Consider the following 72,089-nt stretch of genomic DNA (forward strand, 5'->3'; position numbering starts at 1 on the left):
GACTTTACACATACCCCTTATCTTAGCCTGACCCCAACCACTGGCCACTTGGGTGTTTTAAAATGAAAATAAATATTTTCTTCATGTACACATAAGGGGAAAATTATATTTATTTTGCAAAACCCCAGTGGCCATTAGTTCTGCTAAGTGTAAATTATACAAATAAATCTAATAATTTGCTATATTCATGCAGTAGGAAGCAGAATGATTAAAATACTACTAAAAAGTTCTTTCTTTTGTGTTCTGTATTAAGAATGGCTAACTGCACTGTACATCATTCTAAGCATGGAATCTCTGGCATCTAAGCGGAATAAACCATTTAGTTATGCCTTTGGGCTATTGTAAAGGTTAACATTAAATAATGTGTGATGTTTCATTTCCATGCAAATTTCCATTGGCCCCCTGTGCTGCACTAGGCTAATTAAACCATAGACGTGTCCCTGTTGCAGGCCGTTACATGTCGGAATGTAGAATGAATGGCTAAAACCAGCTACTTTAACTGCTCCACAAATCCTACTTAATATTTTTTGAAAAGAAAGCTTATAATTTTAATTCTTTTTCATGGTTACTATTAGTTTCAGTTTGCAGAGCTGTAGATTGTCGGCCAAGTCAAATGTAACATTTAGCACTGTTGGACATTTGCCTGTGGATAGTTGCAGTGGCACTAGAGAAAAGGAACTTAAACAGATTCAATTATCACATGTGGTATCACTTTGATACTGTAAATTGTGGAATAAAAAAAACCCCACACATTTTTGTAGTAGCAGATTCCTTATATAATTGACCTTTATTGTATAGAACCCATCAATGCAATACCATACCAGGATGATTTGCCTAAAGCAGCCCCTTTTTCTCTTTATAAAAGCTCCCCAGTAATATGTCAGATATATATAGTGATACTGAGGGCAGTGAATTGGCAGTTTTTTAGTTCACCTTTTTTTGTAAAAATGCGCTTATAAGAGTCTACTTTAAGTCCAACACTTGGAGCGTCAATACCAGTGTTTTTTTTTTCACATTGCCTTCACGGGAAAAGTAGTAATAACAAGAACAGTTGAAATGCAATGTTAGTAGATGAGATTGACTGATCTAGTGAAAAAGTAACCACAGCAACTGCCATTTATAGCAGATGTAATTCCTGAAAAAGGGATAATACTGAAGAATGAAAGTTTTTTTTTTAAAAAGGCCTTTAAAGCATAAGCCTATTTTGCATTGCACTTTTGGTCTGTAGCTCCACAATTAAAAGTTGCCAGTTAAACCTCTCCAATTTAGCTGTATAAGTAGAGCCTTGTTTACCAAAATTCAAATATGTGAAATTTTCGTATTTTTCCCCGTCAAATAAACTATTTGTTAGCTTATTGAGAAATCAGAATGAAAAAAAATGTGATCAAATAGTCCATTCATTATTCTAGTCTATTCATTATTTTTCAATGGGTCTCCAACTCTCAAAAGCTCCCACTGACTTCTACATTACCTCGCAAGGTTTTAGACGTCACATTTGACACCTGCTTTTTGCACTTAACATTGAAAATTGTGTTTTTGAAAACATAAGTACAATTTTTAGCGACAAAAAATTCATTCAAATGTTGATAAAACAGTCCCATAGTGTCTTTAAAAGGAGGCAAGCCTATAGCAAACCAGGTGTGGTTATTACCCACTAGCAGCAATAAGAAGCACTGGCTGTAGTTCGAGCCCTAAGATTATTGCTGGAAAATAAAGATAAATGGGGAAATTAATTAACCTACAATTCGCCAGGCGAAAATTCGGTCAGACAACGCTAATTTACTAAAATGCGAAGTTGCGTCCAGGGTGCCGAATGCTGGCGAATTTCCGCAAGCGTTTCTTCAGCAAAGCGAAGATGCACTAGCGTTCAATCATGCCAAGCGCAACTTCATTAGAGGTCTTCGCTCAGGTTAATTTGCATATGGCGGGAAATTGTAAAGTTTAATGGACGTATATGTTGCAGAAAATACATTACATTACACAAGTCCAGGGAACCTTAATAAAGAAAATAAAGTTGTTATAATGCAATAAAAATGAGCCCACTGTATAGTTTATGTTCCATATGTTAGAAAATGTATGGGGGAACCCGGTTACCCAAAAAGATTTTTAAGGACTTTTGCAGGCTATCACTCTGAAAAAAGGAAAAGACGCCGGCGTTTTTTGGGACTTAAAAACTTTTTCCACTAAAAATATAAGTGACAGAAGATTGAGGAAGATCTATGCGCTCCAATGCACTTTGGTGCCTGGCGATAGAGTGCGAATGAGCGCTAGCGTCTGTCTCTTTCGCTAGCAAAGTTACGCCTCGCCCGTAAATTGGCAAAGTGCATGAAAGCGGTAATGCTGGCGAATTGTCGCCAGCGTTAGTCACTTCGCCCTTTATAAGCCCTGAAAGCCCTAGTAAGGTGACCTTCTTTTGTGAAAACATCACGTTTTTCATGCGAGTTATATCATCATTTCAATGCTGGATTCTGGTTATTGCATAAATGAGTAGCCAGGTAATAAAAATGGTTTTGTAACCTGCCTTTTCAGATGTTAGATAAGCAGCCAGCAACTTCAGAGAAAGAATAAAATGCCCCAATAAACTGTTTGCATAAGGGTTTGCTGTATGTAAAAGAAGGTAACAAGTAATGGGCACATGCCAATACTCTGACTCATCCCACGAACATAAGCAGCACAAAATATAGTTAATAAATCAGAACTTGTAAGGAACAAGGCATAAAACGTACAAAAAGACCATAGAAATCATAAGGAATGCAAAACCCAGATTTATAGAATAATCATAAATTAATTAAGAATTCAGACAAAGAGTGTCGGCATCTGCCCTCATCTAGGCTAGACTATAAAATTACAATATTATTTGGGACGACTTATTGAATTTATCCCTAAGCACACGTTGAATGCAAAGACTTAAATTATTTGGTAGGTAACTAAAAATCAAGTAATATTCTGTAGCGTACCTATAACATAGAGCTGCTGTACCCCTCTTCTGGTACAAAAGCTATTTACATTAGAGTCCTGCGTGGGTCCATTTTTTGGAACCCGTACCCGCAACCCGCATTCTTACCTGCTTGGACCCGCTACCCAACCGGTCCTACAAATACCTTATCTGCAACCCGGACCAGCGACCCGCTGACCATCAAGAATCAGGAAGTGCTGTCATTGTAAACCAGAAGTGACATCATCGGAAGTAGGCGTGATCAGAAATAAAAGGAGTAAAACAGAAGTGCTGTCATTGCAAACCAGAAGTGACATCATCGGAAATAGGCGTGATCAGAAATAAAAGGAGTAAAACAGAAGTGCTGTCATTGTAAACCGGAAGTGACATCATCGGAAGTAGGCGTGATCAGAAATAAAAAGTAAAAAGCGCTATTGAGAAGACCCGTGACCCGCAGAACCAAGTCTATACCAGCACCCGGAACTGCACCTGCAGTTTTTTGCAGGACTCGATGCAGGACTCTAAATTACATACAGGAGTTAAGCCCTCTTAACACCATTTTGGCACTTTCCCAGTAAATGGCTCTGCCCCTCAGTTTTGAAGTCACACACATTTACTTCCATTTTGGATGAACGGAACACACGTGGCCCTCAGGATTCGTGATGTCAATGACATTTTATGTTTTGAAGGGAAGGTGTCACAATTGGATCTTTTTGTGGCACAATTAAATTCCAAAGATAAGAACGTAAACTTAAAGGAAAACTATACCCCCAAAATGAACACTTAAGCAACAGATAGTTCATATCATATTAAGTGGCATATTAAAGAATCTTACCAAACTGGAATATATATTTAAGTAAATATTGCCCTTTTACATCTCTTGCCTTGAGACACCATTTCGTGATGGTCTCTGTGCTGTCTCAGAGATCACCTGACCAGAAATACTTCAACTCTAACTGTAACAGGAAGAAGTGAGGAAGAAAAAGACACAACTCTGTTAATTGGCTCATGTGACCTAACATGTATGGTTTGTTGGCATGTTTGTGAGTACAGTGAATCCTACGATCCCAGGGGGCGGCCTTTATTTTTTAAAATGGCAATTTTCTATTTATGATTACCCAATGGCACATACTACTAGAAAAGTATATTATTATGAAAATGGTTTATTTACATGAAGCAGGGTTTTACATATGAGCTGTTTTATGCAATATCTTTTTATAGAGATCTACATTGTTTGGGGGCTATAGTTTTCCTTTAACATATCATTGGAGTCGATTAAAGTGGAATTTATGCATCTAAAAATACAGGTGAAAAATGGTTTTGTTAACTGCTAGTAACTCTTATTTGGAGGCATCATTCGCTGTTTTGGATATCATTACCCACACAGCACCAAAAGCATTTGCCTAGGGCCCGTCTGGTTTTAGGGGCCCGGTCCAGTGGATATCGCTGGCAATCCAGAACTGGGTCACGCATCATCCCATCACCCTGCAGGGAGAAATGCGCCCCCTCTCCAATTTGAAACAGATCGCGACAAGACAAGTTTGGGAGGAGAAAGGCAGCAGAAGAGAGAATATGAGTGTAGAGGTAAATGCAATAAAATAAAAGCCTATGTGTGGGGTTGTGTGGAGAAGGTAACATTAATACAAGGAAAAAAGGCGGGCACATGATAAAAAGGAAAGAAGGTGGATCTGGTAGAAAAGGAGTCAGAAAGTGAAAGGCTTGTCTTTAATCAGAAAAAAATGAGGTTACAAGTAAGCGATTTAAAAAAGTCCATGTGTGATGATATTGTAAACACATCCATGAGTACTGGAGTATTTATACATAAAAATAGTCTCTGTTCCATCTATCGGGGGAATGTAATAAAAATCGCTAATGGAAAAACTATTCGCAATGTGAAAAGTTATGCCTTTGCGCGAACAAATTTTGCTTTGTGCGAATTTAATATCGCTTTTGCGAGCCCGGAAACTGTTTAGCGACCACTTCCGACAGTGAAAGACCGTTTGCGAATTTTATAGTTTGCGCCAATGCGCAGTCAATGTAATAAAACTTCTTACTGAAAAAGTCGTTATGTTTGCTCCAAAAGATTACGACACCTTCAAGCACTTCTTATGAGTGCGCAATTAAAATTCGCAATGCGCAATTAAAATTCGCAATGCAATAACAGTTTAAGGAACAATATTACATTGCGAGATGTGGATTTTTAGTCTTATTGGTGCGAATTGTTTTGCTCTTTGCGACTTTTATTACATTCCCCTGTAAGAGTTCTAATGTGATATGGCAAAAACATCCAGCTATGAGTTTTAGGGTATTCATACATGAAATAGTCTCTGTGCCATCCTGCTGTGAGTTTCAGTGGTAATTATGCATTAAATAATCTCTCTGCCATTCTGCACATATATAATATGGTATTTCTATATGAAATAATCTCTGTGCCATCATGCTATGAACTCTGTGGTATTTATACATAATATAATCTCTGTGCCATCCTGCTATGAGTTCTGGTGATTATTATACATGAAATTGTCTCTGTGGCATTCCGCTATAAATTCTGATAAGATTTTAAAAACAGGTTCCTCACCAGTTGACAAGATGGTAACATACTCCGTCAAGCTTGCCTCCGATCTTCATTATAGGTAATGAAAATATGTGGAGGGCATGGTTTTTGTACATTAATATGTATCAGGAGGAATCCCTGCTGTTCCTACACAAGAGGCATCATTTAATATTGTTATCCTACTAAAGGGTTCCAAAGTGGATTCAGGAGTGGTGATGATTCCATCATTCGACTAATATTTCTGAATTTATAAAGATATAAAGAAGGTTGTTAACCAATTACATAACAACCTTTTCTATAAGGCATGCTCCAACATTTATGAGTTTGAGTCCAAGCAGTCAAAACAGCCAGGAACTGATGGCTTCCATGCAAATGATCAGTGACACTACTGGGAAGCTCATATGCAGCGCAGCTAAAATGCTACGGTCAATGAAACAGTCTTTGCTGAGTATTCTGAGTATTTTAAGTAAATATATAAATAATTTGAAGCCAATATTTTATCATCATGTCTTTTGGATGCAGTGTTGCATGGTCATTATTCTCTGAATTCAGCACTGGTCAACACACACAAATACTTGTTTTCTTATCTCAGCTCTTGCTCCATTGGCCGTTTGGAAACAATATAAGCCCTTGGTGACAAGAATTGCTTCAGCTATCTGATTTCTCTGCTCTGTTTTTCTAGAGCAGTGATGCCAAACCATGTATTTTTCCTTTAATAATGCCCCAAATGTTTTTAAAGTCTGACGGGCCTGGGCTGCCGGCAGGCCATTTCAGCAACCGGTCTCTTTTGCTATGAAGCCAAGCTCTGCAATATGTGCAGAGTGTGCATTAGCATTGCCTTGTTGAAATAAGCAACACCTTCCCTGAGAAGGAAAGCTATTGAAGCAGAATATTGCCAATAGATTAGCCACAATAGTGCAAGCTTTAAGACTAGATTTATTCTGCAGAATGCTTTACCATAACTGAGTAAACAGCTCTAGAAGCTCTCTGTTTGTTTAGGATAGCAGCTGCCATATTAGCTTGGTGTGACATCACTTCCTGCCTGAGTCTCTCCCTGCTCACTCATAGCTCTGAGTTTAAATTACAGAAGAGGGGGGAAAAATGAGGGGGGGGGAGGCAAAGTCGAGCAAACTGAGCATGCTCAAGCCCTAGTACCTGGAGGTTTATGCTGAAAACAGGAAGTCTGATACATAAACCCATGTGTACACAATAGAAGGAAAGAAATGCTGTGATTCTTTTGACAGAGGACTTAGAGCAGCATTACTTTGAGTTTTTACTGGTGTATTTATATAGACCTTTCTGATAAAGCTTACTTAATGTTAGCCTTTCCTTCTCCTTTAAGGTGTTATGTAATCAATGATAAGACAAATTTGTCCAGGGGTACCAATCAAGAGCAACAAATCAGCAGCATTTAATGTTCAAATGTTTATAAGAAAGCATCTTATTGGTTATGATGGGTAACTGCATCTGAAATAGCACCTTAAAACACCCTGTAACTACTTATACTTTGCTCCGTCTGTTTGGCAGGAGAAACTGGGCTGTTTAAAGGGATGGTTCACCTTTAAGGTAACTTTTAGTAATGTTACGGAATGGTGAACAATTGGTCTTCATTTTTTTATACTTTTTGAATGATTTACTTTCTTCTTCTGACTCTCCAATTTTCAAATAGGGGGTCACTGACCCCATCAAAAAACAAATGCTCTGTAAAGCTACAATTTTTTGCTTTTGCTACTTTTTATTACTAATATAATTTTTGAGGTGGGGTCTTCAATTAGTCCTCAGCATGGTGAGCGGACAAACCAAATAATCTTTGGAGCAGGCACTCTGTAAAGGCAATCTTCCACCCGGCAGTTGTATCAGAGTGAAAATGATTTATTGTGTCCACTGCCTTACGCGTTTCGTGTTACAAACACTCCACACGAGGAGAATCGGGGAGATTTAGTCTCCTGGTGACTAATCGCCTCTTCTTCTGTTCGACAATCTCCCCGAACTGCTTTTGCGTGTCTTCACATCTGCTATAATGAAAAGTCGCCTGTGCTAAAGCACATGCGGTGCTTCGTTTTCCAAAGTCGCCCGAAGTTTCCTTGTGATTATGAAAGTTAGAGGAGGAATATATGGAGTGTAAAAAGCAAATCATACAATGGGGTTCATTATAATAATTATATTAAATGATTCATTTATTTTCACAATAAAAATAACCCATGATTCAGTTAGTCACAGTCATTAGAACAGAAGTTCCTGCCTACAGCAATACATTATAATATTCTGGGAAACTATATGTTGTAAAGCACCTTTTATAAACAGTGGTAGCAAAGTTGGTCTTCTTAACTTTGGTATCTGTTATCTTCTATGATGATTTTTCTCCGTGGGTAAGTGTCAATTTCAACAAAGATGTACTGAAATTCATATTTTCCACTTGCTGGGTTCTAAAAGAACAAATCATAGCAAATTTCAGGTAAATGATTTAATTGACAAGGAACAAGCTATCGACTGTTGTTCATTACTACCTACCTCTTTCACTTCTGTGTGCACGGTTCCTTGCTTTCTTGGTTCTGAGCCTTCTATGTAGAACTTTAGCCTCATGCACTTTATTCCATCTTTTACAAACTCCATGTGACTAAAGAAAAGGAAACAAAAACAAATGTCAGCCGATATAAAGGAGTAGATCACCTTAAAAGTAACGGAATACAGTGTTTTAAGATAATCTATAATAGGCTTTTTTTGTTGTTGTGCTTTTTGAATTACAGTATTTATATTTTTTTCTATGCAGCTGTCAGCTAGCATGTACTGCTGGAGTCCTGCTGTAGGTATGAATCTGACCAGGAACCCATTTACATGAAGCTTTTATGTCCCCCCATGGGTGCAAAAGTTTTCTCTGGGCAATCTGGTTTTCTCTCACAATCCAAAATCAAAGAAGCACATTGTTTGATGAAAAACTGACTTTAATGTATAAGCTCCACTGGACAGGAGCAGATGTGAATAATGAACAATAGCTGTGTTATATGTTGGCACTATATAAATAAAGGATAACAAGAATAACAAAGTGGGTGCATATAGGAGCCTGTCCAACAATGAAGAGATGCTTATAGTGGGCAGTGGATGTCAAACAGATTGTAAGTGCAGCAAAAATACCGCACCTGCGTAAAACACATTAGAAAATTGCTGGTGTCCAATTGCATTTAGCTGTGGTGGCATTTTAGAGTCAAATTCCCAATGTTCAATTAACATGCAGGTTTTCTTACCAAAATCTGTGTTTTTATGACCATGCACATTACAGTAATGTTTTTTTTTTTTGCCAAAGCATAAAATGTACCTGACATGCTGTCTTCTACCGCGTCTTGTGGTCTCTCCATAACCTTTGATGGGTTCACCAAATGCGCCAATAACCTTGTAAAAGAAAAAAAAAGAAGGTACACAAAATCAAAGGAGGTGTATATCAGATTGGCAGGTAATCAAATATCTTCTGCAAGTACCTAGCTTGCATAGTCTTGCTTTTTGTTTTACGAAGTATGAGCAAAAATGTCTTTCTCAAAGTATGTCAAAGTGAATGGTGACAAGATCCTGTAATATTTTAGTCAGTAAACAAAGGAAGAAACCGTAATCTTTCAAAAGTTTTGCTGTTTTGGTGCAACTTTACCAGTGACAAACAGCAATCCCAAACTGAAGGTTACTAGTGATAAAGAAGCACGGATCAAAAGTATATAATATTATAATAAATGTCCCAATACTCATTACATTAAGAACAAAATATGTTGCAACCAAGGAGAAGCACATGGCATATTATTTAAATATATACAGGGAAGGGAACCCGTTATCCAGAAACTTCCGAATTAAAGAAAGGCCAACCATAGACTCCATTTTATCCAAATAATCCAAATCCAAAAAATGATTTCCTTTTTCTCTGTTATAATAAAACAGTATCTTGTACTTGATCCAAACTAAGATATAATTAATCCTTATGGGATACAAAACCCGCCTGTTGGGTTTATTTAATGTTTAATTTAGTAGACTTAAGGTACGAAGATCCAAGTACGGAAAGATCCATTTTCCGGAAATCCGAGCAACAGATCCCATACCTGTATCTCAAAGTCAATGTGTCTGCACTCGTCTCAAAACTATTTGTCATGGTGCATGGTCAGTTAAGAATATGTTTGGTAAGGACCAGCAGCACTCTCTTGTATTTGATTTATAACAAAACCATTTGCATCCAACGTTTCTGTTCACTTTTGGATCTTTATAAAGGATTTTGCAATTATGAATCAGGGTTTTACAGAATTCACACATCACTTAGATACTTCCTAAAGTACATATCAATTAAAATAAGAGTTGTGAGAGGGCTGACTCTAAGCAGGGTGTCTAAAACCTGTTTCATTCTTTTCATATTATTGGTGTTCAGTATAAGATGTGAGTTATGTGTATCCTATGCTGTGAGGTATTTCTGACATTCACAAGCTGCATGAGTAATTACTTTAGATGCATTCTGTATGCCTTGGTGACATATTTAGCAATCAGTAAATACAGATAAGAAGTATTGTGCATAACATTTTCTGTGCTCTAGAAAAACATAAAATTCCTGGACACACAAGCACTTGCCAAATATCATTCAATTTGGCCACACACACAGAAGGAGAAATTTCAATAAAGCATACTACAGGTATGGGATCCCCTATCTGGAAAACTGAAGAAGCCCAATCTTACATATAGTCTATTTTAAGCAAATCATTCTAACTTTTAAAAATGTCTTTTTGTAGGAAAAGAATACAGGTATGGGATCAGTTATCTGGAAACCCGTTATCCAGAAAGTTTGAATTACGGAATGAACATCTCCCATAGGGGCAAATTCACTAACCTCCGAAAACTCACCAGCGACGGCTTTGCTCACATCGCAACACTTTGCCAGGCGTAGATTCGCCAGGACAACGCTAATTCACTAAAATGCGAAGTTGCGTCCAGGGCGCTGAATGCTGACGAAGTTGCGCTAGCGTTACTGCGGCAAGCAAAGCAAAGTTGCGCTAGTGTTGGCTAATTTGCATACAGTGGGAAGTTAAAGTTGAATGGACGTATATTTGTTGCAGCAAATACATTACACTGCACAAGCCCAGGGAACCTTAATAAAATAAAATAGAGTTGTTATATTGCCCTACACATGAGCCCAGTGTATAGTTTATGTGCCATATGTTAGGAAATGTAGGGGGGAAGCCGGGTACCCCAGAAAAAATGTACAATCTTCTGCAGCCTATCACCCTGAAAAATGAAAAGTCGCTAGCGTTTTTTGGGACTTAGAAAAATTTTCAACTATTTTTTGAGGAAGTCCTATCTACTCTATTGCACTTTGCCTGGTCCTGAGGTGGTGAAGGCAAGTCTGGCGCAAGAGGTAACGTTCAGTAAAATCCGCATCTTAGCAAAGTAACGCTCTTTCGCCAAAGCAAAACTTCGCCTGGCAAAGTAGCGATTGAGTGCGAAGAGTGCAAAGTAGCGATTGAGTCCATCTCGTTCGATAGCGAAGTTACACCAGCGATGTACCGAAATTACGTCACGCTGGCAAATTTTCGCCAGCTTCAGTCACTTCGCCCTTTAGTAAATTTGCCCCATAGACTCAATTTTATCCAAATAATCAAAATTTTTAAAAATGATTCCCTTTTCTCCTGTAATAATAAAACAGTACCTTGTACTTGATCCAAACTAAGATAGAATTAAACCCCGGAAGCAGAACCAGCCTATGGGGTTTATTTAATGTTTACATAATTTTCTAGTAGACTTAAGGTAAATTACTGAAAGTTCCGTTATCTGGAAAACCCCAGGTCCCAATGATTCTGGATAACTGGTCCAATACCAGTTGATGTGACTTCAGCAGCCTTAACGTATGGAGATAAAAAATTACAGAAAGATCCCTAATACGGAAAACCCCAGGTCCCAAGAATTTCAGATAACAGATGCTATACTGGATAATGGGGAAAAACACTGAGTTTTCTAGCTCAGGCAGGTAGACGAGTTTCCCTCAGCTATCTGGCTTTTGAATTTAAGGAAGCAGCATTGAAATCACCCAAGATTACTGTGCTATGTTCCTGCACTACAACTTATCTATCCGTGTGTGAACTATTAAAATGCAGATAGGTATTAAAAAATAATAAATACTGAAAATGCATTTTTTGTTATGTACTCTACCTCTGGATGAGATCTGCACTTTTCAAGAGCCTCTCCATATATCTTACTTGGACTTGAAGAAGAAAAAAGTTCTTCAAAAACAACATAGAAAAGTCCACCTAGACACACAAAGCATAATTTTTGTCTTGTTTCAAAAGAACTTCAACAGATACTTTAAATTAGCTCAAAGGAGTAGTTTACATTTACATCATTTGCTAATAGTATGCCAGAAATAATGATTTTGTTTCCACAACTGCTTTCTATTTTTTGTTTTCACCATTTTCTAATGTTAAAGGGGTTGTTTACCTTCCAAACACTTTTTTTTAAGTTAAAGGGGTTGTTCGCCTTTGAGTTTACTTTTACTATGCTTTAGAGAGTGATATTCTGTTCTGAGACAATTTGCAATTGGTTTCAATTATTTATTATTTGTAGTTTTTAAATTATTTGCCTTTTTCTCCTGACTCTTTCCAGCTTTTGAATGGGGATCACTGATCCCATCTAAAAACAAATCCTCTGTAAAGTTACAAATGTATTGTTATTGCTTTTTATTACTCATCTTTCTATCCAGGCCTCTCTTATTCATATTCCAGTCTCTTATTCAAATCAATTCTTGGTTGCTATGGTAATTTGAGCCATAGCAACTAGACTGCTGTAATTGCGAACTGCTGGAGAGCTGCTGAATAAATAGCTAAATAACTCAAAATCCAAAAATAATAAATAATGAAAACCAATTGCAAATTATCTCAGAATATCACTCTCTACATCATATTAAAAGATAACTCAAAGGTGAACAACTTTAAGTTCAATTTGTTTTTGGATTGTTCACAAGAAATATAGGCTTTTTTAAATTGCTTTACAGTTTTTATTTTGTTACACTTTACACTTCAGTATTAGATAAACTACCACAAATAGAGAATAATTGAAGTCTTTATTTCTGGTAAACTATCTGAAAAAAATTGAACTGAAAAAAAAGTGCTGGAAGGTGAACAACCCCTTTATGGTTAAAATGAATTAGTTCCAATAATCTCCCTTTCATATACTGTAAGCTCTGTATGTCTCCAAAATAAAATGTGAATAATTATTTCCTTTGAAAATGATTAATTAGGTTGATTTAAGGGTGAACTGCCCCTTGAAGTTTTGGGAGCATGCTTAGTAGGGGCTAAGGCTATGTATCAACTAATTTATCATATTGTAACAGTATAGTAAGTCACTGATCTGGATCGCTGAGCCAGATGAGATCATAAAGAAATTATTTGTGTATATTGTATATTATATATATATATATATATATATATATATATATATATATATATATATATATATATATATATATATATATATATATATATAATTATATTATAACATTTTTGAAAGGCGAAAGCTTACAAATTTTTTAATGCAAATTAAATATAAGCATTGCAAATAAAAAGGTGCACAAAAATGTACTTCTACTGGGCAATGCAAAAAAACAAAACAAAATGAAAAATATTAACCTGTAACGCCGATTCCAATCAGTACCACAATAAAATATGTGAAGTCTCTGCCGGCTTCTCTTACTGAAATTAAAATAAAGAAAAAGGTTATCATTAAAGAGATACTGACATCAGAAAATAACCTTTTTTATTATCTATCATAACATTGTCTTTGAATGCTATTTATAATTTTGCCATAAAAGTATTTGCTTTAAATGACCTTTCTTACTACCCTGTTACTCTATGAGGGGGCTGCCATATTTGTGCAGCAGTAGTCTGTTAGTATTAGAAACTCTGACAGGGACAGTCCGGTTGGCAAAAAAGTCAGGTTTAAGGTCTTTAAGTGACAATTACTTACAAAAGCAGAACTATCAGCAAATCAACATGACCTATAGGTAACTTTTGATGTTGATTAATAGATGTAGATTAATATTTTAATATTTTTTTTAGTGTCAGTATCACTTTAAGGTTGTCATGTATATTAAATTTCATAAAACCATATTAAAAAATAATGTAACTGAGTGTCACTTGGCAATCAATAAGTCTGCATGTCTATTATTTATAAAAGTCTCTAAAGGAGAAGAAAGGCAATTTACAATTAGGGGGTGCCAAAAGTTAGGCATCCCCAAGTGCTCGTATCTGCAGAAAACTGCACCGGATCGGGGGTTCTTCCAGCAAGCACCAGGGAGCGATCCTCTTTAAAAAACCGTAGCTAATTAGGCATGAAAGATATTTTACTATAATTGTCTAATCTACTTCTAGCGCCATGATAAATAACTGTGATGTAAGTGCGGAGTGTGCTCCAAAATTTCTCTAATTTTTTAACAACTCTATTGGAAACCCATAGCAAGAATGAGTGCTATTGTAAGAAAACACAACTTCAAATACTAAATCTGAAAAGCATATACAGGTATGGGACCCGTTACCCAGAATGCTCAGGACCTGGGGTTTTCCTGATAACGGATCTTTCTGAAATTTGGATCTTCATACCTTAAGTCTACTAGAAAACGACATAAACATTAAATAAACCCAATAGGCTGGTTTTGCTTCCAATAGAGGAGTAACTCTATTAATCATTCTTTTCATGACATGTCTGCAGTAGAAAAATTGAGCTCTTTATGGGAATTGCTTTGTGTTGTATGTATTGAAAAGAAAAAAATCAAAACGATATGGCAATATGTAAAATTTCTTCAAACAACTAATTCAACAACTAACAGCTCATTTTCTGGATGTGGTTCAAAACAAGATACTACAGAAATAAAAGTAATTCAGCACGCCTTCTACTTGGAGGATGTCCAACCTGAGAATTTAGGTCTACCATCCATATCTAATGTAATGCTATATTGGAAATAATCCCAAAGTTTTTATAAATCTACAAAAGGCACAGTATGCTGTGTGTGTTTAATATGTAAGAAATAAAGGAGAGAGATTTTTACATACAGTAAATCCAGTGTTGCGGTATCTCATCTTCATTTCTTTTAAATTCACAAAACAACATATACTGTAATAAATTAATTATACAGTTGGGCTGGCACTTTTTGGGGAAGGTTCATAGTACTGGTAGGGGCCCATGATAATTTGCACATAAGAATATTCTGTTAGACCAGTCTGAAAGCTATTAAAGGGGTGGTTCAGAATTTTAGCGAAACGGGTCAAATTCGCCCATCCCCATTCACCACTGATGTTGCCCATAAAAACTAATCAGATCTTTGCTTTTGTTTTCTAACGTGTAGGTGACTAATTGCAGATTGGTTGTTATGGGCAACACCCCAGGAAATATTTATCTCCAAATGTTTTACAGAGCATGATACATAGGATCCCTTGTGTCTCCCTATGCACTGTCATAAAAGATTCTGTAAGTTGTGTGTCATTAGTAGAGCTACTAAAGAATACATTTTGAATTAGGAACTCTGGAAAGCTTTGCAACATTACACACACACACATATACAGTAGAGAGACAGACATAAGGTGCACATCATTGACAGTTGTTTCACCTGGATGCCTGAGCTAAGAAACAACACAAACAATGCAGAAGAACGACACACACAGGACTTGCTGAATCGATCTTCCAAAGGTTTATTTTGCTCAATGTTTCGGTGCCCCACAGGGACCTTTATGAGACAGGTAGTGCAACCAGACCCACAGTAGTGTAACAGAATTTAAAGGAATTGTTCAGTGTAAAATAAAAACTGGGTAAATAGATAGGCTGTGCAAAATAAAAAAATATTTCTAATATAATTAGTAAGCCAAAAATGTAATGTATAAAGGCTGGAGTGACTGTGTGTGTGTAACATAATAGCCAGAACCCAACTTCCTGCTTTTCAGCTCTCTTGGTTTACACTGACTGGTTACCAGGCAGTAACCAATCAGTGACTTGAGGGGGGGGGGACATGGGTCATATCTGTTGATTTTAAATCTGAGCTGAATGCTGAGGATCAATTGCAAACTCACTGAACAGAAATGTACCATGTGGCTCTTCTTTAAGTCACTGACTAACTCTAAGCTCTAAGTTATAGAGCTGAAAAGCAGGAAGTAGTGTTCTGGCTATTATGTTAGACATCCAGTCACTCCAGCTTTTATACATTACATTTTTGACTAACTAACTATATTAGAAACATTTTTTATTTTGCACAGGCTATTTACCCAGGTTTTATTTTCACACTGAACTGTTCCTTTAACCCGTCTTAGTTTTCACCCCCCCACAACTTCCTTGCACCAAAAGTGGTTGCCTAGCGACCCCAGGAAGTTTAGATTGCATGCAACAGGTGACATGCCTGCAATGTAAACTTCCTGTGGTCGCTAGGCAACCACTTTTGGCGCAAGGAAGTTGTGGGGTGGAAACTAAGGGGGGTTTAAGGGTAGGACCCCACGAGCGATTTTGTCGCGATCCGACAAAAATAAGGTAAGAGATAGAATTGTCGCAGCGTTGATCTGACAGTCGTGTCGCGTTGGATCAACGCTGCGACACCATGCGACAATTCTATCTCTTACCTAATTTTTGTCGCATGCATTTTGTTGCAGCGCGTCAGATCCCGACAAAATCACTCGTGGAGTCCTACCCTAAATTCTGTCACACTACTGGTTGACTCATTAAGGTCCCTGTGGGGGACAGAAACATTGAGCATAATAAACCTTTGGAAGATTGATTCAGCAATTCAGTGCCGTTCTTCTGCATTGATTATATATATATATATATATATATATATATATATATATATATATATAGAACCTCCTGGTGACCAAGTTGTTTTTGTGTGCACAGTAGCCTGGGGGGTGAGGATGTAGTTGCACTACACCATAGAGGGAACACTTCCACTTAGTGAAGCCCCTGCCCTGGGTGTAAGTCGCGTGTAACCCATGCTCTAGTGTTCTAGCTGGTGAATTAACCCCGAGTGGCCCAAATAGGTGTTACATATATATATATATATATATATATATATATATATATATATATATATATATATATATATATAGTGGCATTTACATGTCCCACAGGATTCAATAGAAGAAATACCTTTATGAGAAGCGGTTTGCGGAGGTGCCCCATCACGTCTGTTTTGCACAGACACTCGCTTGTCCTTCACCTGTAGCGAGGCACAGCCCGTGTTTATGGGCCGCTCAGCACAGAGAAGGGAGCGGCTTGTTGGCGCAACAAGGGTCCGTTTATGGAGAAAAGGCGCCAGATAAGAGAAGTTTCTATTACAGAGTACGGTAAGTGATCGAGAAGGTGACCCCAGTGCCCTATAACTGCTCAGGACCGGTCTCCACAGGCAACGAGGCAACATCATAGAACCCATCTGTCTAAACCAAACATCACAGTCCTGCTTTGTGTAGTAATCATCCACTGACTAACAACGTGGCCTCTCACTCACACCCCATTGTTTATAATTTACCACTTGGCTAACCCTGCAGCTGCAGTGCACATGGAATTGACAGGCCTCGCCACTTCCTTGCTCACGCCCCTAGAAACACATCTCTCCAATCAATAGAAAGAAAGCCGCGGTGGCTTGTGGGATTCAGAGTTCTGCGTGGAGAACGTCCCCTTGTTGACTAATGCGCGGAAGAACTACAAATCCCTGAATGCATTTCTTCTGATGGGGACGCGCACACCTGTTGAACTATATACGGCGAATAAAGAAATACAGTACTGCTTTTTAGCCATTCTGTTACGCGAGGCAACATTGTAACATCCAAGTTTACCAAAAGTTTTTTCTTTTTTAATTCCAATTTCCAGTAGTTGATGTAAAACTATTTAGAAAGTTGCTTTTTGTGACGCAGTTCATTGAATTGCCGCGTCAGTATCCTGATAATGTTGATCGGAAGCTAAAATGGTTTTGCTCTATGATTGACGCTGTAGCGCTTTATTCTAACCCCGCCCCCTGTTCTCTTGCCACGTGACATGACCAAGATTCCGGAATCCGCCCAGTGTTTGGTTTCCAACAGCAACCAGAAGCGCAGACAGAGCGGTGAGTGTGAGAGGAAAGTTGCTTGATAAATAACTCCCAGCACATTGTTTGCTGCCCATGTTTATAGTTATTATAATGTGTGACCTACAATTCACTTTTATGAGGAACGTCACGTGCTCTTATTAGCGGATAGACAAACTTATTACACTTGTGCCTCACGCACAGGATAATTCATCTTTCTGTGTTACACTGTTAAAGGGGACACTGCTGCTCGGTTAAATGTCTAGGTGCTCCTGTGAAATTGAACTTGATTTTGAAGGCCTATAGAGATGCTGCAAGAATATTTGTAATTCCACACAAAATTGGAGTGCTCACCTCAGACAATTTTCCTTTCGGATCAGGTGCTTCTAGCAGTATTCGATCACACCTGCCACGGATCCAAACTTCAATTGTAGAAATCCAATATACTGCAGCACACTATAACTTGTGTAAATATAAAGGTGTACTTTATTTGGCTCAATTACGAGCAGACATGTGGCAACGTTTCGGGCCTCGCAGGACCCTTTCTCAAGCTTGAGAAAGGGTCCTGCGAGGCCCGAAACGTTGCCACATGTCTGCTCGTAATTGAGCCAAATAAAGTACACCTTTATATTTACACAAGTTATAGTGTGCTGCAGTATATTGGATTTCTGCAAGAATATTTGTAGGTGCTACTCCTTAAAGGCCAACTAAACCATATCTGTACATATAACTGGGAACATGTAGGAGTTTCATATTTTGTTAAAAGTAAAATACCAAGAGAGGGAACAAATAAGTGTTTTAGTACATTCCAGTTTTAGACTTTTATTCTTCCTTCAATATCCATAAAAATATTAAGGTAAAAAAAAAACCCATTATAATTTGTAAAAAAAAAAAAAAAGGAATCTAAAAACCTTGCTTCATAGTTGGCTTGCTGTCTGTAAACATAGCAGCTAGGTGTTTAATAGATGGGTTCTCCTACCATAGACCCTGTTCAGGTCATGCTGCAACATCAAGATTTCCATAACAAAACCAGCCACATGCTGGGCCATATGGTTCTGATGTAACTACTTGGCCCCTGTGCCAATGATTGTGTGAAATAGCAGATTTATGGACACCTGCAGGCAGTGATGTAACTAGATGTTACTGGGCCTGCAGCAAATTCATTTTAGGGCCCCCAACATATTCCCTTTTTTACCAATATATGTTGGAATTGCTCATTAATAAGGGCCTTATGAGGCCCTTCAGGGCCACCATTGGAAATCACAGGGCCCTGTACAACAAAATTTTCCGGGCCCCCTGGGCCCCTCCCCCAAGCCCCACCCCAGATTCCGCCCACTCTACATCACAGTTAAAAGACCACAGACAAGCGCTAAAAAAGGTAACCCCCCCCACACACAAGTTATGAAAAGCTATTGGTGACCAGGGCCCCCTATAAGTTTAAAAAAAAAAAAGAAAACATTGGTCGCCAGGGCCCCCCTTACAAGTTAAAAAAAAATAAACATTGGTGGCAGGGGCCTATAAACTACTAACATAATACATTGGTGGCCGGGGTATTTAAAAAAAAAACCACACATTAGTGTTCAGAGGAATTGAACTTGTGGCTTCAGGAATTCAACTTGCCTCTACTTTGGGTCTTTTTGCCACTTCGTGACTTCTGGCTGTTTTTGTGACTTCGGGTCATTTCGCCGCTTGAGGACTTCAGCTGTTCGACACTTCCGCATTCTAGACTTCGGCATTTCCGCATTTAGGACTTTGAAGAAGATGGCATGGCTTCAGTGCTGTCAAGGGGGGCCCGGCTCTTTCAAAAGTTCAGCACTGCTGGACCCCCCTTCAGGCCCGGGCCTGGTACACTAGTACTCCCTGTGCCCCCCCTGATGGTGGCCCTGGGGCCCCTATACCTCCCAGGCCCCCCTGCAGCTGCAGGGTCTGTTTCTTCTGTAGTTATGCCCCTACCTGCAGGTAGGATTGCCACCTTTTCTGGGAAATTATTTTTATGGTGTTTCCCTATTAAGAACATTGGCATCAAGCAACATTTTTACCGGCCAGGTGGCAACCCTACCTGCAGGCCTGGATTTGCGGAAAGGCTCAGGCCTAGGGCGGCAGAATTTTAGGGGCAGCACGCCACCCAGCCTTATTGCAATGGGATCGGAAGCACTGGGGGCATGCGGAACATTTTCTAGCTCTTTAAATCTCCTGCGCACCAGTTCCCATGCTCCCGATACAATGAGATAATACTTGCGCATGTGTGTGTGCGCATATGAAGTTGGAAAATGGGATGGGGAAAGGGGGGTAACAAGTGGTCCTGGCCTAGGGTGCCCTATGTATAAATCTGGCCCTGGACACCTTTCTGGAGTGGACTGCACAATGCGTTTAGCACTCATCCAACTGGATTTTCTGACCTGCCCAATAGATAATGGTACTATTTGCCAATATGGGCCCCAGGTTGTGTCACTATAGATATGATTATTTCTGGGTATTGTAACTCCACAACATGTTTGCAGACAGGCATTTTTACTCTTGTTTGATCCCAAACCGCCAGAAATACAGGATTTGTGCTTTGAAATGGAATAAAATATTCGGTTAGTCATTGGAATCATAAGAGGCAAAGGGGCAAATTCACTAAAGGGTGATTTTTTTTGCCAGCGACTGCTTCGCCACACTCCGCTCCACTTCGCTAGTTGTGAATTCGTTACCACTACGCTAATTCACTAAAATGTGAAGTTGCGTCTCAGCAGCCAAATGCTGATGAATTTTCACTAGTGTTCATTTCTGCCTAGTGAAACTTTGCTAGCATTCTTGCGCTTAGGTTAATTCTGAATAGGGTATGTACCTAAAGGTCGTATGGACGTCTTTATTAGTAATGTTGGTGGAAATGCTTGAAGTGGCCACTTTTTCAAACACGTCCAATGAGCCATAATAATGATAGAAGAGATCCTGTAACGCCTTAGACATGAGCCCACCCTTAAAGGAGAACCAAACCCTTTTTAATAAAATCCCCTACCCTACATAGACCACCTCCCTGCTCCCCCCCCAGCCTAGGTGTTACCCTGGGTAAATGCCCCTAAATCTTTACTTACCCCTTGTTGCAAGGGGGGGTCGGAGATTTTAAAGGGGAACTATCACAAAAATGAAAATTTTTACAATCAATAAAAAATTCTGTACTGTTTCTGACATAATCAAGTTTATCTTCACTATCCCTCTCTCAGCATCTGTTTCTCCTCATTCTGTCTTCATTCAGGAGTTGGGCATCAGATGAACGATCCATTATATCTTATATATATTATATCTTATATATAGATTTTTTCGTTATTATGGCAACAGGACGTGGATTGTTTAACAAACAATTCAGTGATCATCTTAAAAAACAGAAGCCTGAGGTAGTTATTCCTGCGTTGCATCGAGTTCCACCTAATCCGACACATTCAAGAGCAAAACAAGAAAAGAGGTAAGGAACAGACAAAAAAAAGTCCATATTTTTAGAGTAAGTACAGAAATGCTGATTAGTAAAATAATGTGCAAGTTAAACTTGCAAACACCAGTTATATGTGCAAAACATCTGAGGGACTGTACTGTTGTAACATGATACATCTGTGTGAATCAATGGGGCTCTGGTACAGTTATGGCATCCCTTATCCAGAAACCAATTATCCAGAAAGCTCAGTTTTATGGAAAGGCCAATACAATTTTTTCTTCAGCACACCACTTACTTCTTCCTGGGTGCATCCACTCCCAAGCTGCCTCCAAGCCAGCCAAATTATTATATTGAATAATGGGATATGAAGCACACCATCCTCCAACTTTGCCTTTAAAAAATTGAATTACAGCGGAAAAGTAATACAAGCTTTCGGGGAAAACCCCTTCCTCAGGTTCATCTCCCATAGACTCCATTTTATCCAAATAATCCAAATGTTCAAAAATGATTTCCCTTTTCTCTGTAATAATGGATTAGTTGCTTTTACTTGATTCCAGCTAAAATATAATTAATCCTTATTGGAAGCAAAACCAGCCTATTGGGTTTATTTTATGTTTACATGATTTTCTAGTAGACTAAAGTTATGAAGATATAAATTACGGAAAGATCTGTTATCCGGGAAACCCCAGGTCCCGAGCATTCTGGATAACAGATCCCATACCTGTACTGTGTGTGATGCCATTGTCTCTCAAAATAAATATTAGGTCCCGAGCATTCTGGATAACCGATCCCATACCTGTACTGAGTGTGATGCCATTGTCTCTCAAAATAAATATTGTCAACATTGTTATTATTCTCCCTGTGGATTTAGGGTAAAGACAAAGCCTGCTCCTTTGATTCTAGTCAGTAGTGACACTTTGTTTCTTATCTAAACCAAGAGATATAAAAGATACAGTATTAATATGAAGCATGTATACCATAAAAAATGGTATACATCCTTATTTTACTGTGCATAAATATTTTCATGCTATTCAGTTTAATTTATAAAACAAATACTGATTAGTTAATGTAGACAACCTGCTAACATTTTAAAAGGTTCAAGTAAGCTCAAGTGTTAAAGGGGTTGTACATCTTTAAATTAACTTTCTGTATGAAGAGTGATATTTTGATACAATTTGCAATTGGTTTTCATTTGTTATTATTTATGCTTTTTGAGTTTGAGTACCAGCCCAAGGCAACCACAGCCCTTTAGCAGTAAAGATCTTTGTCTCCAAAGATGCCCCAGTAGCTACCTATCTTCTTTTGTGCTGATTCACTGCACATGCTCTGTGCTGCTGTCACTTACTGAGCTTAGGGACCCACTTACAATATACAGTACACATAGAATAGAAATGTCACAATATTAGGCTGATTAGTAATTAAAGCTGACAATTACTACATGGCAGCACAGAAACCAGTGCAACTAGCATCAGAATTGAATAATCAGCCTTGTAACATCAGCTTATATTACAGGCCAATCTTATTTCTGCTTGTAAATTTGCAACAACCCCTAAGCTTAGTTTCTCAACAGTTGCTCAGAGCCCACTGAGCATGTGAGTGTCACAGACACTTTCCAAGATGGTGATCCCCTGTGACAAGTGTCAAGTCCTGGATCATTGCTGCTATTGAGAAGCTGAAACTTTAGGCTGGTGCAATAAGTTCAGTATATAAAACATAACATTTTTAGCCATATTCATTTTTAGAGTTTAGTTCTTCTTTAATAGCATTCTTCATTATTCCTATGGTATGTTCATCACTTTCAATCATAAACTGAATTACATTTTATAAAATATTTGTCTATATTATCTGTGAACAGTGATGACTCAGATGACTTTACATTTTTTTTTCTTTTACATTGTTTGTTTTCATTTTACAGCAAAGATAATTCAACCATTTCTCCTCAAAGAAAAAATAACACAAAATCTCATCACAGTGAAAAATCATATATCGAAACGTAAGTAAACATTCGTGGCAAGGTTTAACATTTATTTTTACGATATCATTGTAAATTAGCCTTTTTGAAGACTAGAAAATGTACATCACAAAGTTAAATGTGAAAAGAACTAAAAGATCTGCATGTTTGTTAACTGTCAAATAGCATTTTGTACATGCTGCAAGCTGAATATAATAAGTCTGACACTACAGTTATTAAAGGACCAGTAACATCAAAAATTTTTACTATAAAATTCGTTAGAACGAAAAAAAACCACCAACAAATTTAAAATAGCAAAGCCTTTATTAAGAAATAACTTACAGAAACTCCTCTTCCTGTCCTCTTCAGAAACGGCGAAAGGGCGACCATCCATCCTGCAGCACTCGATTTCTCCTCCCTGGATATTCACAGCTCTTCTTCAAACTCCTTCATCCAGCAGCAGTAGGAAGGCGATGTCAGTGGGTTCCATTGAAGAGAACCAGCTGAGCGATTTTGCTTGGGAGTCCGGACTGAGCCTGATTATATGGAGCAGGGCAGATACCGGCACTGGGGAGACTGACTGCAGACAATGACTGTAATGCTCCGCAAAGCATGGACTGTGTTTAGGCAGTAAAAACATAGAAGTTTGCACCGGACCTGCTGCCCCCACACCGGTACCCGAAAATAAAAGTATTACAATTAATATTTCCAAGGCAAATGTACGCGGCCCCTTGCAATGAGACGCTTCTATGGACTAACCGATCCGAATTCCCCCAGCACTCTCCTTTCTCAGGTACCTCCCGTGCATGCACATCAACCCGGCAGCCCAGCTCTTACCTCCTGCTCTAAACTGCCAGCCAGAGGGGTGATAATCAGAGACATCTCCTGTCTCCTGCGACTGATGGAGCTGACCGGCACGTTGTACTTGTCACACGCCATCTGTGAGCAGCCGGTCCCTGATCTCCCATGCGAATATGCCCGGTTACCTCTGCTTGTAAGTCCCTGCAAGTGAAGCAGCTGAGCGATTGCGCTTGGGACTGATTGGCTTGTGACATGTACTGGAGCTGACCGGCACGTCAGGGAGATCAGGGACCGGCTGCTCGCAGATGGCGTGTGACAAGTACAACGTGCCGGTCAGCTCCATCAGTTGCAGGAGACAGGAGACGTCTCTGATTATCACCCCTCTGGCTGGCAGTTTAGAGCAGGAGGTAAGAGCTGGGCTGCCGGGTTGATGTGCATGCACGGGAGGTACCTGAGAAAGGAGAGTGCTGGGGGAATTCGGATCGGTTAGTCCATAGAAGCGTCTCATTGCAAGGGGCCGCGTACATTTGCCTTGGAAATATTAATTGTAATACTTTTATTTTCGGGTACCGGTGTGGGGGCAGCAGGTCCGGTGCAAACTTCTATGTTTTTACTGCCTAAACACAGTCCATGCTTTGCGGAGCATTACAGTCATTGTCTGCAGTCAGTCTCCCCAGTGCCGGTATCTGCCCCGCTCCATATAATCAGGCTCAGTCCGGACTCCCAAGCAAAATCGCCCAGCTGGTTCTCTTCAATGGAACCCACTGCCATCGCCTTCCTACTGCTGCTGGATGAAGGAGTTTGAAGAAGAGCTGTGAATATCCAGGGAGGAGAAATCGAGTGCTGCAGGATGGATGGTCGCCCTTTCACCGTTTCTGAAGAGGACAGGAAGTGGAGTTTCTGTAAGTTATTTCTTAATAAAGGCTTTGCTATTTTAAATTTTAATTTGTGTTGGTGGTTTTTTTCGTTCTACTCTAACGAATTTTATAGTAAAAATTTTTGATGTTACTGGTCCTATAAACTTATTTTGGGGTAAACTAAGGAGATTTTGAAATCAATGGAGCAGGGGCACGGAGCGGATCTGCTTCTCTTACCCTGCAAAAATACAGGCTGGGTAATGGGTAATATTTTTTTTATTACTACAGGCTGAGACTTACTGATATACTGCAGTCTAGATTCTTTTGAATAGCTTATTCAAATACAGGCAGTCCTCGAGTTACATACACCTGACTTACATACAACTCACACTTACAGGCAGGGGCTATTACAGTAACATACTGTGATTTGTTTGACTTTTATTATCATTTAGCTTTAATAAACCAATCCCCTATGGTGTGTGTTGTCTACTGCAGAGCATAGATAGGTAAAAATAAATACTATGTTAAGACAGATCTCTGTTTAAAGGGGACCCGTCACCCAAAACAATTATTCGAAATCCTATTTTATCACATTAGTCAAGCAAAATGAACTTTAATTACACTATATAAATTATTTGAATCTCGTATTCTTCAGTCTGGGAATTCATAATTATAGCAAGCAGGCAGGAGCCATTTTGTGGACACTGTTATTAAGGCAAGCCTTGAATCATCTCAGAATCTTGTTTGTGCACCAGAATGGGGAATCCGATGTCCATCCCCATGCCCTGGCTACATAATTAAACGGTGAAGAAGACTGGGGAATGTGTGGAGAGCAGTGACATCTGGGAAGTGCTGAATGTAAAGTGAAAGCAATTGTCTGCCCTGTCTCTATGCCTAAGGCATAGAGGAGGGGCAGACAATATTTGATTGACAGCTGAGATTTTTAAATGAGCTTAAAATAGCTATGAATGATTTAATAAAAAATAGAAATGGATTTCATGTTTAATTTGAAAAGGACTTTTACTATACAGCTATTTGTGTCTGGGTGACAGGTCCACTTTAAGTTGCATTTAATAAGTAAATATATATGTTTCAACTTACATACAAATTCAACTTAAGAACAAACCTACAAACCCTATCTCGTACGTAGCCAGGGGACTGCCTGTATTTATTGCAGGGCATCACAATAAGTAAAATAATATGCAAGTTTTAAAAACAGTAACACATTATTTATATTCCCTCTAGCATACCTCCTGAATTATGGCTCAAGATATTTTCCCATTTAGACCCTGTCTCTCTGCTTTCAGTTGGAAGTGTCAATAGATATTTCTACAAGCTGTCCAAGGACAAGTAAGAGCACTCCAAGATCGTAAACATCTATGAAATATATATTTATACTGTATATTTTTATAGTTTGTACAAATTTCCATTGTTATACAACTTGAACAAATGTGAGTTTCTTGAAATTATTTACAAACGTGTTCATGAGAAATCAGACTATGCTGCTTTTAGTATTGGCAATATATTCTTAATGTATTTTCTTTATTAAAAATGTTTCTAATCTCTGACTTTGTGCTTTAAAGTCATTTTCACCTACTCTGCATATAGGAAGCAGAATTGTCAATGATTCCCTTAGAACCCAGAAAACACTTTACATCATCAGAGGGTGCCTGAATAATTTCAAAAAGCAGGTGGTGTTTGGCTTTCACTTGATTATGAAAAAGACAGACTGTGCCTCTATGTAATGTGGCAATTAAATTGCTACTTAGTTTCCAGGGTGGGTAAAAAGAAAGAAGGTAAATTTTAGTCTGTAGACTTATTTTCTTATATTTTTTCTCTTACCTGTGCTATATATCTTTTAGTTTATAAGTAAAACTTGCCCCTTTGCTAAGTTAGCAGGACTCTGACCATCAGACAAGTATAAATTCTAAGCATGAGAAGTAAAGAAAAAGACCATCTGCAAATAGTCGTAGGGGCTGATTCATTAAGGGTCGAATATCGAGGGTTAATTAACCCTCGATATTCGACTGGGAATTGAAATCCTTCGAATATCGAAGTCGAAGGATTTAGCGTTGATAGTACGATCGAACGATCAAAGGATTATTCCTTCGATCGAACGATTAAATCCTTCGAATCGAACGATTCGAAGGATTTAAATCCAACGATCAAAGGAATATCCTTCGATCAAAAAAAGTTAGGCAAGCCTATGGGGACCTTCCCCATAGGCTAACATTGACTTCGGTAGCTTTTAGATGGAGAACTAGGGGGTCGAAGTTTTTTTTAAAGAGACAGTACTTCGACTATCGAATGGTCGAATAGTCAAACGATTTTTACTTCGAATCCTTCGATTCGTAGTCGAAGGTCGAAGTAGCCCATTCGATGGTCGAAGTAGCCCAAAAAAACCTTCGAAATTCTAAGTTTTTTTACTTGGAATCCTTCACTCGAAGTTTGTGAATTGGCCCCTTAGAGTTTCTGACATGTGGATGCCTACTTATCTCGTTTTAGTGGTTTTTGAAACCACGACTAAACTCACTTTCTCTAAAAACACGAATGCCATGAAATATATTAAAAGATCTGAACTCAAAAAGCATGAATCTGAAAAAACAAAATACAAAAACCTTTTAAAAATTCTAGTTTTAAGGACAATTACTAGTGAAAAAAATTAGAAAACGTCTAAAAGTCTGAATTGATTAACACTGGCCTAATAGTGCAGCTCCCATTGACTTCTATGGGACAGTGACAACTTATACCTGGCAGATTTTTATATTAAGATTTTTTTGTGGTTTTTTTCTTCACTTTATAAATCTCAAATTTTTATAGCTTTAAAGAAATATAGGAAAACAACATATGTTTATAAATTTGTGAAAAAACAGAAATTTGAATGTAAATAAATAGGCCCCTTAAAGTAAATTTTAAAGTGAACATACCCTGTAATAGAAGTACAGCTATCCCTAATCGGAAACGGTTATCTTAAAGAATCTGTTAAACCCGTTATCTAAGAAGATCATTGCCAAGTCCATTTTAAGCAAATAATTCAAATCTTTTTAATGATTTCTTTTTCCTGTGTAATATAAAAAATAATTTGTACTTAATAGTAACTTTGCTGCATAAATCCATTTGGTCACAAAACAATAACACTGGGAAATATCAAAAAAAACCCAGGTCCCAAGTATTCTGAATAATAGATCTTCTATATAAAGTAAATTGCGTAGTCTGTGGAATTCTTTGAGTTTTTACATTGCAGTCTGTGTTATATTTGTAGTTATTTCTTGCCATACATAGCATAGCAGCAGAAACAGAATTTAAATCATAAAGATTAATTTCTTCTGGGTGGGATTGTAGAGGATTTTGTCTCTCTTTGTGAATCGCCTTTCTTCCTTTCTTCCTTTCTATGCCCTATTCTGTACAATGCTGAGGAACTATGTAGAATGTTTTGTTTTTTTCTTTGGAAATACAGTCATATGAAAAAGTTTGGAAACCCCTCTTAATTCTGTGGAGTTTTGTTTATCATAAGCTGAGCTTTCAAAGTAGCCGATTCCTTTTACTATATATATAACAAGACTTATGGAAACAGTAGTATTTCAGCAGTGACATGTGCATAAATTAGGGCACCCCTACAGAGATATTACAATACTTCGTAGAGCCTCCTTTTGTAAATGTAACAGCCTCTAGACGCCTTTGATGAATGTCTGGATTCTGGATGGTGGTATTTTTAACCATTCGTCCATACAAAATCTCTCCAGTTCAGTTACATTTGATGGCTGCCGAGCATGGACAGCTTGCTTCAAATCATCCCATAGATTTTCGATGATATTCAAGTCAGGGGCTGTGACAGCCGTTCCAGAATATTGTACTTCTCCCTCTGCATAAATGCCTTTGTAGATTTTTGAAGCGTGTTTAGGGTCATTGTCTTGTTGGAATATCCAACTCCTGCGTAACTTCAACTTTGTGACTGATGCTTGAATATTATCCTGAAGAATTTGTTGATATTGGGTTGAATTCATCCGACCCTCGACTTTAACAAGGGCCCCAGTCCCTGAACTAGCCCCACAGCCCCACAGCATGATGAAACCTCCACCAAATTTGACAGTAGGTAGCAGGTGTTTTTCTTGGAATGCAATGTTCTTCTTCCGCCATGCAAAGCGCTTTTTGTTATGACCAAATAACTTAATTTTTGTCTCATCAGTCCAAAGCACTTTGTTCCGAAATGACCGTGGTTTGTCTAAATGAGCTTTTGCATACAAGCGACTCTGTTTGTGGTGAAAGGTGCAGAAAGTGCTTCTTTCTCATCACCCTGCCATACAGATGTTCTTTGTGCAAATTGCGCTGAATTGTAGAACGATGTACAGATACACCATCTGCAGCAAGATGTTCTTGCAGGTCTTAGGAGGTGATCTTTGGGTTGTCTGTAACCATTCTCACAATCCTCCGCTAATGCCGCTCCTGTATGTTTCTTGGCCTGCCAGACCTGGGTTTTACAGCAACTGTGTCTGATTATATTCCTTACAGTTGAAACTGACAGTTTAAACCTCTGAGATAGCTTTTTGTAGCCTTTCCTTAAACTATGATACTGAACAATCTTTGTTTTCAGATCTTTTGAGAGTTGCTTTGAGAATCCCATGCTGTCACTCTTCAGAGGAGAGTCAAACAGAAGCCCAACTTGCTATTGTCCACCTTACTGTAAATACTGTACCTTTTCTCATGATTGGACACACATGCCTATGAAGTTCTAAGCTTACCAAGCTAATCCAACCAATTTGGTGTTGCCAATAATCAGTATTGAGCAGTTACATGCATTCAAATTAGCAAAATTACAAGGGTACCCAAATTTTTGCACAGCCAGTTATTCACATTTGAATTAATTTCATACAATTGAATACTCCTTCATTAAAAATCTTTGTTCAGAAAACACCCCAGTACTCAGATGTTCCTGGGAAATTGAAGACATACCGGTACCACTGTCTTTTTTTTTTTTTTTTTTTAAAGTGGAGTAACACTTAAAAATTAAAATGTATTAAAGTAAATTAAATATAAAGCACTGTTTCCCTGCACTGGAAAAAATAGTGTTTGCTTCTAAAACACTATTATAATTTATGTAAAGAAGCTGCTATGTAGCCATGGGGACAGCCATTCAACTCCGCACAATACTATTGTATTCCTTTACAAAGCTTATCTGTTTCTCATGAGTAACCTGTGCCTTTTCTCCTTTTTCAGCTTAAATGCTCGCTCTCTGTGGCTAAAAAGCAGCCTAATCATATAAACTATAGTATAGTAGTATAAACAGAGCATTATATTTTAATTGCTTTAAAACACTTCTTTTGGTGTTAATGTTCCTATAGCAACAAGATCATAGCAGATTGTGACTGTGCAACTGACCACATCACAATTTCAAGTGACATCACACTTGCTTACCCACAGGCTCTGTTCTTGCATGAGCTAGGTATGAAAGGGTGGATGGCAAGATGTCACCTTGCCCTTTTGTTGGCAGTGTAAGGTGAATAATGACACCTCTTGCTTTGCTCTGCCTCCTCTACAATACAGCTATTATTACCCCTCTCCATTGTTTAACCTTGTTTTGCTTTATTATGCCTTCCCATGTCATCTGTTAACTGAAATGCTATTATTTATATTTGTTAGTTGGATGCTCTTTAACTGTAGCATCTGATTGTTTGTGTCTATATTGAACATTAGTCCATATTCAATTTCAATGGAGCTTGTTCTGTTTTGTCATTTGCAGTTTAATTTGGTATGCAGTGTTCACCTCTTACACTCCTATGAGATCTTACAGCTGGAAACCTAAGACTGTGGCTGCAGTCCAGCTACAACTAAGTGCTACTGACTTAAACGATAAGGAGCCTGGATACTGGAAGAATATATTTATGAGTCAAATGATCACACACAGAAAAAAAAGAATACAACAGATTCTCCATTCTGTAAAAAGTATTTCTGGTGTTCCAGCAAATATAGAGAAAGCAGTCAAGTAAGTAACTTTAAAGTTATGTCTATGTTGGTTGACACTACAATAAATATTCCGTTATTGATAAATAGGGGTTTATTTATTAAAGTCAGAATGCCTAAAACTCGAAAAAAAATGTTTTACTATAAAGTCTGAATTTTTATTAAAAAAAACTTAATTTTTTTCTGATTTGTTATACTCCGAGGATGTAAAAAGTTGAATCCAAAAATCCGGCATCTCAGACCTGCCGAGATTGTATATAAGTCAATGGGAGAAGTCCGAAGATATCCCAATCTGTACTGGGTTTCGTGCAATAATTCAAAGTTTTTGGTTATCGGGCAAAAATCCGAAAAAAGTCAGATTTTTCCAATGGAAAATCCAAAGAAAAACATACAATTCGATTTTCACTATTTTTTTCGAACTGGAATTTTACAGGAAAATTTATTGATAAATAAGGGGAAATAACCCATGCGGATTTGGTCGGAGTATATTTCAGAAAATAATTAGATAAATTTGGATTTTCATAAATAACCCCATTAGATTGTAAAATATTCTTCTGCAGGTATTAAGGGATTTCCCTCTTAGTGCTTCAAAAGTAAAAAAAAAATTAACACCAAAAACTATGTACCTAAAATTAATTCAAATGTTAAACGCACTTCAGTTGTACGCAATCCTTAAATGACCATGCATACTTGCCTGACATGATGATGCCACATTAGATGGAGGCGGCAGCCTTTAGGGTAAGGCTACACTGGGCGTTTTGGGGAGATAAATGAAAAAAACGCCGGCGCTAAACACGCGCCTGCGTTTTTCATTTTAGCCGGCACAGAGTGTGGGAAGGCGTTTGGGGAGATTGGTCGCCGCAAAGACGAGGCGATTAGTCGCCAGGCAACCAAATCTCCCCAAAACGCCCAGTGTGGCCTTACCCTTAAAGTTAATTTTATCTGTATTAAATAAAAATACAGATAAGTTTACCAAAATTTTTTTATAACAAATCAAACAACTGATATAGAGAAATCTCAGGTGCCGAGATCCAAGAAAGACTGCTACAAGCTTAAAAATGTAAAGTGTGTGTATCCAACTATGTTGTTTAACTACATTAATGTATTATTCTTTTTAACAGATTGTCTGGCCTGACGTGGGCAGTTACCTTTAAAGATACAAGTGGGAAGGAAACTGTAATGAAACAAATGGATATCTGTTTTAGTCACACGTCTCTATCTGTCGTTTGGTGTGGTTTGGTATGGCCTTGTATAAAATCACTAACCACAGTGCAAGTTCATGGAGTCACACCAATGATATTTGATAAATATATAAGTCCTTCCAAAAAATGGTACGCTATACAAAATGGCTTGCAATACAATGCTTTCCTTTTCCAACATTTTCTATTTGCTGCTCTTGATCAGTATATCATTTTAATATATGTTGCACTGTAATATCCACTGTTTCCTAAAGCATGTCCGTGTTATTATTTTTGAACATTCATATATATATATATATATATATATATATATATATATATATATATATATATATATATATATATATATATATATACACGAATGTAGTTAAAGGAGAAGGAAAGGCTAAAATTAAGTAATCTTTATCAGAAAGGTCTATTTAAATAAACCAGTAAACCAGTAATGCTGCTCTGAGTCCTCTGTCAAAAGAAACACAGTTTTTCTTTCCTTCTATTGTGTACACATGGGCTTCTGTATCAGACTTCCTGTTTTCAGCTAAAACCTCCAGCACTAGGGCTTGAGCATGCTCAGTATGCTCCTCTACCCCTCTCCCCACCTTTTCCCCCTCTCTCCTGTAATCTGAGCTCAGAGCTATGAGTGAGCAGGGAGAGACTCAGGCAAGAAGTGATGTCACGCCAAGCTAATATGGCAGCTGCTATCCTAAACAAACAGAGAGAGCTTCTAGAGCTGTTTACTCCGTTATGGTAAAGCTTTCTGCAGAATAAATATAGTCTTATAGCTTGCACTATTGTGGCTAATCTATTGGCAATATACTGCTTCGATAGCTTTCCTTCTCCTTTTAGAATGTATGTTGCAATGTAAGATGAACTTGATAGTATTGTAGCCTAAGGAAAGATTTCAAGACATACTTGAACTTTTATAAAACATGTAATTTATATTAAATAATCCAGATGATTTTATATCTTTGATTAAAGCATTTTAGAAATAATAATATAATAATATATAATAATTATAAGATGTTAGAAAATATGCTTTTGATTCTTATCAGGGATGTAAAGCTCCTTGGCAGAATATGTGTGGTACAATATGAAGTGAAAACAGGTGAGGTAAAAAAAAGTTCAGTACCGTATGACACAGTCACAGCAAAGGGTAAATGAAGAGTATGTATATTGGTAATTTAAGGAAATTACTACCTGTTAGTGTTTGCAAGGTAGATAATTAAATTAGCAGTATGCAACATTTCTCCATTCCTTCTCTATAGCAGTGGTCCATTGTGCCAGCAAGATTATCTGTGCACTGGTAATGTAATAATCTACCTTGCAATGACTAAACATAGGGTATCTTTAGTTTCCCTGTTGCCTTATTTATCTTTAGAAATAACCAAAAGCATAGATTTGTTGTGATTAAAATAATAGACAAGTATATTAAGCATAAACCCTATTCCTTGCACGCTGAACAAGTTATATTGGCACTAAACATAAAATTATTAGTTGAAAACAGAATTTGCTAGAACTGTAGAGTATTTGAGACTTTTGGCAGACCAATAAAGAAGTGTTACACTTTTTTTTCTTTTGTTTTTATTTGTGTGATGAATTAGGCCCAATAGACTCTCCCTCATTGCTGAATATGACTTAAGGAGCCTCATGGAGTCCTGTGAGTACATTGGTCAAGACAAATATGTAAAGCTTTTGCATCTTAAGCCAGGTCTTCTGCTTGCCCTGTGGAAGGTACTGTTTATGTTCTCCTATAATTTGTTATAACACTGATTACTTATATGAAAACTATAAAAACAGCTTGTATAACTTCAAGTTTTGGAAAATCTGCAATTATATCGGGATCAAACCAATATCAAATTTAGGATGACTTTGTCTGCAGACTCATTTGTCAGCAGTTTATGGCTCTGTACGGGAGCAAAATGATGCCTACTCTTGGCCAGATATCGATCAGGATCTTCTGATCTTCTCCTGAGTTTGAACATGCCTCAAATGTGACCTGATCATTGGCTAACAATCTGGTTACCATGATCTGTGAATCAATAAATATGATTTCCTAGTGTATATGGCCAGTTTATGCTACAAATATTGCACACAGATTAGTTGAGAGTTGTTAGGTTATCATTTTATTTTAAGATGAGCATGAAGGAAGTGAGATAGTGAGCAAGATTTAAAAATAATGGTTGTAGGCTATTTAGCTTATCAGTCTAATCATTCAGTGCAAACAAGATGTGATATATTCAAATAGTAATCACTTAGGACTGACAGTAGGATGAAACATTAGCCACGCCTTTGGAATTTCTGTGCAACACAAACATCTTATGGTGCTAAACTGTTTGTGGTCTAGATTTATTAACAGAAATTTGCAAAGTGCTGATTGGACTCTAACCAGACCCTAGTGTTCATTGCATTGACTTTACTTGATGACAGTGCCTTATTTTGGTGCTATACTGGTATTTACAGTGAACTGATTGAGGCTGTTTTGCCTGCATGCCTTACCAATGCACACACATCATGGTGGAGACATGGATTTTCATTCACAGTTGTCCTTACTAGGGAGGCACCGAATCCACTATTTTGGATTCGGCCGAACCCCCAAATCCTTTGTGAAAGATTCGGCCGAATACCGAATCGAATCTTAATTTAAGGTGGGAAGGGGAAAACATTTTTTACTTCCTTGTTGTGTGACAAAAAGTCATGTGATTTGCATATGCAAATTCAGTTTAGGTTCGGCCAGGCAGAAGGATTTGGCTAAATCCGTATCCTGCTCAAAAAGACTGAATCCTGGCCGAATCCCGAACCAAATCCTGGATTCGGTCCATCCCTAGTTCTTACATAGTGTTTTTCCAAAAGACTTAATGCAACATTAGTCTGTTTTTTTTAAATTGAACCTTAATAAGTGTTCTCTTGCCACCTCTGTACCTCTTTGTTTTTAGTATAGTTTAATTCTTGACATAACCATTTCATTTGTTTTTTAAGGTACCTTTTGTTAGGAAGTATTTCTGCATATTGACAATAAAACACAGCACAGGCTTGATTAACAATGTGCACGGTAACTGTGTGCAGTTGAACCTAAGCATAACAGGTTTTTACTAATAAATGTTATTTTTCATTTTCATCCAATACTTACCATTAGTGATGCGTGAATTTATTGCCAGGCGCAAATTCACATAGAATTTCTACGTTTTGCCACTGGCGAATAAATTCTTGAATTTGCCGGTGTCAACATAGACGATTAATGGATGCCCATTGACTTTAATGGGCACGGCGTCGACTTTGACGTAGGCGCCCATTTTGACGCCAGCAAATTGCCACTGGCGGGAAAATCCACCCATCACTACTCACCATAACGTTAGAGAATTAAGTCTGTAGTAAAATACATGCAACAAAATGTAGAACTAATGAAAGCTGTGTGATTGTTGAATTTGAAAGATTCAAAACATATAGTCAATATGATTTTTCTCCCCCATATGCAGAAGAGTTTTGAAATTGCATTTGTGATTGCAACGCTACATTATCACCAACTTCTTGAACTAAGCACATTAGGATCAGCTGATAAGTAAGTTGCTGCGCAAAGATTTATGACTACTAAAATACAGTAGTACCTTTTCACTTCAATGTTGCCAATTTATGAGCTAATAGATTTTTAATTTTGTATATCTTTTGTTGAGCAGCATTAAGCAATATTTACTTAAATGTTCTTTGTAGCCACTAAATAATTTTTTTTGCAAAATACTAAATTCATTTCTTCAGCGTTGATGAGTCTTATGTATATCGACCAATCACATATAACACTTCTTAGTTTATTAACATTAATGGAAAACAAATTTGCATTGCACCCCCAATTCATTTAATTGCTGAGGTTTTTTTTCCCTAGACCAGTGATCCTTTTAAGGAAAAAAAAATTGCCAAGGGGAGGGGGGACTAGCAAATTGGCACCCCAGTAAATCAACCTTTCTTTCCCATTAATATCTTTTGTAGTATTTCTACATACACGTATTAGTAGCTTATGACAGTGGTCATTTTAAGTGTTAAACTACCATTCTGTATCTGTTTTCTTTAAAGCATATACACATTTCCTCCACATGCCCCTGTCCTAGATGATATTGACCCCAACTATGGTCTTCATGGCTACCAACTACACATTGACATGCACAGTGGACTTAGGACCTACTTATGTGGAACGTATCGTAGTTTATTTTGCAGAAAAGGTAAAGGAACTTTAAATCTTTTTGCTGAATTGTGTTTGTGATCAATGCTGGTTAAGAAAAATACAGTAGTAAAGAAATCTTTAGCAGCTAGCTTTCCAGGGGCTTCTGTAACCCACAGCAGAAAGGCAATTTAGCACTCATGCAACGCCATAAATCGCTATTCGTTGTAGCAATTTGTTTCATTAACTTTTGTTGTATTGAGTTGTCAGGCTCTTGACCTTAACTAGTCTTCTTGACTACAAGGGAGATGAGTAGTTATTTTTTTATTCTAAATTAATTCATTGTCATTCAATTAGGATTATTAAATAATTTCTTGGCATATTGAGGCACTGGCTAACAGGATGAAAGTATACCATGACATTTTTAAATGTAGATGTTTGTGTTGATATTAGAAAGTTAGGAAAAAAACGCATCATTCCATTTGGTAATTTCTAGTTTTCAGTGTTTAGGATCCTGAACTTCTAAGAATTATGTGTCAGTGACAAATTTTGTTACATGTGTTTCACCTTCCAAACACGTTTTCAGTTGAGTTGTTTTCAGTTGAGTTGTTTTCAGATTGTTCTCCAGAAATAATGACTTTTTTCAATGACTTTTCATGTTTAATTTTTTACTGTTTTTCCAAAATCTAAGATAAAAGATTAAAATTGAATGTTCCTGCCTCTGGTGTTTGAGTCTGGCAGCTCAGCAACCTGGCAGGTTCTGAACGGTTACAATTTTGCAACATTTAGTGGATACATTTCTCAGCAGCTTCTTTGGGGTATTAGCAACTATTGTGTCAATTCTAACAGCTGCTTTTAAGGAAACTCAGGGATTCTGCTCAGCTGGGTCAAAGATAACAAATGTATCAACTAAATGTATCAAGTTAGGACAGTTTAGAGGGTCGGCGACCCTCCCCCAGAGCTGCTTTAGAAAGGTGAAAAATTAGACTTACACTTTAGTTTTAGAAGAACGGTGACACATAGAAAATATTAAGTAATTGGAAAAAGTCTATATCTGAAACCAACTGAACTGAAAAAAGTGTTGGAAGGTGAGCAATTAACATTGTCATTAAGTTTCTTTAGATTTGTATTTAAGGCAGGTGATTATCTTGCCTATACCGATCTTCAGCCTCTGAATTAAAGTCTAGTAGTTCAAGCATTGCATCACTGTTTGTTGTCTTGTACCCACTGATAATAGAATAATGTGCTGCATTTCTCCTTGTCAATTACAGAGTACATCAAAGATGGCTTTCTTAGACTTTCTGTTATAGCATTAAAGAACAGCAAACAACATGCCCCTGTTGTTGGAAATATAGGCTTTTCGTGGAAGACGCAGACTTTTGAAGGCAACATACAGGTAAATGGAAAAATAAGTAAATAGTTATGATTTGTTTATTGTTATACAAACGGTTTTTTGGTCAGGACATTTTTTTAAATAATGGTATTTTGAAATTGCTACCTTTTTGTAGGTATAATTTCTGTAACATGTTAGAAGTAGAAAGTATCTGTAGGAAACATAACACCGACATGACACAAAGTAGGTGGTCAAGATTTTACAATACCCTGCATTTACTGTATATGCAGGCACTTGACAAATTCTCTGATTTTACTGAAAATTATGTTCTCTATGATTTTGATGATTTTTCTATTCCAAAGTGCAAAAACTTAAAATTATTTGTTCACTTCTGCAGTTGTAAAAGACTAACAAGCATTCCAAATAAAGTAACAAACGAAGGCACAAAAGAACATTGGTTATCTCTGGGACTATTTGAAAATAGAGGTGCACAAGCATCGCCTGATCAACCTGGAGTAAATCTATGTGGAAAAAATGGTCCAGAACAATTTCAGGCTGTTGTTTCTCCTACTCAGTGTAACTGAATGTGGGAGATGGATTTTTCTATTGAGTGCTGATCTACTAAGCAGCTATCTTGTGTTAGGGAGCTGTTATCTGGTTACCTTCCCATTGTTCTGTTGTAAGCTGCTGCGGGGAGGGAAAGTGAGGGGGGTGACATCACTCCAACTTGCTGTACAGCAGTAAAGATTGACTGAAGTTTATCAGAGCACAAGTCACATGACTGGGGGCAGCTGGGAAACCGACAATTTGTCTAGCCCCATGTCAGATTTCAAAATTAAATATAAAAAATCTGTTTGCTCTTCTGAGAAAGAGTGCACAATTCAGCTGGAGCAGCACTATTAACTAATGTGTTTAGAAAAAAACATTTTTCCCATGACAGTATCCCTTTAAGTCTGGGCCAAGTACAGTTCCCTATCACGGTTAAAGCTGGGCATACACATGCAGATTTACCTTCATATCAAACTATTCGTTCAGTGCCATCTCCCGACCTGCCACTAACCATTCAGATCAAATAAAGTAGTAAAAGTACAGATCAGACGATGACACGTAATTGTACGAAACAATGGTTACAAGAGAAAAATAGACAAAGGCATTATAAAGCAGAGAATTTTCAAGAGCAAGACAATTACCTCAAGATTAACCCTTCCTACGAATGATAAGTTTGACTTCCTCCAAATCTCTGTTTTCTCCTTAGTATATATTATTGATTCTATGCTTTATGTTATATAGTTGTGAGGATTTATAGTGATTTAAACTCCCAAGTAGGTGAAACTATTTACTATGAGCAGAGTGATTTATTGAGTGGCAGTGTTCCTTTTTCTGTTTTATATAAAAGATAGTGGACTTAGACCAATTTATCTGAAGGCCAGGTTACTGTCCCATCTCATCTATCACCATTAAAGCTTGTTTCATAGACTTCTATGTTTGAGTGTCACGTCACCTGCTTAGAGACCCCTTTTCTGTTTTTTTTTTTTTTTTTATAACTCTTTATTTGTGACATTTATAGTATACATCCACAGATACAAGAAAAAGCATAAAGTACATAAAGAAAAATAAATAAAGAAAGAAAAAAAAAATTACAGAAATAATTTTAAAAAGAAAAAGGAATAGCATCTGTACAAAGCCTGTTCACGTTTATATCAAGGTTTGAACACAGTCATATCAAGGACATGAATATAATTATGTCTGTTCAGAAAGAAACTTCTTCCAAAGTGACCATATGGATGTATGAAGATCAAGTTTATCTTCCATGAGAGCTGATAAATAATGGCATAGATTGAATGAATTTAAGTCTGTTAACAAAGAGCCAACCAGTAGAGGGCTATAGCACAATGTGTGCCGTTTCTATAGGTGGTTCAATGGATACCCCTATTTTCTTTGAAGCCATATGATATACCTCAGTCCATAACTTTGACACAATGGGGCAATGCCACCATTCATGAAGATAATCTCCTTCAGTCATACATCCTCTAAAACATGTATGAGGAAAGGTTGGATTAATAGCGCGCTTGCGAGGTCTCCAACGAAACAGGGGATTCTAAATCAGTTTCCCAGGGTGTCATTTATTTATGTGAAACTGGAGAAGGAGCCTCTATAAGATTGGAGTAGTGTATTGAAATTACACTCTTGGTTCCGAGTGGATTCCTACAGCAATATTCATACACTGAACCTTCCAATTTAGCTTGAAAGGGAGCCTGGGAATCATAAAAGTGGGAGAGTTGATTGTATCGAAACTGTTCTGTATCAGGAAGAGCATATAGATCACGTAACTGGGGGAAGGATTTTATGCCTTGTAAAGATAATAAGTACAAAGTCCACTAGCAGTCCATCTATGGAAGGATGTATGAAAAAGTCCAGGAGGAAAGTCTGGGTTCCCCACTAATGATGAGGGATAAATGTTGGCTTCAGAGTTTTCCATAGCTGTAAGTGAAATTTGATTATGAGGTTTGTAATTTTATGTTTCTGAATCCTCTCTGAGTCAGCCCATAATAGAGAGGCTACTCTCAATGGGTGAATACTAGCATTCTCAAAGTCAACCCATTTTGAGTGACCTGATGGTAAATGCCATTGCGTCAATTGAGCTAGTCGTACTGCTTTGTAGTAATGTATCAAATGAGGAACGTTTAACGCTCTCTGGTTGTACGAGCTATACAGTACATTTTTATTTATTCTATGTGATTTATTATTCCAAATAAAGTTCCAAACTTTTCTCTGTAATCGAGTAAGGTCTGTGATTTTAACCGGTTTAGGTAAAGCTCGAAAAGCATATAGGAGCTTGGGGAGAAGCATCATCTGACTTGCAGCAATGCGTCCTAGCCATGAGATAGAATATTTGGACCAATTCTCTAGCAACCTATGTAGAGTAATTATAAATGGGAGAAATTCGCCTTGTATAAGGTGTGAAAAGAATTAGTGATTTTGACCCCAAGGTATTCCACTGAATGTTTTCTCCAGTGAAAAGGGAAGTTCAGTTCCAGGAGTTTTAAATGTTGTTTGGGGATATTAAGAGCGAGTGCTTCAGTTTTAGAGATACTCACTTGAAGGCCAGAAAGCTTATGAAACTTATCTAAAGTATTAAATAGATTAGGGAGACTAGTCAGAGGCTTTGTTATAGTGAGGCTAATGTCGTCAGCATACATACTCAATTTGTAAGCTTGGCTAGACTTGACATAGCCTGAGATATTATTATCTTGTCGAATTAGCATGGCCAAGGGTTCAATAGCTGAGGAAAAGAGAAGTGGGGACAAAGGGCAGCCTTGGCGAGTACCTCGTGCAATAGGAATAGCTAAAGATTGTCTTCCCAAGATTTTCAAGTAGCCTGTTGGATGTCTATATAAAACTCGAAGAGCATCTAAGAAATGTCCAGTGATGTATTTTGGTAGTATTTGAAAGAGATAAGACCAGGAAAGAAAATCAAATGCCTTATGTATGTCCAATAAAAGTGTTAGTAATGGAGTTTTTGTAATGTTAGCATCTTCAATTATATTGATAAGCCTACGAGTGGCATCTGTAGTTTGTCTACCTGGTAATAAACCAGTTTGGTCGGGGTGGAAACAAAGACAGAACTCGGTCTGTTAATTGACTCATGTGACCTAACATGTATGTACTAATCGGCCTTATATTGTGACATTTATATTCTATGTGTACTTTATATTGTGAGTGGGTCCCTAAGCTCAGTAAGTGACAGCAGCACAGAGTGCTGTGAATCAGCAGAAAAGCTACTGCGGCATCTTTGGAGACACAGATCTTTACTGCTAAAGGGCTGTGGTTGCCTTGGCCTGGTACAGATTCCCAAAACATAATGTACAACATGTCTGACCTACTTCTTTAGTTAATCTTTAGTTCTCCTTTAATCTACAGCAGTTTAATAGAGTATTTAAGGGAGTTCTTTTCAAAGGAGACCTAAACCATAAAAAATTGCTAGAAAATGATTTTATATACTGAACTTATTGCACTAACACAGAGGTTCAACAGATCATGCTCATTGTGGAGGGCATGTTTAGCAGCAAATATCTCTACTAGTGATGAGTGAAATTATTTGCAGAGTTCCGTGAATTTTTGGCAAAGTGAAATGGGTCAGATTTGCCCATCGCTAAAAGGCAGTGGTGGATTTGGGCTGATACAGAAGTGCAAAACGTGATTTGGAAAACAGATACTGCGTGCCATCTGTATGTCATATTGTAATATTATACAATCTTAGCTTACAAGTGTTAATAACTATTTTACATTAAAATGAATCTGCAATACTCTTTTCTCCACAGAACAGCCTTATCATGGATGCTTTGGTTTTGGATGAAACAGAAAAGCCATTTTGGTGTTTCAGTGCACCAGTTAGCTTACATACTTCCAAAGCTTCAGAAACACTTTATGACTTTATGGGTGAAAGCTTTTTTATTAGATATCAAGACTCCATAGGAAGAATTAACATTGAATTAGTTTGGGTGAAAGAATCCGAGGAATATTACATAGTCAACATGGTCCTATTCTTAAGTACAGAAAAAGTAAACCGCTGGTTTGGAACAAACTACTAAATAAAGAAAGCTTTATATTATGGTAAGTTTCATTGATTTATCATTATTGTCATTATCAACATTCGGTTTTTACAGAGCATATTTAATAGTTGTTATACCATGTATTCTGCAGTGTTGTATTTTAATGATTTAGATTTACTAAATACAAAGTTCTTTTAATTTCTTTGTAAGCTTTTTAGACACATTCATGCACTAGAAATATACCGGTAATAGCAGAGAAAACAATTAATAAACTGTTAAGTTACTGATCTGATTCAAATTTATTAGGCACCCCCAGTGATTTTAATTGCTTACCTCAGACCCTGCTCTTCTTTGATTAAAAACACACTGGCCCAGGGTACCATGCTAGTGAGCACAATGCTACCATTTTCTTGTTTCTACCAGGGATCTGTTGGGGCTGAACTGAGTTGTGCACATAGGTAATAGAGTAAAATTGGAAATTCAACTTGAAAAGCTGAACCTATACTGTGCTGCTTATGCTCACAGCCTAGGGTCACAACAAAGATCCCTGGGATAAGAGCATTCTTTATTCAATGTAACATTTGTTTTTGTATAAAGAGTTGGTCTCATGCACAGTTTTGTTGAATTACTTTGTCTTCAAAACCATCTAAAGTATTGGTTCCCAAACTGTGGGAATGGCCTCTCCTGAAGGGGAATGGAGTAGTGGAATCTGGGGTGGGGAGGGCAGGAGTCATCCTGAATTCCAATTAGGATTAGATTTGGGTAGAGTGTCTACAATGTATTCCCGTGTGAAGGTCAGTTAGGATGGGATTTGGTTTGCAAAAAATATTTTCTGTCCCAGATCTGTCCTTGGAACTGTGGGTAAAATGACGGATGCACCAATATGTTTTTATATCTGTAACCTTGCTATGCAATAAGTGGGGCCCTGACCAAATTCTTTACCTCTGAGGGGGGGGGTCTTGAAATGAAAAATACCAACAAACCACTGATGTAAATGATTTGTTTTTCAGAATTATTGGTATTAAAGGGGAACTAAAGTCTAAAATAGAATAATGCTAGAAATGCTGTATTTTGTATACTAAACATAATCATGAACTTGCACCAGAAGCAGAGGCGTCCACAGATAATTTTCCAGGGGCATGAGCTGCCCGCATTTATGGACATCATCAGGAGAACACACGCTCCTGCGTGCGCTCTCCTAACAAAGAAGTATGCAGACTCGCCTCTCACTCACTGATCTGAAGAAGCTGCAGTCACACCTCCGTGCTGCCCACACTTGCGGTTGCAATCTCCCTCCTCGTGGCTCAGTCCTCCCTCCTTAGGCCTCCCTCCTACATATTTTTTAATTAAAGTATATTGGAGATAGATTTCTTTAAAAGGTGATTTTATTTTTTTCCCTTTACATTCCCTTTAAGCACTTTGTGGTCTATAAACGGATAATTGTTACAGATATACTGTATATAAAACAGATATAACATAAATTTAATTTTGGAATATTCAGGTCACAAATAAGCACTCACACCAACTTCATCCTGAAGGCTTGGTGATTTCATCCATTCAAATGAAAGGGTAAATATTGTGAATATGAAAAGTGAGTTTCATCTCATGGAAATAAGTAACTTTTGAAATATAATCAATTAAAAATTCTGTACTGCTTCTGAAACAAGTTTCTTTTGGTATCAATCTGTTAGCAATGCCTCGCTTTCATGAAGGAATCAGAGTCAGATTTTGATAATGCAATTAAATACATTAGTATGTGCTTCTTTTGAAATATATTAGAGCTAAATAACTGACTCTTAAAGCTACATGTAGAGAGACCGATTGCTGGGAGGGGGAATACAGAAGTTTAACTTGATTATTTCAGAAACTGTGCATAATGTTTCATTGTTTATATGTAGGAAGTTTTTGCTATAAAGCATACATGACATTTTTTTTTGCAATAGTTTCCCTTTAGCTAGTTATCAAGTACCCATTTGGTGTGAAATTCATTCATATTTCATAGATATGTTCCAATTAGTTTTATCCAGTGAAATGGTTAACTGTATACTATTTTACTAAGACCCTTAATATATCTTTAACAGCATGAAGTGGAAACCTTTTAAACACAATGCTGAATATTCACCTCTTTGGTTTTTGAGTTTTTCACAACACAACAGAATAGAGAAATTCTACATTTTTGTTAAAGCTGGGATTTTATATTTACAATTAATCTAAATTTTCCAAGGAGAAACCTACAATGTTTAGATGCTTTACTCAATGCTGTCACCTAGTGGACAAAAACGTTTTTGTTTTTTTTTAATAACCCTTAATAGTTCTCACATTCGTTTTACAAAACTTAAACCATGCCAGACATTTTTGTTTTTATTAACTATGTAATGTAGTTCCAATTTAGCTAGCAAGACATATCACTAGTACATTTTTTATGTAATTGTTTGTTGCTAAGGTGGGTCAACCAGTGAAAGCAGTGATTTCTTGCGAAGAATTCCTTGAATGCTGAATGTGTTGATGACGAGTGAATATCCTTGTAAAATGATTTGAAGCATTTTTTTCTGGTACTATATCCCACTTCTTGATGTTATCTCTTATAGTGAGATTTCTCTCATTTGCTTTGTCCTATAAAAAAATGTAAATCATTGTTCAAGCTCTGATCCCAGCAATATAGGTTGTTAATGTGGGTGATCCTCTTGGATTCAGTGGGTGGCTGGCTATGGAAAGCTGGGCAAAAGTATTAACAAGCAATATTGCTTCAAGAACTCATCCCTGCTATTGTTGCCCTACGGCTTCCAGAATGCAAATGTTTATCTGTTGGAGTTGTAGTCCAGCAACATTTGGGTAAGCCTTGGTAAAGCATTTCTAGTAGGGTGTGAATGCAGAAACAGCAATCTTAGTGTTTTCCAGATTCTTGCCACAACAATTAAGCTGCTGCCCCGGACAAGGACTAGTCAGAGTTTGTGTAGAAGAACGGAGCACTGTAGAGCCAGGATATAAAGTTAAAAAATTCAAAATTTATTGTATATCCATTTAAAAAAACACAGCAGCATATCTCCCATGAGGGCTGCCCGCTTAACGCATTTCGTGGCTCCCTGCCACTTCATCAGAAGGACAAGGACTAGAAATTGTGCTATTTCCTTTCAATAACAAGACCTATGTTTTTCCCATGTCCAAGTAAAGCTTTATTTTCTGTAGGAAATAAATATGAATGTAAGCATTTAATTGAAATTGTATTCATATTAGGGGCAGATTGTGTGCCTGCAAGTTAAAAAGCACAGGGGATTAGACAAGTAATAGACCTGTTTACTGAAAGGTACATGTTTTACTTGGGAAACTCAGGCTCTTATATTTCATATAAAGGTAAACTTAGTTATGGTTGTTTATTTAGACAAATTAAGTTTCTATAGGAATACTGGCACCCTATTAATATCCAATATCATTTTTTTCTTTGGCTCCGTGTGAGCCGAAACGCGTTGATGCACCATATATATATATATATATATATATATATATATATACAGTATATATATATATATATATATATATATATATAGATAGATAGATAGATAGATGGATATTTTTTTTTTTTTCACTTACAAAATCATAGTAATTTAGGGGCACATTTATCAAAGGTCAAAGTGAAAATTCAAATTTTTTTGTGTACTTCAACTAGGGAATAGTCTAAAAATTTGACTTCGACCATTTGCCATCTAAAACCTGCCGAATTGCTGTTTTAGCCTATGGGTTTTTTGGGGCAAAAAACGAATCATACGATTCAAATGCGCAATTACTTGGATTTATACGAATTGGATTCGATCGAAAACTGACCTATTTGGCCAAAAAATCCTTTGATTTAATTTCGGTAAGTCTTTTTGAATTCGAATTTCAACGTTTTTCAAAATCGACCCTTGATAAATCTGCCCCTAAGTGTACTTTTTTCCATTTTAAAAAATCTACCTGTGACACGTGGACCACCCTGGTGCTCAAGTAGAAAACACAGGTAGTAAGAGGTGGCCTCTGGTGCTCATAAAAGCTGAAGCTTTGTTTGTTGCTTTAAAAAAATGGGACTGATACTTTTTCAAGCAAATCTACACTGATAAGTGATTGTAGGAATTGCCATAAAAGTGAATAGGGGGTGATTTTGAGCAAGCTGCTAATCATTGTAAGATAAACTGGAAACTTGTGCCCTAGACCTAAAAAGTACTCCTTAAATATTACATCTGCACACATCTAATCTTATATATAATGTTTGATAGGTGTTCTTGTATTCCATTTTAAGCCACAACTAGTGCAGTTACAGCAAAACACTAGCCATTAGTCATTGCTGAAGGCAGATTGGAAAAGTGCTAACCTTTAAATAATGGAATAGAACTGAAAACTGAGCAATACGTTACAACTATAGCCTTTTGCACATGTAGCTTGATACAAAACCAGCAATACATGCACATTGTTACCTCTTTACCCCCTTTGCCTAGGGTTTATCACGGTTTAGAAAGTCATTTTCTAAATTTTAATTACTGGATTAGTGCTCACCACATACAAAGGAGGCTCGAAAATTATTCTGCAGGTTCCAGTTTTTCCTGAGAAAAATTTAGAGCTTTGGACTTAATTTAGCCTTTCTAACTATAAAACAAAATGAGTGTCAGGCAGTAGCCAGCTCCATATATTGCGCAGGTGAGAGAGAGGCTGTGTGTATGTGAATGTGTAAGTAGTTCATCAATTTGAGCTAGTGCAGAATGTTACAAATAGGGGCAGATTTATCAAGGGTCAATTTTCGAATTTGAAAAACTTTGAAATTCAAAAAGACCATCTGAAATTTATTAATAAAAATCGAAGGTTTTTTTTTGGCCGAATAGGTCCTTTTCGATCTAATAGGTCAGTTTTCGATCAGATTTGTATCGTACGAATCGAAGTTTTTCTCCAAAAAAACTTTTGATTTTTCAGAGTCCACCAATTGACCCACATAGGAGGTCCCCCATAGGCTAAAACAGCAATTTCGGCAGGTTTTAGATGGTGAATGGTCGAAGTCAAATTTTTAAAGAGACACTACATGATAAATTTGAATTTTTTTTTCAAATTCAAATCAAATTTGGACTATTCCCTAGTCGAAGTACACAAACATTTGCTCTAAATTTTTATTTTTTTAATTCTCACTTCGACCCTTGATAAATGTGCCCCATAATATCCTGGAAACATGTCTACTAGTGACTACTGGCCTACCTGTGGCTTCCTGCTTTTAACATAATCAGAGCTTATCACCGTTGTCCTATAAATCAAAGTCTTTAAGGCATTCTATGTGTGCATTGACTTTCATGATTTCTGAAACGTATTTTGTAAGGGGCAGATTCATCAAAATGTGAGTTCAGATTTTAATAAATAAAAACTCACCTATGGTCCATACATTCCTATGGGATTTTTGATGGCGTATTTATCAAATGGCGACTTCCAATTTTCATCCATGGAGGAATATCCTTAAAAAAAAACCATAGGAATGAATAGAACGAGGGGAGTTTTTATTTATAAAAATCTGAACTCGCATTTTGATCAATCTGCCCCTAAATCTTATATATTTACAGTATATACTTTGCTATTGAGTTGCATTTATTATTTGGCCTTCAGAAACACAATGTAACACAAGTATTTTAATTAAATGCCTACTTATTTTTAGGTTTCCTGGGCTTGAAACGATGACTCGCTGTTCAACTGAAGTGAAGGAAATACAGATGGCGAGAGATGATTTACTAATAAAGGATCCATAATACACCATATATGGTTAATATTGTTTGTTTTGGTGTTCCTTTATTTTTCTTTTTAAATTATTTTTGTTTGTTAGAAAAGGTTTGTTCGGAGTGAGAACAATTTGAAAATTATTTTGACTAGAGAGGAAAATTATTATACTAAGCCAGTGTTTGAAGATCTACTAAGAAATTCAGACAAGCAGGATTTTCGAAATTCTTTTTGGAAACTTCCTTTTCTCCATTTGGATTCACATGGTTTTTCCAGTCTGTATGCCGTCATATTCAGTTTGTGCTGGTTCATGGCAGAGTTGGAGGATTAATCACTGTTGGTGTCCGTATGCTCATAGTAGCCAGTTAAGATTTTTGTAAATCAACAGACAAATGTTTATTTGTAGTTGTACCATTTTTTTCTTCAGTACTTTTTTCAGTTTAATACCTTTCAAGCATTCCTTGGCTAAATAACATATTTTTATAGACGTGTTTGTGTTTTTGTTAGATATTTTTTTGTCTTGCTCCAAAAAATCTATCTGCTAGGAGAAACAAAGTGGGTGAGACTATATACAAGCAATTAGCTAAATGCTTCTTCCTTTGTGGCTTTTATTTCTGTCACATCTCAAGGCTGCATATACAGTGTAATGTAAACTGCACGGGACAGTACTTAGTCCTACTGGCTATCTTTCACAATTCACAATATTTTTCAACTTGTCACTTATTACCTCTCTTGGGCACAAATTTTACCTTATGCAAATAAGTAATAATGGAAATAAGTATTAATAATCTTTTTCTTCAGAGTGATCTTGTGATTTCACTTATAATACTCTCTATATAATAATGTAAATACTGTAATTGTTTGACTTTGTTTCATGCCACACATCATTCTTTCACTGTTTAAAGGACCAGTAACATAAAAAAAATTGTGCTTAACGAAAAAAACCACCAAGACACTTTTAACTTTAAATTCGCATGTTTTTATTAAGAAATAACTTACGATTCTTTGTTTGCGATCCTCTTCAGAAACGGCGACAGGGCGACAATCCATCGTGCAGCGCTCAATTTCTCCTCCCTGCCTTCTATAGGAGATAGCCAGGGAGGAGGAATCGAGCGTTGCATGATGGATCACCGCTCTGTCGCCGTTTCTGAAGAGGAGCGCAATCGGAGAATTTTAAGTAATTTCTTAATAAAGACTTTGCAAATTTAACGTTAAAAGTGTCTTGGTGGTTTTTTTTAAGTACAAACAAATTTTTTTTATGTTACTGGTCCTTTAACCACAATTCCTTGCTTTGTTCACCTATGAAGAAGTTGCCCACAAAATAAACAATACTGTAAGATACCCGCTGAATCTGCGTCTGTTTTCCTTATGGTCTGTGGATGTATAGTTAAAGTATTATAAAAAAAAGAATGTACAGTTCTAAGCTCCCAAAGGGCTTTTAAGCTTTTATTTTAACATGGTCCAGCCAGTATTGTCCTGTGGATTATAAAACATTTAAAAATATCTGTATAACAAACATTGACATGTCATAAGAATGAGGGTCCCCACTGTGTGAATAAGGTTAAAGGGGTGGTTCACCTTCAAAAACATTTTTCAGTTCAGTTGGTTTCAGATTGTTCACCAGAAATAGACTTTTTCAATGACTTTCTATTTGTGAACGTTTTTTTCTAATATTGAAGTGTAAATTTCATTTTTCACCTTCTTAAATGAGAAATAAACCTTAAAAATGAATAGGGCTAAAATGCAATGTTCTATATACTGAGCTTATTGCACCAGACTAAAGTTTCAGCTTCTCAATAGCAGCAATGATCCAGGACTTCAAACTTGTCACAGGGGGTCACCGTATTGGAAAGTGTCTGCGACACTCACATGCTCAGTGGGCTCTGAGCAGCTGTTAAGAAGCTAAGCAAAGGGGTTGTCACAAATTATCAAGCAGAAAATTAGGTTGGTCTGTAACACAAGCTGATGCTACAGGGCGGATTATTAAATTCTGATGCTAGTTGCACTGGTTCCTGTGCTGCCATGTAGTAATTATCCATATTAATTATTAATCAACCTTATACTGTGACATTTCTGTTATATTTGTACTGTATATTTTGAGCCTGTCCCTATGCCCAGTAAGTGAAAGCAGCACATGTGCAGTGAATCAGCAGAAAAGGAGCTACTGGGGCATCTTTGGAGGCACAGATCTTTACTGCTAAAGGGGTGTGGTTGCCTGGGGCTGGCACAGAAGCACACAACATAATGTACAACATTTCTTGCCTACTTCTTTAGTTTAACTTTCCTTGTCCTTTAAGCAGCTTGGGGGGGTTGCTGTCCCTTTAACTGTTCTACATTGATACATTTAAAGGCAAACTATACCATCAAAATTAATACTTAATCAAGAGATTTTAATATGGCACTTAATTTGACATAAACTATTTTAACACACTTAAATATTGGCCTTTTACATATCTTGCCTTGAACCACCATTTCACGATGGTCTCTGTGCTGCCTCAGAGATCACCTGACAAGAAATACTGCAGCTCTAACTGTAACAGGAAGAAGTGTGGAAACAAAAGATAGAACTCTGTTAATTGGCTCATGTGACCTAACGTGTATAGTTTGTTTGGTATGCTTGTGTGCACCATGAATCCTAGGGGGCGGCACTTATTTCATAAAATGTCAATTTTCTATTTATGATTACCCAATGGCACATACTACTAAAAAAATATTATTATGGCAATGGTTTATTTACATGAAGCAGGGTTTTACATATGAGCTGTTTTATACAATATAGTTTAAAGAGACCTACATTGTTCGCAGGTATCGTTTTCCTTTAATTGATGCATTTGTTATCTTTGTCCCCGATGAGCAGAATCCCTGAGTTTTAGTGTTGTGCGGACCCGACCCTAACCCGCCCCCTCCCAAACTGCACCCGACCGGGGACCGCTGCTGCCCTCTATTTATAGACCCGCCCGCAGTGACATCACAAAAGGGGCGTGGGCAGGCTGAGGGAGAGACAGAAGAAAAGCTTGACCTGGACCCGCCTGCGACCCAACATTTTGTGCAGGATTCGGCCTGCACATCACTACTGAGTATCATTGAAGGCAGCTGTTAGAATTGATACAATAGTCGCTAATATTGCTGAGAAATGTATCTACTTGTATCAACATAGACTCCATTTTATCCAAATCCAAATTTTTAAAAATTATTTCCTTTCTCTTTGTAGTAATTAAACAGCACCTTGTACTTAATCCAAACTAAAATATAATTAATCCTTATTGGAAGCAAAACCAGCCTGTTGGGTGTATTTCATGTTTACATGATTTTCTAGTAGACTTTAAGGTATGAAGATCCAAATAACGGAAAGATCCATTATCTGGAAAGCCCCAGGTCCCAAGCATTCTGGATAGCAGGTCCCATGCCTGTACAATCAAAAATGGCAATCAACCACATTATTGTACTACCTGTACAATACATTTCAGTATCTAGGTGCAGAGTACCACACTAAATGCAGTATGGGTCTGAATGAAAAGGATAGCCAACACATGGCCATGCAACGAAACGCGTGCGACGTGTTGGATGTTCTGAAGAAAACAGGAAGTGAAGGAGAGATGGCAGGTAAGAACTACATTTATCCGGACTGTTGGATGAAATGCTCTGCTTCTACCTTCACACACTCATACACACACCAAGCAGCCTTTTGTCCCTCCCTCTCTCCTATGATTGGCCATCAGTCAGGGAAAGGGCAAGACCAATGACACCACGCCCCTCTCATTGGCCAGCAGAGGGGCTGGGAGGTGTCAGTCAATCAACAAGGGAGATGTGAGAGTTCCTGCCCTGTTTCTGCAAAGCAAAAAGCTCCAAGTAGAGGGGAGGATAGAGAGAGAGGTGAGTGTGTGTTTTTTTTTTTTTGCTATGCTGTGCAGCTGTCCTGCTCTTGTGGTAAAATACCCACAATTCTCTGTCAGCCCCAGCAACACTATAGGACACTCTTTGTCGTCTGGTCTTAGGAAGGTAGTGTGTTACCTCATAAACACAAACATTACTGGTGTCGCTTTATTTGCCCTACAGGTTGTTGACATTAAACCAGATATCCTTGCCTCTAGCACCTTGCCTTTAAGAAATACATTGGGTCTGATTTACTAACAGATGCTAAATTAAACCCTGCACACTGAAAAGAAACAATGTTCTCTATATTGGCTTGGAAAGCGGGAATTCAATAAACTTCATGGTCCACTGGTAAAACCAGAGGAAATGGGAATTTATAGTATCATCTAAGTAGTATACAATCCAGGTAAAAAATATTTGCACCATTGTCCTTTTTAAAGGGGAATTAGGTTCTGTGACATAGGACAGGTTTACTTGGGCCTTCATTGGTGCTATCTTGCAGGTGCTGTCTGTCACTGTAACATTCGTCAAAAGGATTTTTTGGTAATTTTCTTAGAGTAGGCTTCATATGGTTGATCACCATAAGTTGCAGTTATTCTTGGAACTTGTCCATATGAAAATGTAAGTATGTGAGTACTCATATAGAGCAATCTGTGCCAAATGGTTTCCTGCATTTCCTCATATATCCTGTACTAATACCCGTGTAACTGGGCAAAAGCCAAATGATGTAGTGTTACCTCTACTGAGAAAAGCCCAAGCTTAAGAGATGCGATGGCATGAAATGTACAAAATCCAAGCAAACAAAGGGTGTAACAAGTTGCAAATAGGCAGTTGCCAACAAGTTGTAAGCAGGAGTGGCCACATGCAAGAAATTTTGATTTCAAGAAGGAGGCAGCTAGTGAACTCCAATAAAGGAAGATGACTAAAACAATTTATACATGCCAATGGTTTCACAATGATTATCGCAATAGGAATCATTACATGGCTGCAGTGCAGATGCAAGATCAGCAGTAAGGAGAACTGCAAGCTTTTTTTATACTGCTGAGTACATGCTTTACTCTGCTATCCATCTTACTAGATGTGTTTTACACCCATCAGCAACTTCTCCTGTTTTAGTATAAGGTTAGTTCTGTATGTAAAGAACAAGCAGTTTAAGACTCATGGCATTATGACAGTGTCACAATTTCTGCCCCCGTCTTAGGGGCAAATTTACTAAAAGGGGAAGTGGCTAACGATAGTGAAAATTCGCCAGCGTGACGTCATTTTGCCACTTTGCCGATTTACTAACGGGTGCTGGCATAACTTTGCTAGCAAAGTAGCCATACTCTAGCGCTACTTTGCACCCTAACGCCAGACGAAGTTGCGCTCTGGAGAAGGGCTGTAAATACACTAATTCACTAACTCACGGATTTTACTGAACGTTACCTCTTACACTAGACTTGACTTCGCCAGTTCAGAACCAGGCGAAGTGCAATAGAGTAGATAGGAGTTTCTTCAAAAATAGTTGAACATTTTTCTAAGTCCCAAAAAACGCAGGCGTTTTTTTACTTTTTACTGGGTGATAGGCTGAAAAAGATCGAAATTTTTGTTTATATTTGGCACCTAAACTTTACAGTGGGCACATGTGTAGGGCAATATAAGATCTCTATTTAATTGTATTAAGTTTCCCTGGCCTTGTGTAGTGTAATGTAGTTGCTGCAGCATACATGTCCATTGTACTTTAACTGCATATGCTAATTAGGCATTGGTAGCGTAACATCGCACTGCTTATCGTATTATCGCAAGCGCAACTTCGCAACCTTTCGGTAACCTGTGTGCAGCTTTGGATCTTCGTGAATTTGCGCAGCCCTGGCGAAACTACGCCTGCCAAAGTGTGGCAAAGTGCGGCGAAGCCGTCGCTAGCGAATTTTCGGCGCTTAGTGAATTTGACCCTTAGTCTTATAGTGTTTTGGGATTGTGTGATATCAATGATCACTTTTGTTGAGAAATGGCAGATCATGTTTAATGCATATTTATTAGAGAGATGATTATTATAAGGGTGAACATGACTTCGCATATTAATATGTAAAAAAAGAATTGAGTTACTGGGATTCAAAACAAATGGCCATGCAGCTACAGATATGGGACCTATTATCTAGAATACTCTGGACCTGGGGTTTTCTGAACAAGGGGTTAGGCTCTCCATATCTTAAGTCACATTATTTAATTTGTTTGATTAGTGTTGTTTAAGAATAATTTGGTCTAAATTATTATAAAGTTTTTACTTTGGATGCACCAAACCCTTCTTTTTTGGGTTCAGCAGAATCCCTGGTCCCGGATACAGCCAGCACGTGAAGGACACTTGTACATAATATAACAATCAAAGAAAAAAAAATTGCTGCCAGTATGCTCTGTTTGTCCTCACTTCCCTAGTTCCAATTATATTATGACTACTGATTTCCATGATTCTCTGTAGCTAAATATTAAAACTAATTATATTGAGCATCTGGAACAGTACTGGAACAGAACAGTACTAATACTCTCGATATTAGCACAGGGAATATTCTTTAAATTAGCATGTACATCTTGAGCGATGGTAGACTTAACACATAAAAGTCCAGCAATTTAAAGTTCATGATTTTTTCAAGTACAACATAAAGAGTTAGAGCAGTTGGATCAGTAGTTGCACTGGAAACTACCTGCAAACATTGGAAATCTCATCCAGACATCACCATTCATCACTACTTCCGTAAACAAGATAAGCCTGGTTATACAATTTTATTATGTTTAAATTTATTGTCTTCTTTTTCTCTCTCAACTCCATTCTCCCATTTATCCTCTGCACTCGAACATTCATCAAATCCTGAAATACTAATCTCCTCTTCACTGTGCCCATCGTCCTCTCAATCTAAGAACCCTGTCTTGCAATTTTAACTTGCTTAACTCCCCTCAACCCATCAAATCATACAATGCTCACACTTTCAAATCTAGGTCACACCTTTTGTCACTTTACTAATTGCTGTTACTTGCAGCTAGGGACATCTCCCCAAACCCTGGCCCCACTCTCATTGTTCCTACCTTCAGTTATACCCACACACCCACTCTAATCCTGCAAACCTTACTCACATAAACCATCACCCTCTCTACCCTTCTCACGTGCCCTCTGGAATGCACACGTCAATCTGCAATAAACTCACAGAAGTTCATGACCTCTTTATATCCAAATGTCTTCACCTGCTGGCTATCACTGAAACATGGAGCTCTCCCACTGACACTGCTTCACCTGCTGCCCTCTCCTATGGAGGCTTCCCTCCCAGACTGGGAGATTGTCACGGCGGTGGATTTTTTCTTTCCCCCAAATTTAGGTTTCAAACTTTAACCACACTAACTTCTCTTACCTTCACTTCTTTTGAAGTCCACAGCATACACTCATTATCTCCTATCTCTCTGCATGTCGCAGTCATATATAGTCCCCCTGGTCCCTACTCTACTTTCGTGGATCACTTTGCTGCTGGACTTCCATGCTTTCTCTTCAGTGAGATATCTTATTGTTAAGTGACTTCAATATTCCTGTTGACAACTCTAGACAGACTCACATAGAGGGTCATGCTCTTGATCTTATATTGTGCCACTCGTGCCACCCTTTTAACCTTACTAACTTTTCCTTCCCCCATCTGACCATCACCTTTCCTGGAAGATAACACTTTCATCTGCGCTATCACAACCATCTCTCTCGACAACAACTATCAACAGTAAAAAATCTCTCATATTAACAACCTTCCTGTCTGAATATGGCAGCTTCTCTCTATAACGATGCTCTTTCAACAACTCTTGACTCCCTTGCTACTTCTACCGTCACCCTTCACAGTCGATCATCTAAACCCCAAGCCTGGCACACCAGATTAACTCGGAAGATGTAGTAGATCAGATGAACGACAGTGGAAAAAGTCACAAACTGATCTTGACTTCATCCACTTTATGTTCATGCTATCCTCTTACAATCATGCTGTATCAATGGCTAAAGAACAGTACTTCTCTTATTCTCATCTCTATCCTCCAAACCGCAACTTATACTCATTACTATTTTCCCCTCCACATCCTCCACCCAACAATTAATGTTACTGCCCAAGATCTTGCTTATTTCTTTAAAGAAAAGATCGATCTCATCATCTCACAACAATCTCAAACAATCACCCCTGCAACACTAGATGAAGTTAACAAACTTCTAGCCTGCTCAAACCTCACAACCTGCTCCCTTGATCCCATACCCTCTCACCTCCTTTATCCAATCTCTGATACACTCTCTCCTGCACTTACCTATTTAACCTTTCACTCTCTACTGGTACTTTTCCATCTTTATACAAACAAGCACTAATCACTCCTAGACTCAAAAAACCTTCCCTTGACCCCAGCTTTCCCGCCAACTATTGTCCAGTTTCTCTTCTTCTATTCGCATCCAAATTGCTGGAAAGGCTTGTTTACAAACTCCTGGTCCAACATCTCAATCTCAAATCCCTGCTTGACCCCCTGCAATCTGGCCTCCACCCAACTGAAACTGCACTCACCAAAGTACCAATGATCTTCTCCTGGCAAAGTCTAAAGGTCATTATTCCATACTTATCATTCTAGATCTTTCTGCAGCCTTTGACACAATTGATCACACACTCCTCAATTCTATACTTAGCTTACATTCATGACACTGCTCTTTAATGGTTTACGTCTTACTTTTCTGATTGTTCCTTTAAAGTTGTCTTCTTGTAAACTCTTGTGAGTAGGGCCCTCTATTTCTATTGTGCTCTGTTAACCCTTGTTTGTTATTCACCATTTATTCCCTGTTCATTATAAATGATGTAAAGCACTACGTAACGTGGCGCTATATAAATAAATGTTGATGCTGATGAATTCTTACTGTACATGCATATACTGTAAGGCTAAGCTTAGAATTTAATGTTCTCACCATTTCTGGCTTTAGCTGAAGAAATGAATGTGTTGAAGACTCTCCAGATCCTTTAAAATCTCTCCATATCCATACTCAGTAGATCCAGATAACTATGGGAAATTTGAACTGCCCTGTGTTCAACAGTGGAATAAAAAAAAAGTGATCCTTCCTAAGCAGGTATTAATGTTTTAATCACGTTTAAGAAACAAAACAAATGATATCGGAATTATTCCTGATACTGTAACAGAGCTAATTGGTATCAGCATGTAGACTAATTCTTATTAAATTCAAGGAAGTATTTTTTCCTTTCCTTGCCTTTACTGATGATTTATAACCTTTGCTATCCTTAGAGATTACAAAGCTTAAATAAATTAGATTTGAAAACGCTGGCCATTTGCTTCACCTTGACATGCTATCCCGGTCAAGTCATGATGAAGCACCACTGAAGCTAAAGAGCAGCAAATACTTAAACAAATAGATGTTTTTCTTAAAGAAAGATCTTTTTTTGAACCACAAACCTGTCTTTGAAGAGATTAGTGAAAAAATAACCTTGGCTTTCTAGTTTATAACATACACCCTGCACTTTGGAAATACATAGCTTTTATTTTTCTTTATTGTAATATGCTAACCAACAAATACTTAGTGATAACCCACATCAAGTCATCCCCTCTATTGGCAAAACACACTGGAAATTTTTTATTGTCCAATCAATTTTAACAGATACCCATTTGAAATATTTTTCATTTACATGATTGTGATAAATACATCTTGAGAGAATTATGCTTCAGCCTTATCAATATGATAGGAATACAAATGTGTTACACACCAGTGAAAAGGGGATGATAAATTACAGCCATTTAGCGAATTAAACACCACGTGATAGACATCTAGAGGGCTGCTCTATAATAACACCTTCACATGCACTTGCCCTGCAACATGGAATTCAGAGACCAATATACATTATGTATGCATTATTGATCCATGTGAGATTTTTGCCTCTATATACCATTGGTATGTGCTTGTTTTTTATCCATTTGTTAGCACTCTTACACTAGACTGGTTACAAGATAACTAGGATAATTGTTGGTATATGTATTTTATAAAAGGGAAGAATTACAATGCACATTTAAAGATAATGGCAGACGGGTCATCTTCTCTACTGTTGTCCACTTTCTCAATACCGGATACCGGCAATGCTCTTGTCTTTGTCACTAGGGTTGTGACATAACACTTTTCTTAGTTGGCCAATGACCCCATAAATCTGCAATAAGGGTCACAGGCTCAGACAGCAAGCAATTCTGTATGCTTTTGGTGCTGGGAAGGCTTGGATGGTGGAGATATACTGTAGATTTGATGTGAAACCTAAATGGAGATAAAGAGTTGGGTGGGACTTTTTATGCCTCTTGGGGGCATGCCTCTTGCACCAATGTTATTTGGCCTGGCACTGGTGCGCACCACACATAAAAATACCTAATGGGAACTGAGCCATCACTGGAAGAAAGGCAATGGACTCTAATAGAGTAGCACTACCATGTTTAATAAACTGCCTGTATTATTTCCCCATGTGAGCTGTACAAATGATCCTGCACTAGTATTAGTTCTAGTCTAGTCTTATTATTCTTTCAGTTTGCAGGATTTGCAGAAATATAAGTCTACCTTTCTACCACAAACACACAGAAGGTGGTATTAGTATGGGGTTTAGGGGCAGAGAGTGTAGTAAGCATAACTATATGTAACCATTTGTACATTAAGAATTTTCTATAAAAGAATATTGCAAATATGTTTTTGTAACTACTGAAATCATACTTAAATGTAATTCTCATGATATTTCTAATATAATATTCTACATATTCTAAGACCACTGCTTCATTCTGAAATGGCTTTTTGAAAAAATTATTGCAAAAGGCATATATATATATATATATATATATATATATATATATATATATATATATATATATATATATATATATATACACAAAAATGCATATAATCCACACACCATAAGGTAGAAATAACCTGGGTGCTAGTCCAAGAGGTAAATGGATATAAATGCAAAGAGACAGCACTCCAAGGATTTAAAAGACGAGATATGGTGTCAAAAATAGGTAGGTTTATTGAATACGATGTTTCAGTTCCTCACAGGAACTTTTTTCAGGGAATCTCAGTCTTTGCATTTATATATAAATATATATTTATATATATATATATATATATATATATATATATATATTCAACTACATACCGGTGCACTCAAAAATCCTCAGGTGCTCCCTGCTGGTTAAGTAAATAATGCAGGAATTCAAAAAAGAACCGCACTCTCGGGGCTTACTCAAAATGTAGAAAATAGTGTAAGTTTATTTCAACGTTTCGGCTCAAAACTCAAGCCGTCATCAGGAAGTGCTCAATCTGGCGCCAAAATTGCCTCTGTGACATCACCATATGGTGTGTATACTATTGCAAACATGTCAGTGACATGTCCTATTGCCAGGACGTGCAGATGTAAACATGTGCTTTAGCCAATACATTACAGAGTAACCACATCATTTAAGCTATAATACGTGATCTTTGGAACGACCAATACCCGTTTTGTAAAGCCGTGAACACCCAGTGTACAATGTTTTTTTTTTTTTTTTGATACTACGACAATAAAATTATTATGTTTTAAAAGGGAGTGCTGGTCTGCTGATAATTGATATACATACAATTACCGTGCACCCCGCCATTAGCAACAGCCTTGGAGTGTGGATACTCATTGGAAAGAGTATATATATAGAGGAGAGAGAGAGAGAGAGAGAGAGAGAGAGAGAGAAAGAGAGAAACAGTTTCTTGTGTATGTTACACCGGTTTATCTACAGTATATCATCATAATTTTATAGGGGTAAGAAATCTTTAGCAATGAGTTAATTTTTTCAACAGGCATAGATTTGCTGCGAAATTCCACATTGCACCATCTGCAATTTTTTGTGTGAAACTGCAGCAAAAATTTGCAGTGAAAAATTCAGTACGACAAAAAAGTCGCCTAGACAAAATTGTCGTAGAGACAAAGAAAGTGTCCATAAGTAAAAAACGCCCATTGATTTTAATGCATTTGAACAAAAAGTAGCTGAGACAAAAAAGTCACTGGGGTTCATTTATAAACTCTGGGCAAAAATGCACCTGGCCAGTAACCCATAGCAATGAATCAGTGACTGGCTTTTTTCAGCCAGCTGTAGGTTGAGTAGTGTAAGCCAACCTTTGATTGGTTGCCATGGGCTTCTGCCCAGGTGCAGATTTGCCCAGTGTTTATAAATGAGCCCCAGTGAGACAAAAAAAGTTGCCACAAGAAAAAATGCTTATTGACTTTAATACATTTGGAGTGAGTAAAAAAGTCACCCGTGTTAAAATTTGTGGCACGTAAAAAACTCTTGACTCCTATTGACCTCAATGGGATTTACTAAAGGGCGAAAATTCTCCAGCGTGACGTCATTTCGGTAATTCGACGATTTACTAGCGGGCTCAGGCGTAACTTCACTAGCGAAGGAGATAGACACTAGAGCAGCTTCGACAGACGTAACTGCACAAATTCACTAAGATGCGGATTTTACTGAACGTTAGCTGTTCCGCCAGACTTGCCTTAGCCAGAGCAGAGGAGATTCAAAAGAGAGCGATCCAGACCTGGAGACGTGAGCACACACAGAGAGCCTGGTAGGTGTAGCCGCTGGGTCCGCTCTGGCCGCGGCAAACAACGATCCAAGGAAGTGAGAGTTGCGGACACCTCCAGCTGGTATCAATACATGCGAACCGAAGCGTGTTAAAACAAATCCATCTTTATTAGACAATTTAAAAATAGCGGGCAGGGGAAAGGAGAACAGGCTTGACGCGTTTCGTGATGTCTAGGTCACTTCATCAGAAGCCAGAGCAGACCAGACGAATGGAGTGTATAGAACTTCCTCAATTTTTTTGTTGAATAATTTTCCCAAAAAAGTCCCAAAAAACGCCAGCGTCTTTTCACTTTTTCAGGGTGATAGGCTGCATAAGTCAGTAAAATTCTTTTTGGGTAACCGAGTTCCCCCCTACATTTCCTAACATATGGCACATAAACTATACACTGGGCTCATGTGTAGGGCATTATAACAACTCTGTTTTATTTTATCAAGGTTCCCTGGGCTTGTGTAATGTATTTGCTGCAACATATACGTGCATTCAATTTTCACTTCCCGCCGTATGCAAATTAGCCAACGCTAGCGCAACTTCGCTTTGCTTACCGAAGTAACAATAGCACAACTTCACCAGCATTCGTCGCCCTGGACGTAACTTCGCATGTTAGTGAATTAGCGTTGTCTGGGAGAATTTATGCCTGGCGAAGTGTTGCGATGTGAGCAAAATGGACGCTAGCACAAATTCGGTGCTTAGTGAATCTGCCCTAATGTGTTTTGCGGGTTTTCTTTAGCAGTTTTACCAGTTTTTCGGCATAATGAAACAGGACAGATTCACTCATCTCCAATCTTATATAAATTGAATTTTTAAAGAATGATGTCTTCACCTGATTACCATTTTCTGCAATATCAAAATCAATCTTTAGAGAAGGGATTTCATTACTTCTTAAATGTTTGACCCAGTGATCAAGAACAGCGACTGTGACTTTGGACTACCTTATAACTGCAAGCAAGAAAATCATAAGTGACCTGGCTTCTGCTTGAGCAAGTGTCACTTTGATGACATGAAATTCTTATTTAGCACTGAATGGGCTTGTCATAGGACTCGTTACCTAGTGATTTACTGACATACAGAGGAGTATAAGGACAAACAAATCTCTGCAGTGCTGTCTATGAATAAACTTTTCTTTAAAAATCCAGTACCTGTACTATATTTACTGTTATATTTGATTTTTTTTTCAACCACCCTGTAGTTGAAAGCTTTGCAAATTTTGTACCTTTTATTATGAATTTTCTATGTGTGTTGACAGTTTTAAGCAGCACCTTTTATCTAATGCTGTTACCTCTTCCTGGTGCATTCAGTAATTGTTCCTTACATCTACCCATACACAAGTACCTCTTTTAGTGCAACAGAAGACACCTGTCAACACCAAAGACTTTTTTGTGGCCCGCAAGGCAGGAAAGTTAGGGAGAGGCAGAATGTGGAGCCATGTGTTCTGAAAGGATGGGACTTATCTGCACCTTCTGAAACTGCGCTCTGCTCCTTGATCCAGATTTTCACCATGAAAGAATAATGATATACAGTATATTGGTAGATTGACATGGTAGAAGATGGTGAACTATCTGATCCAATTGACTAATTAAAGGAGTAGGAAAGCTGAAGTCAATGAGTGGTGCCAAAAGTTTGGCACTGCGCTCAATGATTGTATTCACTTGCTTGATACCCCAGGTCAGTGTTCCTGTTAGGAGAAAACAGCGGTGTTTCACATGGATCGCTATTCTTCCTCATCTTCTTTCCGGTAAGATTTGCAAGAATTGAATCTTTGGTAGTTCTACGATTTTCAGTAAAGAGACATTTTCTTGTATATTCTAAGATATTTTGCATTATACATACATAGTTACATAGTTAAATTGGGTTGAAAAAAGACAAAGTCCATCAAGTTCAACCCCTCCAAATGAAAACCCAGCATCCATACACACACCCCTCCCTACGTTTATTTGAATTCTATATACCCATACCTATACTAACTATAGAGCTAAGTATCACAATAGCCTTTGATATTATGTCTGTCCAAGAAATCATCCAAGCCATTCGTAAAGGCATTAACTGAATCAGCCATCACAACATCACCCGGCAGTGCATTCCACAACCTCACTGTCCTAACTGTGAAGAACCCCCTACTTTGCTTCAAATGAAAGTATAAACTGTATGTTTACTAAAAACTCAAAAACAAATAAAAAAAATGAACCTTACAAAAAACGGTTTTACTAAACTAGTAGCTATAAATAAAATATATAATAAAATAACTGAATGGATGGCGTAGCAGTTCACACTTTTTGATCTATCTGCACTTTCGTAATCTAGTGGGCATTCGGATGGTAAAAATTAATATAACTGTTCATGATATTATCTAAACAGTTATTTTAAAAATTGCAATGAAGGGTAGTGGTTGTTGTGTCATGATAGAGATAACACCACAATGTACAGCTTGGTGGGATACCTCTATAGGTATCATTTATCTTTTCTAATCAAGAAGAATAAGACACACTTTTTTAAGCAACAATGTGCCATATTTGAATAGCTTGTTTCCAGCATTATTTCAAATGGAGCTCGCTTCATTTGTGTATCTTGACACACCAGCATCATCTCATCTTAGCATTCATGTATGGTGGCCTGTTAAAAATTTATGATCAGAAATGTTTTATCAGATTTTGTGGGTCAGATTTTATCTGATCAACCACAGCCCAACACAGCACAACACCATGCAAGTAGGATGCTAAACAATCTCATCCCCCTACCCTATAATGTAAAGTCTGATGTGATAAAGTCAGATGGATTCTTTTCTTCATGCATTTTCATCCGACAGTCAATGTATTAAAAAAAAAGTCTTTCCGACACAATCCATTTTTATCTTGTCAGATGAAGATGCAGCATTCAGATTTCTCATCGTGTTGAGTTGGATAGAAAATTTCACAGGTAGATTACACATTAAATTTTTATATCAGTCCCATTATATTTTGACTACTGCGACTACATCCAATTTGTCGGATCCATTTTGTCGATCCGACACCATCCGACAAATGCGCTTGTGGGGTTTAGCGCTAAGTCTTCATTGTTCGCTAGGTTGAGACACTGCATTAAAAATCCCAGTATCTTTCACATAGCAAAGGGAATTCAGGCCCTGTTTTGATAAAAGATTTTGTATTTTATTAGATTATACTATTATACTACACGAGGTGTCACAAAAGGGTTACATACCTTTTAGAAGATTAACAAATAAAATAAAAATGTTAGAGTACATTATAGACAGAATATATTATAGACAAATATCAATAACATTTCTAGCAAACATCTTTAATTAAGCTTTACTTCTCCGTTACGAGGATCTAGTAATACATTTAAAAGAGGCTTGAATGATTTCTGAAACAAGCATAATATCCAAGGCTATTTCGATGTCAAGCTCTATAGTAAGTTTAGTATAGGTATTGGTATGTAGTTTTTATATATGAGTAACAGGTCTGTATAGGTATATACTGTATATATGTATGTATATATATATATATATATATATATATATATATATATATATATGTATATAATCTTCAGAATGGACCCGCACTCCAAGTAGTTCAATCAAAGTGAATTTTATTGAATCATCACTCACGTGTCTAACGTTTCGGCCCACATTGGGGCCTTTATCAATAAAGGCCCCAATGTGGGCCAAAACGTTGGACACGTGAGTGATGATTCAATAAAATTCACTTTGATTGAACTACTTGGAGTGCGGGTCCATTCTGAAGATTGTATGTTATAACTTGACCGAGCACCCACCACGTATCGCAAGGGACCGAGTGCAGGTACTTTTTGAACATTTATATATATATATATATATATATATATATATATATATATATATATATATATATATTGTGGGGATTTGCTCCATTGGTGGCTGCAGTGCTTGCATAACATGAAGTGAACAGCAAGTGGAATTGTAAACAGGACTGGGCCTGCTCGTTTATTCAGCAAAAATAACACAGTTCAAGTGTAAAATGAAAACAGCTTACTTCAGCATGGCATAAATCCAAACAGTCAGGAACTTTCAATGCCTCCTTACAAGCCCCAGTACCTCTCTCAATGAGTGTGGCTGGCTTGGTTTTAGGGAGCCTGATCTCTCCTCTCAGTGCTTCCCCCTTCTCACTGTTCTGAATTGTAACACTCCTTTTACCATTCAGTCAGCTGAACATGCTCCTGGCACAAAACCCGTAATGGACCTAGGAATGGAAGCTTCATCCCACCCAATGCTCTACAAAGCCTCCGGACTCCAGGACCCAGACCAGAAATTCAAAACAACTCAGAGAAAACCCATAAGTTGGTTTTCTCCCTATATCTATTCCCTGGAGCCCCTCACCATGTATAGGTAAGAAACCTAGGTGAAATATAGACACCATTTATAACTTTTCCAGCTGGTGTCTCACATACCCTCCCCCTCTGCTCAGACCTGTGGGGTAGAGCACTTTTGGCCAACAAGCAGTGGACTCGGGATAAAGCGTCAGCATTTCCTTGCTGAGACCCGGGTCTGTGCTCTACAGAGAACTTGAAGTCTTGCAAGGCCAGAAACCATCTCATAACCCTTGCATTATTCCCTTTATTTCTAGACATCCATCTTAAGGGAGAATGGTCAGAAATCAATTTAAACTGTCTACCCAACAAATAATACCTCAAGGAGTCCAAAGCCCATTTTACGGCTAGACACTCCCTTTCTACTATGGAGTAGTTTTTTTCTGCTGGAGTTAACTTCCTGCTAAGATAAACTACAGGGTGCTCCTCTGAATTAACTGCCTGTGATAGGACTGCTCCTAGCCCAACATCAGAGGCATCTGCTTGTACCAGAAACTCTTTCTTGAAGTCTGGTGTAACTAACACTGGCCTTTTGCATAATATTTCTTTTAACCTTTGAAAGGCTTTTTCTGCTTCTTCTGTCCACTTGACCATGGCAGACTTTTTTCCTTTTGTAAGGTCTGAAAGTGGGGCGGCTATAGTAGCAAAGTTGGGCTCAAATCTTCTGTAATAACCTGCAATCCCCAGAAAGGCTCTAACTTGTTTTTTTGAAATAGGCTGGGGCCAGGTTTTAATTGCCTCAATCTTATCTATTTGGGGTTTTATAACTCCCCGTCCTATATTATACCCCAGGTACCGGGCTTCTTCCATGCCTATTGTGCACTTTTTGGGATTGGCTGTTAACCCAGCTTCCCGTATGGAATTTAGAACAGCCTGTACCTTTGAAAGATGGGAAATCCAGTCCCTGCTAAAGATCACTACATCATCTAAATATGCTGAGGCATACTTACTATGTGGCTTGAGTATACGGTCCATCATTCTCTGAAAAGTGGCGGGGGCCCCATGTAAAGCAAATGGCAGAACAGTGTACTGAAAATGGCCTTCTGGGGTAGAAAAAGCCGTCTTTTCCTTTGCCCTGTCTGTCAAGGGTACCTGCCAATAGCCTTTGGTAAGGTCAAGAGTAGAGATGTATCTAGCTTGGCCCAACCTTTCAATTAGTTCATCTACCCTTGGCATAGGGTAAGCATCAAATTTTGAGATCTCGTTTAACTTTCTGAAATCATTGCAGAACCTTAAGCTGCCGTCAGGTTTGGGAATTAAGACAATGGGGCTGGACCACTCACTGTGTGACTCTTCTATTACCCCAAGACTCAACATATTTTTAACCTCTGTTGAAATTGCCTGTCTTTGAGCCTCAGGTATCCGATAGGGCTTTAACTTAACTTTTACATGAGGGTCAGTAATAATGTCGTGTTTTATGACATTAGTTCGACCTGGCAATTGAGAAAAAACATCTCTGTGTCTTTGTAGAAACTCCCTTACTTCCTGAGACTGAGCTGAAGACAGAGTTTCAGCAATTTTAACCTCAGGTTCCTCTTGGGAGTGGGACACTCTAGGACATCCCACCGCTGATAAAACCTTGCGATCTTTCCAGGGTTTTAGTAAATTAATATGGTATATCTGAAGAGGTTTTCTTTTTCCTGGCTGATATACCCGGTAGTTTACCTCATTCACCTTTTCCCTAATCTCATAGGGTCCCTGCCATTTGGCTAGGAATTTACTCTCGACAGTGGGTACTAGGACCAACACCCGGTCCACTGGGTTAAAGGCACGCACCTTAGCCGATTTATTGTAAACTCTAGCCTGCCCTTCTTGAGCTTGACGCATATGCTCTCGAACAATCGGCATAACTGCATTTATCCTCTCCTGCATCTGTGTGACATGTTCAATTATACTTTTATGGGGGGTAGTTTCTTGTTCCCATGTTTCTTTGGCAATATCTAATAGGCCTCGGGGATGTCTACCATATAGCAATTCGAATGGGGAGAAACCTGTGGAGGCCTGTGGTACTTCCCTTATAGAAAACATTAGATAGGGTAACAAATAATCCCAGTCTTTTCCATCTCGGTCTACTACTTTTTTAAGCATGGCTTTAAGAGTTTTATTAAATCGCTCCACTAACCCATCCGTTTGGGGGTGATACACAGACGTACGAATGTGGGTTATTCTGAACAACCTACATAACTCTTTCATTATTTTAGACATGAAAGGTGTCCCCTGGTCAGTTAAGATTTCCTGTGGTATTCCCACCCTGGTAAACATTTGAAATAGCTCCTTTGCAATGAGCTTTGATGATGAGTTCCTGAGAGGGATTGCCTCTGGGTAACGGGTGGCATAGTCTAGGATTACCAAAATATGTTGGTGGCCCTCTCTTTAGTTTTTCTTACCCCTAGGTGCCCCCCCAAAATGTGTGAATGAGCCAGGTCTAACACCATTCTTACATAGGGCTGAGGTACCACCAGTTGTTCTAGCACCTCCTCCTGTACCTTATCTACTCTGTACAGTAAATAATTTTGCACCATAAAGTGAGGATACACTATGTTGGTCTCTGGCTCCTGAGGCACCCCATTTATTACCTTAACACTTCTCCAGGCATTAACTAAATTGGGGTCCTTTATCTGGGCACTTCCAAAGTTGTCCCTTGAGACTGGCAAGTCAGGCAACTCTGTTTCAGGAGGGGGTTCCTCTGGGTCCCCATCCATAACCTCTAAAGGGAAGTTATTAAGGAAACTTGTAAAGGGTGCTACCGAGTCACCTGTTACCAGATTCTCCTCTGGGATAGGGCCATTACCAATATTTCCCTCCAACGTGTTTATGGGGGGTACTACCTGTGTTTTACCCCACAATTCCCAAAACATAGGAAAATCACATCCAATAATGGCACTGTGTAACAGGTTTTTAACCACACCCACTGCATGCTTTACAGTGCCACAAGGAGTCTCAAAAGTTAGTGTAGCCGTAGGATAATCTTTAGTGTCACCATGTATACAGATGACTCCAATCTGCCTTGGCTGAAGCTTTTCTGTGTCAACCAGACTGGCATGCACCAGGGTGACCAAACTTCCCGAGTCTAATAGAGCCCTCAGTGGATGCTCCTCTATTTTGATAGAGCACATTTGTCTGTCTATCTCACATTCCAAGTGGGCTGTGCACACAGGGCTTGCAAACATCGACATGCGTCTGCCTTGTTCACACTCCATTGGCTCATGAAGTAAAGGACACTCAGCGGCCATATGACCTAGTCCTTGGCACCGCCAACACACAGTTTGTGCCCTGTCTCTGGAAAAAGTACCACTTTTAGGGCTGGGTGCCCTTTTGGGCCTGACTTGTACAGGAGTCTTTCCCCTTTCCTTAGGAGCCTGCGCCACCCCTTGCCCAAAAGGAACAGTCTTACCAGAGTCTGTGGTCTTGCCGAACTTAGAGAATACCCTCTTAGAATACAGCTCCTGGACATACTCCTCTGTAGTGGTATAGCGTTCCACAACGGAAATAAGCTCATCCACATCTTTGGGATCCGTACGTCCAATGCAACGCTGTAGTTTTAGCGGCAGGGCTCTGATAAAACGGTCACAGACAACTCTCTCCACGATCTGACTGGAAGTAAGTGCCTCCGGCTGTAACCACTTGTTGGTAAGATGGAACAGATCAAACATTTGGGATCTCACCGGTTTGGTAGGGTTATACTCCCAGACATGGACCCTCCGGGCTCGGACAGCGAGCGTAACACCCATCCTGGCCAGGATTTCCCCCTTCAGCTTGGCATACACTTTGGCATCCTGCCAGCTAAGATCATAATATGCCTTTTGGGGTTCACCTGTTAGAAAAGGAGCCACTACTTCCGCCCACTGATCCTCTGGGAGCTTCTCTCTCTCTGCGACCCTTTCAAAGATGGTCAGGTAAGCTTCAACATCATCATCAAGTGTAAGCTTTTGCAGGGAGGACTGGATCAACTTTCGCGACCTGGAAACTGACCCCACTTGTCTCTCTGCCATAACTTGAATCTGCTGCTGCAACGACTGGTTTACCAGCTGCTGTTCTTTCACAGAGGCCTGATAAGAGTCTGATAAGTGTCGCATCTGTTAACATTTAGTCGGTTGGTCTCTTGCTGCAGTTGGTTTGCCTGCTGCTGGTTTGCATTTGCCAGTACTAGCTGCTTTACTAGTTCCTTCATAATTGCTGAGAAATTCCCTTTAAGAGTACTGTCTCTTTAAGAATCTTGCCCGCATCCAAACACCATATGTGGGGATTTGCTCAATTGGTGGCTGCAGTGCTTGCATAACATGAAGTGAACAGGAAGTGGAGTTGTAAACAGGACTGGGCCTGCTCGTTTATTTAGCAAAAATAACAGTTCAAGTGTAAAATGAAAACAGCTTACTTCAGCATGGCATAAATCCAAACAGTCAGGAACTTTCAATGCCTCCTTACAAGCCCCAGTACCTCTCTCAATGAGTGTGGCTGGCTTTTAGTTTTAGGGAGCCTGATCTCTCCTCTCAGTGCTTCCCCCTTCTCACTGTTCTGAATTGTAACACTCCTTTTACCATTCAGTCAGCTGAACATGCTCCTGGCACAAAACCCGTAATGGACCTAGGAATGGAAGCTTCATCCCACCCAATGCTCTACAAAGCCTCCGGACTCCAGGACCCAGACCAGAAATTCAAAACAACTCAGAGAAAACCCATAAGCTGGTTTTCTCCCTATATCTATTCCCTGGAGCCCCTCACCATGTATAGGTAAGAAACCTAGGTGAAATATAGACACCATTTATAACTTTTCCAGCTGGTGTCTCACAATATATATATATATATATATATATATATATATATATACATACACACGCACACACTGGGAATTTTTTCTCAACCCAAATGACCTATGTTCCAATGCAGGAACCAGCAAGACCAAAAAAAATCTTCGTCAGGTCAGAAAGATGTAGATGAGACACCTTCTGCAGATGAAATGAATGCTTTCTTTACTTTTAATACTGGTCAAATAATTGCAGTCATCTATGCTCTTTCTTGGAAAACACATTCTAACATAGATAAGTATCATTATAATTAATATTTGATAAGGCCTTCTATTATATAATAGCTGAATATGTATGCAATTCATTTTGACCCAAAAAGATATTCAGTATATTTGGAATCTTATTCTTGTGGCACATAAAGACCAGATAATTTTAATAATTAACATAGGTTGAATATATTTAACTGAATACATCAGGGAGGGTTCTTTTCTAGCAAAAACTCCAACTATTGTATAAAAACATATTATATAATTACCTTTGAATTTACAATGGCAGCCGTATAATCATAGTAATTACATAAATCATTTTTCTACTTGACAATATATAATAACCATGTGCTACTTTTTTTGCAGCAAATTTGAATTTGTTAATTTAAAATATTTAGTAGTAAATTACTGTTGCGCTGCCTGTTCATTTCCATTAATTCTTCTTCCGTTGTCTCTCTGCAGGAAGTTTTTGATTGATGATCTAATAATGAATGCATTCCTTTTCTTGGTTTTCTTCATGTGCAGAGATATTTTACACAAAACCGTAAGCTGATAAGGTTTATAAATCAGAACGAAAAACTGAAATATAGGAAACTGATATTAGGGAGCCTTTGGGGGGGGGGGTGATTCCCAAAAATGGTCACACTGAGACACAATAAAAGTGAAAAAAAATTTTTTCTTGGATTTACCGCCATATTTACAAACCTCTATCTCGGCTCTGTGAATTTGACTTTTAAACAGATGGTTTCCAAATTTTGTCTTTTACGTGAAAGCTTAAAAGACACTTTTTCTGAATTTGTCTTTAGCTCTTCCTACAGCTGTCTGTCTGCCATCTGGGGATACTCAACTATACATGGGACTGGTGATAATGATTTTACCTGTCAGAGAAGAGATTACTTGCCTCTTTTCAAGGTAGATATGGAACAATTTATCACCTAAAATTTCAGTTAATTTCTTATGCCTCAGCTGAGATATGCAGTAACACATACCTAGTATGTGTCTCATGTTAAACTTATGCCGAATATGTGTCCCATGTTAAAGGGGAGGAAAAATGTCCCGCCACATATGTATTCTTACCTCCAGTATTGGCCCCTCCCTAACCACGTCAATTACACATGCACTAACATAAATTTGGCCCATTGCACATCTAGAGCTACAGTATATCACCATCATTGGCCATGCCACTTTAATCCTTTTCATGGATCTCAACTGGGAATATGTGTAGTAGCCCAAGATCACAGTTTAGCTTCTAATGTACAACTAAAAGTGGTGGCCAACACTGCTGAACAGCTCTGTAATTCTTGAAATGCTATGGGGGATGAGCATCTCTGTAGTTCTGTACATGCTATCGGGGCAAGATAGGTTGGGGCAAGGGTAAGTCACATGTTGGGTAGGGGTTGTGGTCTGTGAACTGGTCTTAAAACTAAAATTTGCCTGGGAAGCTTTGCCAACTCAAGATTTTAACTCAAGATGCCAATATTGCCTCATTTATTAAAGGTGTGGTTCACCTTTAATTTAACTTTTAGTATGTTATAGAATGCCCAGATCTAAGCAACTTTTCATTCGGTCTTCATTATTTATTGTTAATAGTTTTTTTTCAAACGATTTACTACCTTCTTCTCTCTCCAGCTTTCAAATTGGAGTCAATGACCCCATCTAAAAAATAAATGCTCTGTAACGCTACATACAGATTTATTGTTATTGCTACATTTTAACTCCAAAAACAGAATTAATAAAAAAATGAAAAACAATTGCAAATTGTCTCAGAATATAACTCTCAACATCATACTAAAAGTTAACTCAAATGTCAACAACCCCGTCTGAGCCACAGGCCCTTGAATGCCTATATTGTTAATATTCCTCTGTGTAAACTGCCGTTATTTCACCAAAAACAGGAAAAGTGATGGTTTAGAGTTTTCTGTTTAGGAACATGGAGAATGTATTTATATTCATATTTATATTCATTTGCTCTGGCACATTTTGTCCACATCTGGAGAAATCTATGTCACCAGTGACAAATGAATTTACACTGGTATGTCCGGAGCCTACAAATGTAAAAAAATATCTTTTAGTTTCAGCATTTTGCCATATTTTCAGCCACATAATTTATTGCTTATTTTTCAAACTCCACTAAACTGTAGTGGGTGTGTAAAAATCTGTTTCACCAATATCTCATCTTCAAGTATGTAGAGATTTAGCTTAATACTATGGTAGGCAGGAATATTTGTTAACGTACTGTATGTGGAACAGCCTGTAAACAGATCTGTCTATATCTATTATAGAATCTGAAGCTTTGCTAAATTAACACCAGTTCTCTCCTAATCATTAGATCGGCACGGGTGCAGTTACCCCAAGGCCCTTGCAAGGCTGTAGATACAGGGAATTCACAATGAAATCAGCAGCTGAACAAGATAAAAGGGAATTCAACATGGCAAATGAGTCTTTCAGATAATGTGTCCGAACCTATAGCTCAGTGGAGTCCACATCGAAAAAAACCCCACACTAGATTAATTTCATTGCAGATGTTGGTATCTTATTTGTGTGGGGTGGGTGGGATGAAGGGTAAGAGGCTACCAATAAAAGGTCTCCTATTGGAATAGTTCATATGAGATTGCTGCAAATTTGACATTGATGCACTGTTGTAGATGGGATCAGTGTTAACTTCAGGATCTGGATATCCTACATATTATCTTCCTCTGGAAAAGCGTGAGCCTTCATTTTGTTGTATAATTTTATATGAATACATACCAATTTTACTGGTTTGTGGGGTAAGCAAAGCCTCCCTAAATC

General features: G+C 38.0%; 2 protein-coding genes across 5 annotated transcripts; one reads left to right on the top strand and one right to left on the bottom strand.

Moving 5' to 3' along the window:
• Positions 1 to 7,648: 7,648 nt before the first annotated feature.
• timm21.S (translocase of inner mitochondrial membrane 21 homolog S homeolog) lies at positions 7,649 to 17,052 on the bottom strand. The gene is made up of 6 exons (XM_018223605.2): positions 16,620 to 17,052; positions 13,127 to 13,189; positions 11,655 to 11,752; positions 8,803 to 8,876; positions 8,001 to 8,106; positions 7,649 to 7,915 (listed from the first exon to the last, which is right to left on the bottom strand). The coding sequence occupies exons 1-6, from the start codon at positions 16,900 to 16,902 to the stop codon at positions 7,814 to 7,816; spliced, it is 726 nt and encodes a 241-aa protein (XP_018079094.1). The 5' UTR covers positions 16,903 to 17,052; the 3' UTR covers positions 7,649 to 7,813.
• Positions 17,053 to 17,175: 123 nt separating this feature from the next.
• fbxo15.S (F-box protein 15 S homeolog) lies at positions 17,176 to 47,832 on the top strand. 4 transcript variants are annotated; one of them, XM_018223602.2, is made up of 12 exons: positions 17,176 to 17,571; positions 20,771 to 20,977; positions 22,860 to 22,937; positions 25,799 to 25,903; positions 30,291 to 30,533; positions 31,633 to 31,842; positions 33,309 to 33,438; positions 35,181 to 35,263; positions 35,770 to 35,915; positions 37,126 to 37,250; positions 41,510 to 41,801; positions 47,400 to 47,832. In XM_018223602.2, the coding sequence occupies exons 2-11, from the start codon at positions 20,844 to 20,846 to the stop codon at positions 41,777 to 41,779; spliced, it is 1,524 nt and encodes a 507-aa protein (XP_018079091.1). In that variant the 5' UTR covers positions 17,176 to 17,571; positions 20,771 to 20,843; the 3' UTR covers positions 41,780 to 41,801; positions 47,400 to 47,832. The 4 variants fall into 4 exon arrangements, with proteins under 4 accessions (XP_018079091.1, XP_018079088.1, XP_018079092.1 ...); XM_018223599.2 differs by having other exon boundaries at positions 20,830 to 20,977; XM_018223603.2 differs by lacking the exon at positions 41,510 to 41,801 and having other exon boundaries at positions 20,830 to 20,977.
• The last annotated feature ends 24,257 nt before the right edge of the window (positions 47,833 to 72,089 follow it).

This window comes from Xenopus laevis, chromosome 6S, assembly GCF_017654675.1.
Source record: "Xenopus laevis strain J_2021 chromosome 6S, Xenopus_laevis_v10.1, whole genome shotgun sequence".
Taxonomy (NCBI): Eukaryota; Metazoa; Chordata; class Amphibia; order Anura; family Pipidae; genus Xenopus; species Xenopus laevis.

What these genes read in the sequence shown, in the direction of transcription:
- timm21.S (XM_018223605.2), bottom strand. Translation starts at nt 16,902, where the DNA reads ATGGGTTCTATGATGTTGCCTCGTTGCCTGTGGAGACCGGTCCTGAGC. An exon ending in GATTGGAATCGGCGTTACAG is followed by an intron (nt 11,753 to 13,126) that starts GTTAATATTTTT and finishes TTGTGTGTCTAG; the next exon opens with GTGGACTTTTCTATGTTGTT. An exon ending in GGTAGAAGACAGCATGTCAG is followed by an intron (nt 8,107 to 8,802) that starts GTACATTTTATG and finishes CCTTTTCTTTAG; the next exon opens with TCACATGGAGTTTGTAAAAG.
- fbxo15.S (XM_018223599.2), top strand. Translation starts at nt 17,505, where the DNA reads ATGACCAAGATTCCGGAATCCGCCCAGTGTTTGGTTTCCAACAGCAAC. An exon ending in ACATTAGGATCAGCTGATAA is followed by an intron (nt 35,264 to 35,769) that starts GTAAGTTGCTGC and finishes TTTTCTTTAAAG; the next exon opens with CATATACACATTTCCTCCAC. An exon ending in TAGTTTATTTTGCAGAAAAG is followed by an intron (nt 35,916 to 37,125) that starts GTAAAGGAACTT and finishes TGTCAATTACAG; the next exon opens with AGTACATCAAAGATGGCTTT.